Here is a 72,089-nt window from a genome sequence, read left to right on the forward strand (position 1 = left end):
TAAGTGGCTGAGAAACCATGGGATTTGCAGCTGGGTCCATGTCCATCATGGCGTCGTTTCTCATGGCTGTTCCCTTCATGGGCCTTGCGGCAGCCAAGTATTTGTGAGGTTCCGCGCTTGTGGATGGCGTTGCGTAGTGACAGGGAGAGACGACATACTTGACAAATGGGAATCATGATTGTCTGGCCTCCTGGCAGTTGTTGATGTGTTCTCCTGACCTGTAAACGTTGCAGCTGACTGATTACGGTAATTGATTGAGAAAACATTTGTCAATAGCTTTCTAATGAAAAAGAGAGGTGAGGGGGAGAGATTGCTGGAGCTCCTAGGAGCTAGATTTTACTTAACACAGCAGCATTGAACCACATTATAGACAATCACTGAACTCCATACGGCCACATATAAAACGGAAATGCGATTCATCTGGTCATTTGTGGAGCACCTACTACGTATAAGATCAGAGGTCAGAAACTGGTGATTTCCAAGTAGAATATGACCCTCAGCCTCTGTCTGGGTGTCCTGCTTAGTTAATCTGCACCGTCCTTTTGTTACAATCAGAAGCAAATTGCCAATATTTAAAATCAGAATATTGTGCATTCAAATCTAGATTTCTAGCATCTCGTGGAAAAATCAGTACTCAGCAGCACTGGGCCAGCATTTCTGCAGGTCAGCATTTGCACCAACTTGGGTAGCTGCTGCCTCTTGGAAATAGGCCATGTGATCCCAAGTTTGCCCCATCCCTACCATTCCATTATGTCATTCATTACTGTGAACTAGCTGGGCCCTGTAGGATTTCCAGTTTGAGATCTCTGTTTCAGGTTCTGAAGACACACACGTGAGGATTCCAGGCCCTGCCTTAAAAGTACTCACAGTAGTATAACTGTTTACTATAGTAAATTCTAAATTTCTAGCAAAGAAGGAAAATTAGGCTTTCTGGATTATTAAAGATTCGTTACAGTAAAGCCATCTGGTATCTGTCATGATGGCTACCATATGCAGGAAACCATTTTCAAATTCTTTGCAATACCCTGTCTCTGGTGGTAGCTGGGATTGCAGTTGAAGGAGGACTAGCCCTGGAAGCATCACATTTGCACGTGATTTGCAAGTGTGTCGTCGGGTTGCTGGTGACCTCAAGTGAGTCATTTATTGAACACTTCCCTAGGAATCCTATTCCTCTAGATCCAACTGGGTAAGAGATTGGAAAGTGTGCTGTAAACTGTAATGCTCTGAAACATGGACAGTAAACTATGGCAAACTGCTTTTGTAAATAAAGTTTTATTGGAACACAGCCACATCCATTTCTTTATGTATTAACTATGGCTGTTTTCACATTATGATGGCAGTGGTGAGTGGCTGGAACAGAGACCATATGGTCCACAAAGCCTAAAATATTTATGATCTGGCCCTTTAAGAAAACTTTGCAGGCCACTGCTCTATATAAAAGTTAGCTATAATAATAATAATGCACACTATTATTGAACCTGATTTCCTCTCCCTTGAGAAGGCATTTCAATATTTGCGGAGCCTACAAATCATTGCCATAATCCCCACTTTTCATCTGATTCCAGATGTGCTGAGATGTGATACTAAGCTTTCTGCTGGATGGAGCCACTTTTTACTTTCTTTGGGGTAGTTAACTTCCTGACTGTGGAGTGTGCACGGCCTTGAATGAAGCTTGTCCCCAGCCCCGCTTCTCTTCCTGGAATGACTTTCAGGGCCACTCCATCCTCTGAGACACCAAGGGGTAGGACTCAAAAGAAGCCTTTTGAAAGAGACTTAAGAAGTTCTTAACCTTATGGTGCCTCATTTTCCTCATCTGCACAATGGGAAGAATGTTAAGACCCATCTCACAAAGTATTATGAGGATAAAGGGAAGCAATGACCAACAAGACAAGTAGAAGAGTAAACGGTACAAATGCCTTATGTACACAGAAGTTCTGCCAGGTCTGGTGGGATGTGGCCAATGTCATTATTTCAGAATCTAAACTCCAGAACAGTGCTCTTCAAAGTATGATCACCAGGACACCTGGTTCAGAAAACCCTGGGCTTTGTTATGAATACAGATTCCAAGCCCTCACCCGAGGCTTTCTAAAACAGAATTTGATCTTGGGGGAACATCAGATTTCCCCAGATGGACTCTTCAACAAGATCCCCAGATGATTTTGATGAACCCTAAAATTTGAGAACTGCTGCTATAGGGATAGCACCCCCTGTTTCTGTACGTTGTGTCACAAAGACTCCGAAAGAGACAGGGAATTTGTGTCCAACACCATGCGTGACAAGCCTGATGAGAGCTGGTGGTATGAATTATGAATCTCCTCTTGTCAGAGAAATCCCTTCAGGCAAGAAAGACCTGCTCTGGCTTTTAATGGAGTCGAGAGAAACTGGGAACCTAAAGAGTTCCTCCTCCAGACAGCTGTCTCATGAGGCTGCTCTCAAATCACTTCCTGCTCCGATGCCCAAACCCACACTGCAGCTAATTTAGTCCAGATGGATTCCCACCCACTGCTCATTGCACATGGGCGTTCTAGTGGGTGTTCCCAGGGCAACTTTACTTCCTCTCTTATGGGTCCTCTTTTAATGGATGAGGACACATGTGTAATGAGAACCCTTAACACGCAGAACACATAGGGTTTAGTCATAAAATTACTTTTCTTGCTTTTGTCCCCAACTGCTCTCTTAAACCTACTCAGTGGGGATAATAAGCCTTCCTCAGCCACTGGGTGAAATTTCAGGTCATCCCGTGGTCTGATAATTATCATGTCTCAAATGTATAATCTCCATTCAGAAATTAAAATATCCAGTCAAATACATTAATCAAAAGCCTTGCTTCTAGTCAAGGATAAGACTCCCCTTCCACCCGGTTCACCCCAATATCTAGAGTCTGTGGTCCACAGGTAACCTGTCCCAGAAAGGCTCACTTCTCACTCTCTCATTGGTCACCTTCTCTACTGGCTACTTGTTATTTTTGATCCTGCTTCCCTTTCAGATGAAGGTGGAAGAGGAAAGAGAGGTGAGGGGGGTAAGAAAGTCCTTACTTAGCTGGTACTGTTGCAAAATAGCTTTGTTCCCGCTGGGTCCAAAAGACAAACCCTGCGAACTCCATACTTTTCAGAAGGTCATCTCCAAAATGCACCTAATGCTGTAACTGAGCCTGTCTACTGCCACCTGTTACACGGGACACAGATTAATCCAAGCCCATGGATAGAATTCTATACCTGTTCCTCCTCCACGCATGATGCACACATACACACACACACACACACACACACACACACACACACACACACACAACCAGGTTGTCCCATGGGCAGGTGGCAAAAGAGCTTGAGACCAGCCCTTTCTCCCCTGTGCCCACATCTGATCCAGAGGACACTCATGTATCTTTTGCCCCTGACACATCAGCTGTGTACAGGAAGGTGAAGTCACTCCCCTTTCATGCTGGAGTTCTCTGGAGGGAGTCAGTCATCAACTCACAACTCATCCACAACTCCTAGGGACACACATCAAGCTTTCTGCATGGTCTCACGGAAGCCCCCTCTCACTTAGCTTGAAATGAGGGGTAGACACCCCTAATCCCCTTCTTAGAGAGGGACTCACAGCCTTTCAACAGCTCTCCAGAATCGCCCTAGTGTAATTCTCTCTCTCAGTTTGCTCCTGGTCATTTAAAATTCCACTGGAGAGAAAAGGCTTTTTAAATTAATAAAACTGATTCTCAGATATTTCTTTTGAAATTCTTCTATGTTGATGTCTGACATCTGCTGAATCTTAACCTCATTAGTCGAAATTTCCAACAAACTAATCTTCAGTTGTTATTATTATAATATATATTATAATATAATATATATTATATATATATTATATATATATAACATATATATATATAATATATATATTATATATATTATTCTTGAGAGATGCACTTCTTTGAATAAAGCATGAAAAAGTCCTGAAATCACTCCTCTAGAAACATACCAGGATCATACAAAATACTGCAATTAGCTCGGGCTCCCAGTTTCGGCTCAACCTCAGCAAAATTCTAGAGAGATGCCAACACCTGCAGGCATCTGGGTCACTCCACTCTTCAGTAGGCCAGCCCCACCAGCCAGCATGAAATGATGCCGTGTCACCTCTAGCTTGCCCTTTTCCATCCTGCAGTGTGACTGTTTCCTGCCATTTCCCCACCAGACCAAGAATTCCTGAGAACACACATTGAGTATTTTACTCATCTTGACATCTCCAAAGCTTCATCACATAGAGGGCTCTCCATAAATGTTCACTGAGTGGAATAAAAATACCTTTTTCTTTCCAGACTCACCTCTGACCAGTCATCTCAGCCACAGTGAGGTAGAAAGGACTGCTAGCAGCTTACATGCAGATAGGAGATATGAGACTATATCAAAATGTTAGGAAAAGGTATAGTGTTGATAGTGGAATCAGAGAGTCAGCCTTGTCCTCCAAATTCATACCATGAGTCGGCACACCAGCAAAGAAGGATGCCCACGCCTCTTACATTCTATTGTAAATGTCCAGGTCCGTCCGGGTGCACCCCTGGAACACATTTATTATGTGACTTGCCCAGAGATGACCTGTCTGAGGCACAGATTTCTTGTTTGCTGGCTGCCTATTCTTTTTTTTTTTTTTTTTGGTAAAGAATGCAACCTTCAGGCTGTTTCACATAGGCTGTTGGGCTTTGCAGAGACAAGACAAAGCAAGTGGGATAAGGAAGGCTATTGTTCTCCTATGAAAGTAAGCCACAGACTGCTCAGATCTGAAGAAGCTCCAGAACGTGGCCTGCATCTGCACCTGTGAATGCAGGTTTTCTTCTCCTGAGGATCACATTGCTTTACTGCACTGTCCCCTTGCTCTGTGCTCTCTCAGCATTTTGCTCACCCCTCAAGCAAAGAATTTATCATGCTTTGTTATGGGTAGTTCACAGATGCCTGTCCCTTTGAGACTCAGAGCTTTTGGGGACCGAGGAGTTTTGTCTTATTTGTCTCAGAAAGCTGAGTACTTAAAACACGTAATTTTTGTTGAAAGGGTGGACATTAATGTTTGTTGGATGGATGGATAGATGGATGGATGGGTGGGCAGGTGGCTGGCTGGCTGGATTTATCTCTTACACAGTTGCTATGTGGACATTAGAACCACGCAGTGTCTCTGGCTTCCCTCACCAGGCAGTGATGAGGAAGGATCTGGAAATAATACTGTTCTTCATCAACAGCAACTGCATCGCACAATGGTACAATATTCTGAAACGTGCATGTGTTCAGGTGAGTAATTTTTATGTTGAATTTCCCTTAAGATTATGATGTAAACTATGTATCCGAAGTCCACATTCTTTTTATCACAACATTCATTCATTCATCCATTCATTAATTGTCACTTGGTCTGTTATTCTTTCAGTTAGTGTTTAGAGGAAGTGTGGGGCTTAGCTCCTGGAACACAGAGTATCTACAGAAATGAATAGTGACCACAGTCACGTGGGCCTGCGTGTGAAGAACAAATCCCTCTGGAAAAAACCAGCTTTAAGCCATCCCAGGCTGCAAAGACAGTGGTTGAATATTCACACCTCTTTGTTCTGGGCACAGCGTGGTCCCTGTGACTCTTCACAAAAGGACATGCCATATAAGTCATGCTGTGAGCAGTCCATTCTGCCCCTCTGATCCTAAAAGGCAAGCTACATGGGAAAGCACTTCCTCCTAAGCTGGTTAAAGCCTAGGAGGCAGGGGCAGATAGGGTTTCCTTTTGGGGAAGGAGTACCTGGGAAAGACAGAAGGGCAAAGGCAGTCTTGGAGAAACAAGATTTACCTCCTGGGCGCAGTGAAAGGAGTGTCTTTGTATTGCTTGGTCCCAAGAACAACTCACCCCTTGCGATCAAACCTGCCAGCTGCTCCTGGAGGACTGGGGGGAGGCTGTCATCTCCCCAGACAAGGCAGCCAGTGCCCGAGGCAGTGCAGTCACTGAAGGGGAAGAGAACAGCCACCTTTCCCCCCTTTCACCTTGACAGCCTCCTGGTACAGAGGCATCCCTGCCTCTTCAGAGATGCACGCCATCCCACCATCGGGCTGTAAATTCAGGCAATTCTGTGTTCATCTCGCTTTGGCCACACCCCGGATCCTTTGCCTAGTTTGGAGCAATTTGTTTCCAACCTACACGTTCAGCTTCATCAGTTGCCATGACCTGCAGCTAATGACCCTTTGATGTAATCACAGCAGGCCCCTTAGCTCCGGGCCTTCTCTCACATAGGTCCCTCTGCCTGGGATTTTCTTTGCACTTTCTTCTCTTGGAAGACTCCTGCACAGTTGTCAACTCTGCTACAAACACTTCCCAGTGTACCGAGGAATAGAGTCACTTTTATAAACTTTTCCAAAAAAAAAATCCTCTGCTCTTTACTTTTATGATTTGATTCCTATTGCTATTGCACACATCTTGAGGGCTTAAATCATCTCTGCATACTGTTTCAAGTGCCTCCTCTTCCAGGATGTCTTCCTGGTGTCCTTGCTTTTTATCCTGGGTCTGAGGCCAGCATAGCTGCCCTCCTTCATGCTCCCATAATGCTACCCCAGTAGCTCTCAAATGTTAGTGTGTTTCAGAATAACCCGGAAGACTTGTAAAAAGGCAATTTTCTGGTCCCCATGCCCAGAGTTACTGGTTTAGTAGGTCTTATGTGGGACCCAAGAATTTTCATTCTATTACATTCCCAGTGATACTGATGCTGCTGGGCCAGGGATCACACTTTGAGAACTACTCGCCTACGCTTACCTCAACCATAAGTCTTTCGTCGAACTTAGAGCATGTTATAAATTACTTGTTTGTTATTCCGTCTCCTCCACTCAGTTAATCAGGCAGTATAAGATAATGAAAAGCATTACAAAGAAAGTAAATCACAATGTGTTAGTTAGCTATTGTTGTGTAACAAATTACCCCCAAACTTAGCTTAAGACAACAAATGTTAGCTCATAGTTTCTGCAGGTCAGGGATCTGGGAACAGCTTGGTTAAATGGTTCTGGCTCACAGACTCTGTCGTGAAATTAGAGTCAATCAGTCAGCTGGGGCTGCAGCCTCATCGGAAAACTCAGCTGGGGGAGGAACCTGTTCTAAGCTCACGCACATGGTTGGTGGTAGGTCTTACTTCCTCACTGGTCGCTGTCAGTTCCTCTCCACATAGACCACTCCATAGGATGCATTAATGTCCTCAAAACATGACAGCTGGCTTTCCCCAGAGCAAATGATCCCAAAGAGATAGCACATACCCAAGATGGAAGCCATGGTCTTTTATAACCTAACCCTAGAAGTGATATACCATCAATTTTGACATACGCAATCAGTCACACAGACAAACGCTAGCTCAGCGCGAGATGGGACTACAACGTGGGTGTGTCACCCAGAGGTTAGGTTCATTGAATGCTGGCTGCCACACAGGACAGTGATAGGGAAAGGAGGTAATCCTGTTTATGCAGGATGTCTAGGGAGGACCTTTCCGAGGAGCTGCTGTGAAAACTGAGACCTAGATGAAGATAAACAGTCGCCGTTGTAAAGACATAGGGGTCTGCTTTTCCAGACAGAGGAAAAGCAAAAGCCCTGAGGCAGAAATGAGCTTGGCGTATTTGAAAAAAAGAAAGTAAGCTAGTGTGGTTGTAGCAGAACCAGCAAGTAGTCAGAAGGGTCGCCATCATTACTAACAGCATCAGAAACAGTTTTTAAAATACCTACTGTGCTCAGGGTCTTTTTGGCAATGAAGAAAATGCATTGTTCCAAATTTCAAAGAACTGGTCTTTCCATTGAAGAGCACTCCATGTTTTTCAATTAGTGGAACAGGAAAAAAATTTAGATAATTCACGATCAATACATCCTCATGACCACACCCACCGTTTCCTCCTGTATGATTTCCAATTCTGTCTAATCAACCTAGGAGCAAGAGTTTGAGGAAAAAAAAAACAAAAACAATTAATTGAGTGAAGCTAAGTCCACAATCTATATTCATCAAATTCAATGAGGACCTTTGCAGTATTGGAGAGTATACAACCTAGAATCAACTGAAGCTGGAATAGACCGCAGAGATCCTTCCACTGTTCCCTCTTCAACTCTGACTTGATTTTTAAGAAAAAGGGAACTGAAACCAGTGAGCTCAGAAACCCGTCCTCCATCCACTAAGTGGATTAATCACTTGCACGTACTCAGAGTAGGAGAAGAATGACTAAAATCTGGTCTCAGGATTTCTAAATCAGCCTAATTTCTGTAACCATAGGTGATCCAGAGGTTGCCTTAGGTGTGGGAGGAAGCAGAGAAAGAGGAAGGAAGAGAAGCAGCCTCCAGGCCCTCCTTTTCTTTACCAGAGCAGGGATGCTTTCATTTACTACATACGTAGGATTTTTTGTGTGTGTGTGGTGCGCGGGCCTCTCACTGCTGTGGCTTCTCCCACTGCGGAGCACAGGCTCCGGACGCGCAGGCTCAGCGGCCATGGCTCACGGGCCCAGCCACTCCGCGGCACGTGGGATCTTCCCGGACCGGGGCACGAACCCGCGTCCCCTGCATCGGCAGGCGGACTCTCAACCACTGCGCCACCAGGGAAGCCCTATACGTAGGATTTTTAAATAGGTCTCCTGCTAAAAGAAGTTTGAAAACTACTTCACAACACCATGCTCTCTTCTCTGATACTACAGCCCAGAGATCAGCCTCTCCACCCCATGGGCCCAGTCCAATCCACTGCCTGTGTTTGTATGATGTGTGAGCCAAGAGTGGTTTTTCCATTTGCATATGGTGAAAGTCAAAAAATCAAAGGAAAAATAATATATTGCCACAAAAGAAAATCAGATGAAATACAAATCTCGGTGTCCATAAATAAGGTTAGAACGAGCCACACCCTCTTTTAAGAATTGTCTGCGGCAGCTTTGTTGCTACAATGGCAGAGCTGAGTAGCTGTGACAGACTGTGGCCAAAAGCCTAAAATGTTTACAATCTGGCCCTTTGCAGAAATGTCTGCTGACCCTTGTATATCCAAGAGTCCGATGTATGCCTTCATTCTTCCTTCACGTCTTCCTTCTCTTCTCTGTCCCCGTTCTCCTTCCCAGCAAAACTTTGCTATAGGTTTGTATTTAGAATACAGTTAACTGAGACCACAGGTTTGCTTTTCGATGCTAGTGTATTTTGGTTTGTGACTTAATACTATGGTGTCAGTTTCCCGATTCACCCAAACTCCTATCTGCTTTTCTAACGGCATCCTATATATAGTCAGTGCAGCAGAAGGAACTTGAGTGAATACCTTACCGCTCCCAAAGGTAGCATATGCTAGATGATAAGCATTGCACTTTTCCTGTCCCTTTGGGCCGTGAAATTCTGGGTTACAGAAGGAGCAGAGCTAAAGTACATAGACAACTCCACTGACTCACAGCTACTTGAGGTCCCAAACAGCTTGCTAGAAGGGCAGAAAGAGGAGGAGGAGATGATGGTTGTTCTCTTTGGTGCAGGTGTGGATTGCTAGAAAGGATTCATCGCTAGAGGTCACCTGGACAGAAGCATCAACCAATGTCTCTTACATGCATCAGGAGTAAGAGACAGTAAGATGCATTTTAAAGGTGTTTGTTCTCACTGCTAACCAAAGGTATGCAAATTAAGACTATATTAAGGTATCAATTTTGACCCCCTAAAATAATTCTGGAGAAAATTATAAAGCCCAGTGCTTGTAGGATTATAGGGGAAAAGGAACACAAATATGTTGAAAAAATAATTTCAGAGATCAAATCAGTAAAATAAATCGAGTCAAAATAGTCATGCCTTTGACCAAGGAATTTCCCTGGCAACTTGAACCAAGGCACAGATTCAAATTAAAAAAAGGAAAAAAAACCCACAAAACCCTGTACAAGGAAATTCATTGCAGCATATTTACAGTTTGCTATTTAATAATAAAAAAACCCCAAACTTTATATGCCTGATAAAATGTTTTGATTAATTAAATTAAATGATATATCCATTGGGTAAACTAACCCAATGGATATATCTTGCAGTCATTAGAATGACCATGTTGCCATGTAAAATTTTCCATTTAAAAATAAATATTAAAGTAGAAAAAATAGAACAGAACATTTTATACATGTTGTAGTTAATATAAAAATATGCATGCCTTTAAATAAAATTGGGAAATGAAGTTTCTAACAGTTCTTCTCTGGTAGACCTGGGGTGAACATTTTTCTGTTTTAATTTCCATGAAAGTTATTGTAATAAACTCTTTGTTTTACTATTAAACCCACATTTTTATAAAAGAAGACAAGGGAAAGGAGGAGTGAGGACTGATCTTTGTAACATCACTTTTAGAGACACTGAGCAACATTTTATTTGAGGAAGGTTGGATCATAGCCTCCTGGGGGTACCTCTCAAGCCTACGATGCACAGAACTGGATCTGAGTGGGCAACAGGCTGGGCTCTACCCACGAGCTCTGGTAACCATGGCATCAGTAGAGACGGATGCCCCTGATGGGAGGCAGTGACGGGGGCCACTTGAGAAAGTAACTCAGCAGGGCCAGATGGTATTTCTTCAAGAGCTCATTTATTTGGATCAACTAACATACGAAATGGCAGGTATTCTGACAAGGACACGCGATACCTCATTTCCTTGAAGATTAAGAAGCTACAAACATACTACCTGCCTCAGAGAGACTGAGGGAGGCAGAGGGAAGCTCACAGGTGGCCAAGTCATGAGCAGAGCCATCCTCTGGGATGACAGAGACAGAAAGAAGTTTGTCCTATGTTATGGGTTTGAATTGTGTCCCCCACTGAGAGCAAAGGATATGTTGAAGTCTTAAGCCCTAATATCTCAGAAGGTGACCTTACTTGGAAATGGGGTCATTGCAAATGTAATTTGTCAAGATGAGGTGAGGCCATACCAGAATAGGCTGGGCCCTAATCCAATGTGAATGGTGTCCTTACAAAAAGAAGCAAGCCCCCCCGCCACACACACACAGAATGCCATGTGATGACAGAGGCAGAGCCGGAGTGATACAGCTGCCAGCCAAGGGGTGCCAAAGCTGGGAATCACCAGAAGCCAGGAAGAGTTGAGGACGGATTCCCTTACAGGTTTCAGTGGGAGCGTGGCCCCGATCATGCCTTGATTTTAGACTTCTAGCCTCCAGAACTGTGAGACAAAATGTCTGTTGTTGTAAGCCACCCAGTTTGTGGAACTTTGTTATGGTAGTCCTAGCTAGAAGCTTAATATACTCTAAAACCCGCTGTGGCGGGCTGAGTGGATCTGAGCCAGTGACTTTTCCTTGGTGACCTTTTAGGTTATTAGAACTGGTTACAGCTTGGGTCTTACTGATGTAGGGAACAAGTAGACATAACCTGGCAATTGGACACCCACTTTAGGCTTACGGTGGGCAGAACAGAAACGTGGGCTGTGAGCCAGGCACCCTCCCCCGCATAGCAGCATGCAAGCATTTAATAGCAGAGGGCAGAAGTGGCCAGTGGGAAGAGGCAGGAGAATACGGTGCCCGGACACAGATACGAAGTGTGTGGTGTATATAGTGACTCAGCACGTGGATCCGGGGTTCCAATCCCAGCTACACCACTGGATGCGCTGTGATGCTACAATAAGTTACTTACCCTCCCTGAGTCTCAGTTACCTTATCTATAAAATGGAACTAATAATGGTTCCTACTCTACAGGGTTATTGGGAGGAGTAAATGACTTAATACCTACAAAGTGCTTAGAATTGTACCCAGCACACAGTAGGTACATAATAAATATCACTTGCACACTTCCATGCACACTATCACATTTAATCTCTTACCGATTCCATGATGGAGATTTTATTAGGTTTATGAATAAAGATTCTGAGGGTTCAAAGGTTAAAGAATATGTCCAATGTCACAGACAAAATAAAAACAGCATGCATGGTTTCCATATATATGTGTTAGCATATGGTCTTTGTTTTTCTCTTTCTGACTTCACTCTGTATGACAGACTCCAGGTCCATCTACCTCACTACAAATAACTCAATTTCATTTCTTTTTATGGCTGAGTAATATTCCATTGTGTGTGTGTGTGTGTGTATATATATATATATATATATATATATATATATATATAAATATAAAGGTTCTGATGAACCTAGGGGCAGGACAGGAATAAAGATGCAGGAACCTAGGGGCAGGACAGGAATAAAGACGCAGACGTAGAGAAGGGGCTTGAGGACACAGGGAGGGGGAAGGGTAAGCTGGGACAAAGTGAGAGAGTAGCATGGACATACATACACTACCAAATGTAAAATAGATAGCTAGTGGGAAGCAGCTACATAACACAGGGAGATCAGCTCAGGGCTTTGTGACCACCTAGAGGGGTGGGTTAGGGAGGGTGGGAGGGAGACACAAGAGGGAGGAGCTATGGGGATGTATGTATACGTATAGCTGATTCACTTTGTTATACAGCAGAAACTAATACACCATTGTAAAGCAATTAGACTCCAATAAAGATGTTAAAAAAATTTAAAAAAACCAAAACAGCATGGCGACTAGAGATACAACTGAGGCAAGAAGGAGGCAATGGAAGACAAAGCGGGACTATGAGATGTGAGTCAGGGACCTTCTAGTAAGTCGGTCAAACTGTGAGCTTGGTCACCGGGCTCTTCGTTTATTCGTCTTCCACTCCTTCACGGTGCTCATGTCCTAAAGTCTGGTAGATCTGTCACCAATCTGTGGCACAGCCTTCGGGAAGTTAGTCGCATTTCTTAATCAACACCAGAGTCCCTCAACCTCAGCACTACTGATACTTCAGACCAAATAAGTCTTTCTGTGGGAAGCTGTCCTGTGCATTGTAACGTATTTAGGAGCATTCCTGGCTGCTACACACTAGAGGCCAGTAGTACCCCTTCCCCAATCATGATGATCACAGATGTCTCCAGACATTTTCAAATGTTCCCGGGTGGGGGGGCAAAATTGTCCCCAGTTGAGAATTATTGACCTACACAATAGGATTAAAGTACCTGCAAAACGGTTTCACTGGGCCATTCTGAGGAACGAATTTGATAAAAATGTTTTTATCTTTAAGAAAGAAACAGAATGCATTTGCCGATATATTACAAGACAAATTTAATATCATTTATTAATTGTTGCTTGCCAAGTTCAAAAAAAGAGCATAAAACATCTCTTCCTTTCGAAAAATTCACAACCAAGAAGGGGAGGGAAGAAAGGGGCAAAGGCAAGAAGCATTGGCAGGGTCAAAAAGGCCTAGAAAGAAATTGCCCTCAATTGAATCAATAAGGGGACTTTATAAGAAAACAGGATAGGAGCTACTTACTGAAGGATGGGAACAGTTTCTGAAGACAGAGATAAAATCTCCTAGAGAATGGATATGTCCGAATGCGGGACACAGTAGAAGCCAGGTGAGGAACAAACAGGAGCTAAGCGGACTCAAATCTCCCGAAGTAATTTGCATTTTCCCTCTGCCTGGAAGGCCTTTCACACTTGGATTCACAAACCAGATCTTCCTCCTTCCAGACTCAGCGCGATGCCTCCAATTCCTCCGAGAACACTTCTCTGAACTCTCAGATTTGGCGAGATGCCCCTTCTCCTTGTTCCTTTGTGGACCCTGTAGTTCCCATCAGTGTCTCTCGTGGGGTTGCTATTGACGTTTGGGATGAGTCTGTTCGTCGTTGAGCAATCCAGTAGGACTACCTCATGCATTGTAGGAAAACTCGCATGTCTGACCCCCACTCCCTAAATATCCTAAATATACTCCCCAGTCATCGTGACAACCAAAAATCTCCACACATTTTTCCCAATGTCTCTAAGTGGGCAATACCAGTTGAAAGCCACATATTAATACTTATGTTTTTCCTAAAACCATGTATCTGTCTCCTCTTATTGATGGTAAGCTCCTTCAGGATGGGAACTGTTGATTTCACATCATCCTTGCACTGCTAAGACCTAGCCCAGTGCCCAGTTTGCAGTTGGTCCTTGGTAAATATTTGCTGACCTAATTAAAGCAGAAGGCTCATCTAGGGCAAAATTGGAAACTCAAAATTGAAAGATAAACTGGAGCCAGACAGTAAGGGACTTTGCATACACTGAAGAACGTGGGTTTTATTCTATTAGGTGAAATCATATGAAATTGACATTTTTGTAAGTCAAAAATGGCCAATTAACAGCTTCATAGAGTTCATCCTAATATTAGGCAGTATTTACTTAACTTACTTAACTTTCTTTTGTTTTTTCCTTTTTTTTAAAAAAAAGTATAGTTGATTTACAATATTGTGTTACTTTCAGGTATACAGCAAAGTGATTTGGTTATACATATATATGTTTAACTTTCTCTTTCAATTGAGATACTCTTTTTTAGCTTAAATACCTAACTTTGGTCCCATCTTAAACACTAACATCCATGAAATAATGGGCTAAGTGTACTAATATTCTTTCTTAAAAAAAAAATTAAAACATTGAAACAATGGATTCTTCACAACTGACACTCATCCATACACCACTTACCATTATATCATGTGCCACAAGTGGACAGACACAGGTCCTGCTGTCAGACACTGTGCTCTAAACAATTGAATGGATCCGTTGTCGACTGAGGTGGTGGTGACACTAGTGGCCATGAAAAGGGGGTGGAGGGTGTTTAAAGAAGGCAGATAAGGAGGAAAGAGGGGGAAAGAATCATGCAGGACAAGGAAGAAATGTGGGGGAAGAGGAGAAGGAGAAAAATAGGGGCAAGGTAGGAAAAGACAGGAGAAGAAAGAGAAAAAAAGAAAAGAAAAAGCAGATGATGGCTATGGGCTCGGATTAGTGCCTCACTTTGGTTCTCAGGTTCCACCCCAGCGCTGCAGTACAGAGTCTGATTATCATGGCTGACGGAGCTAGCGCCTATTTTTAGATGAAATTAATCATTTTCTTGTGTTATTTTTGGTTCAGATAATGGCTGGAGTACACAGCCGCTTCTTCATGAGCTGCCAGCAAGAATGTAAACAAGGTTGAATCTCCGCTTGGCAGGTTCTATATTCAGCTCGGCCATCAGGAAGCCGAATTCCCTGAGAAAGCGGACTCTCCCGCCGGGGATGAGGGGCTGTAGGGGGAGCCTTAACCAGTCATAATACTGAACAGATCAACAGGAGTGAAATAAGTCAGACAAAGACAAATACTCTATGTCATCACTTATACGTGGAAAGTAAAAGCCAAACAAATGAATATAACAAAACAGAAACAGATTCACAGATATGGAGAACAGACTAGTGGTTCCCAGTGGGGAGAGGGGAGGGGGGAGGGACAAGAGAGGGCTAGGGGACTGAGAGACACAAACTACTATGTGTAAAATAAATAAGCAACAAGGATATATTGTACAGCACAGGGAAATATAACCATTAATTTATAATAACCTTAAATGGAGTATGATCTATAAAAATATTGAATCACTACCTGGTATACCTGAAACTAATATAATATTGTATCAACTATATTTCAACTTTTAAAAAGTAAATAATAAAATGACTTTAACCCAAATGCTTTCTTTATTCTATTTCTCTTAAGTCAGGCACTATTTAAGTCAGCACTACTGACACTGGGACTGGATCATTCTTCGTCGAGGGGCTGGCCCGTGCATTATAGGATGTCTAGCAGCATCTCTGGTCTCTACCCACTAGATGCCAATAGTACTCGCCCATCCCAACACGTGTCTAGACGTGGCCAAATGTCCCCTGGTGGACAAAATCACCCCCCACTGAGAACCATGGGTTTAAATCAATAAATTTAAGTCAGAATATTATAACTCAAATTATGGCGGCACGGACTCCTAGCGACTTTATTCCCAGAAACTAGAATTTCCAAGTTGCCTCCTCTATATATGAGAAAGAATAGAATGCTCTCATTTATTTGCTCTTGCCTTTTGGTTGCTACTGGTGACCTGTGAGAAACAGCTGCATCTCCAGGCACAGGTTCCAGGCTACCAGGGCTGGCGCTGCTGTTGTCCCCACCCTGGCCTTGGGCGATGCCACTGCTCTGTCCTCACCTGCTTCATCTCAAGCATATGCCACGCCCCCCTGTCTAACTCCACACAGCAGGTCAGAGAAGCAAACATAATTGTTGATTAGATTTTACTGAGAGCTCAGGGACACTAGCAGGGAATTATAATAATAGGGTAACGACAGCTCCTGCCTTGACCGCCCCTGGCCAGGCCTGGGCTGGCTCTCAGTCTCTCTCTTAGCCTCTATCAATGGGACCTGAGGTGGAGAGCTCTGCCCCCAGAATTTCTCTAGTTAAGTCCATTTCATTGAAATTTGTCCAAACTGTGTCCCCTACTTGCACCCAAGGCTCACACAAGGGAGATGCTTTCCTCCAAGTCCAGAGCAACACTCACTTCCGGAGCCACCTACTCCCAGGACGACCGGCAATGGGAACGGGAATCTCGGCTTTCCATCACAGGGATGTAAGCGGATGCTGAGTCCCCAGAAAAATATTCACTCAATGACTGACATCAGAACCTTGCCTGTGTCCAGGCACATGGGACATACACAGTCCAGAGCAAATCCATTTTTCCTTACTTTGTCCTCATCAAGCCTAAACTGAAACACCAGGAGACAACCCCATACGTAGATGATCATAATAAGTCAGGGTGAGGTTACATGGGAACCTAGAGAGAGCATGTCACCCAGGCTGATGCAGCAAAGGAGGCATTCTGGGTGGAGGTGAAGCATTAGTAGCATGATGAAAGGTGACCAGAAGTTGGCCCTATAAAGTTTATGGGAGACTGGACAAGAGGAGAATCAGGAACTGATTTCCAAAACAAATGCACACCGTGCTGGAAAACAGCCCAACATATTAAGAACGATACAAAAATACAGATTTTCATGGATGTACAAAATAGAACAGACAGTGGCAAGAGATCAGAATTGGACCAGGTTAGATTCAGACGAAAGGAGACCAGGATCCGTTGACTGAATTTGAGAAGATGATTCTGAGGCTTATAACTGGGCTGCTCTGTGGTGACCCTTCAACAGCTAGCAACTCTTCAGACATTCTAGCCACACTCCCCTTCAAAAAGGGGCACAGACTTTCCTGTTTTATCAAAAAGTTACTCTGACTTTTCCAACCACAAGGATTGGATTGGGAAGAAGAGGAACTTCTTTCTTGTATATGTTAGGCTACAGAGAAATGAGAGCTTAATATCAGAACCAAGGAGACGAGCTGTCCAGTACCTCCCTGTGTCCCAGGGAGGTTAGTTTCTTGGAGCTCCTCTGAAAGGACCCTGGGCGTGACTGTAGAACCCACGCCAACCCCTGTCCTAGAGGAACAAACCCACACACACTTAGACCAAGTTAAGGAATGTCTGCTTTCCCAGACCAGTTTGCACTGCTGGCTCCCAAGGTCCCCTTCCGGAACTGAACATGAGGAGAGAATCAAGCATGCGAGCTGTCACTTATCCCTCTGACACTTGCCCGAGGTTGAATGTTGGGGTCATTGTTTTCTCTAAACCACAGCCTCCTCGTGAGTGGTGGCTTTCAGACAGAATTTCCTAATCCAAACCCAAATGTCAGATGCTACGAGCAGCCAAAAGAGAGCCTAAAAGAAAGGTCAGAGTGGGTTATCCCAATAGGTACCTCAGGAAGAATAGTGACCGTCACAGTTTCAAAGCATTCTCTGCAGAGGCTCCTATCTCAGTATGTCTAATGAAAGGAAACTTCCATAGAAAGAAGACCGGGAGTAAGCGCTACCCAGAGAGTTTATTTCTTCTGTACATATAGCTACTGGCTCATGTACTAGAGCCAGGGAGAGGTTGTAAAAGCAAAAAGTCCTTAAAATCTAAGAGGCATGTTGAAATTCACACCCAAATATGAGATCAGGGATGGGAATTACCTTTTCTCCATGTTCCAACTCTCTTTAACAAGTTGAAGTTGAACAGGGCATTTCATTGTGTTGATAACAACACTGGGAATGGGTAAAGGCTCATGGGAAAGAAAGCCAGAAGAGGGGTAATGACTGTCACAGGAACAGGAGGGGTGACTGTCCCTACACGTGCTAGGGGATAGGTTGTTAGTTGAGATTTTTTAAGTTTCAAACAACAGAGACTCAACTTGAATTAGTTTCAGTAAAAAGACAGGAAGTAATTGGCTCCTATAAAACATAGAAGGTAAGAAGATGGGCTTCAACCATATGATGGGTTTCTGGCAGCACCAAAATTATAACAGGACTTTGGTTTCATGTCTCATTTCTGCTTCTATCAATGTGCTGACCTCATTCACTTCCACTAAGATGGGCTTCCTCCATGATGTAGAGAGCACAGCCAGAGGCTGACTAAGAATTGCATTCTTGGGTAAAGAGAGAGAAACAGATCCCTGCCTCAGTTCTATTTGAAATGACCACAGTGAAAGATGCTGATTGGCCTGCCTTAGGTCATATGCCCTTTCCTGGTTCAATCTCAAAGGCCCAGAGTATGGGGTATTATAATTGGCCCAGGCAGGGTCAGGTGCCCACCTTTGGAGCAGAAAGGCAATTTGGGTGTGACTGTAGTAAGGTTTGCACATGTGTATGTATCTATGTGGGGAAGGCGGAGGAAAGAAATCAGTAACTACTACTGCAGATATGCTCAATATAAAGAACTTTGAATTGAAGTGAAATTTTTTAAACTTGAGAAATTAAAAATCTATTTTCTTAGTCCCCTCTTGGAAGCAACATCTGTCCTTTCTTCTGATTTCCATATCATTTCATCTGTAGCCCCTTCATACCATTTATCTCCCTGGCAACTCATTTGAACTCCCCTACAAAGCCTTGGGTACCTGCAGATTAGATCAGATAAGAATAACTAATTCTTCTCATCAACAAAACATAAGCTTGCTTGTTTCTGTTCCTGTGTACATTGCCTTCCTACCTATTAACATATATAAATCATTCCTGCTCCTATCTAAGCCAGCCTCATGACTTATGCTGTAGACCCCATGCCCTCCATTTCAAATGATCTCACCTGCCTCTTATATCAAGGATTTCTCCCTCTTCTTGGATTATTCCAATTAACATATAAATATACTAAAATTTCTTCCATCTTAACAAAATATGGACCTCCCTTAACCCCATGTCCCCCTCCAACAACTGCCCCATTTTTTTTCCTTTTTAGACAAACTTATTAAAAGGGTAAACTCTGCTGTCTCCAATTCTTCATCTCCTCTTCTCTCTTTAACCTTGTTTGATCAGGATTTTGTCTCCACCACCCCACTGAAGCTACTCTTGTCAAGCTCACCAGCATCTTCCATCTTGCCCAATCCAATGGGTATTCCCTGTCTTCATGTGACTAACTTCTTGTCAAGCTCACCAGCATCTTCCATCTTGCCCAATCCAATGGGTATTCCCTGTCTTCATGTGACTAACTTCTAAGCATCATTTGACACTTCATTGCACACAACTCCCTTCCTAAACTTCTTCTTCACCTGGCTCTGTCACGACATATTCTGCTGGTTTTGCTCTTACCTGCTTGGCTACTCCTTTTGAATCTCCTTTGCTGGGTCCTCCATTTGTTCACAACTTTCAAATATAGTAATGTGCCTGGCTAGCTTCTCACTCTACACTCTCGCTGGGGAAACACAACTATGACTTTATGTAAATCTCGATGCTGACTACTCTAGTTCAGAACTCTCCCTCTTTATTCAGGCTTGTGTCTCCATCTGCCTATTCGGTGCCTTCCTTAGCATGCCTGAGATTTTTGAACTTACCAGGGTCGAAAGAGAACTTACCCGCCCCCACTACACACTGATTTCTCTCCAGTCTACCCCATCTCATTTAATGATACCACTATTCTCTCAGTTGCTAAGACTGTAGTTATAGGAATTACCCTTTCTTCTTTGCTTTTCCTAACATTTCACATCCAGACCATCAGCAACTTCTGTTGATTCTGCTTCCGAAACACATTCTGAATAGGACCTTATCTCACCACCCCCACTGCTACCAACCTAACTCATGTTACCGCCAGTCCTCACCTGGACCACTGGAAGAGCATCCTAATGGCTTCCTCACTTCCCCTGCAGTTCATCCTCTACATCGCAGCGAGAGTCATCTACATTCAGATCATACTCTTCCGCTGCTTAAAATCCTGCAAGAGCTTCCCAGTATATTCTAAATTACATTCAAAATCCCCATTATAGCCCACATGATCCTGCTTCCTCCTACTTCTCCATCCTCTCTTCTATTCTCTCTCTTGTTCAGATGTTCCAGCCACACTGGTCTTTTCGCCGTCCCTCCTCCATACCAATCTTGTTCCCCTTTTAGAGCCTTTGCTCAGTTTTCTCTCATGAGAAACTGCTCCCCTCACCCCAGTTCTTCATACAGCTGTCTCCTTGCCATTCAAGTCTCTATTCAAATGCCACTTTCTTAAGGAACTCCTCTACCTACACATACAACAGTCACAGTAATTTGGTACCTCAGAAAATCTTTATTCTATAATGCTGTTTTATTTCCTTTATAGTACTCTTCTAAGTTACACCATGTGGCTATCTAGGTACCTCTTTATTTTCCATCTTCCCCCACTGGAGTATGAGCAGGTACCACATCAGTCTGATTTCTTTTATTTCAATATTCACTCATTTTCTCATCTGTCTACAACTCCTTGATCAATATCTAGCAATAGTAAATTCTTTTTTTTATAAATTTATTTATTTATTTTTATTTTTGGCTGCGTTGGGTCTTCATTGCTGCGCGAGTGGGCTTTCTCTAGTTGCGGCGAGCGGGGGCTACTCTTTGTTGTGGTGTGCGGGCTTCTTATTGCGGTGGCTTCTCTTGTTGCGGAGCATGGGCTCTAGGCACATGGGCTTCAGTAGTTGCAGCACATGGGCTCAGAAGTTGTGGCGCAGGGGCTTAGTTGCTCCGCGGCATGTGGGATCTTCCCAGACCAGGGCTCGAACCTGTGTCCCCTGCATTGGCAGGTGGACTTTTAACCATGGTGCTACCAGGGAAGTTCTTATAGTAAATCCTAATTAAATACTTGTTGAATGAAAAAATAAACTCTCGTCTCCCACTGTTCTTTTCACGGTAGATGTTCAGTAAGTGTCGGATGGTTAGTTGGATGGACGGAATTGTGGGTGGAAGAATGGGTGAATGAATGGATGCATGGATGAACAGATAGATAAATATATAAAATCAACCAATTTAATATCTCCCCATTACTGGCAAATATAGAGTGGCAATCATGTTCTTTTTCTCTCTTTTTTAAGTTATCTATTGCAATATGACAAAACAGCCCAAAACTTAGTTGATTATCTCTCATCTTCAGGTAGTTGATTGGGTGACCCTTCTGGTTTACCTGGTATTGCCTAGGATGTTAGGGTGGCTGCAGTCATCCAAGGGCTAGGTTAGAAAGGAGCATCCAAGACGGCTCACTCATCTTGCTGGTGGTTAATACTGACTGTCGGCTGAGAGTTCAGCTGGGACTGTCAGCCAGGGCACGCACTTACACTTGTCATCTCCATGTCACTTGGGTTTCTCCCAGCATGGCAGCTGGGTTCTGAGGCATCCCAGGAGTGACTGTTCTAAGAGATTCAGGCAGAAGATTTAAGGCTTTTTCTGACCTGGGCTTGAAAGTCCCAGAAAATCATTTCTGCCACATTCCATTTGTTAAGCAATCGCTAACGTCAGCCTCGATTTAAGGCTCCACCTCTTGAAGGGAGGAGCGGCGCTGACGGCAGCCATCTTTGATACTGTCTACCACACCTGTAAACAGGCAGATCGCTTGGTTCTCCAGGGAGATCACATTTACTGGATACAGATCCTTCCCTACTCTTTATGGAAACTACTTTGAGTATGTGCATCTATGTGTTTTAAGTGGATTAGATTTTACCGATCTTGAATGAGTAAAAGGAGATCTTTCAAAAGTCAAGCCTTTATAACTCAGTGGCTACATAGTCATTGTCTAAAATCTCTGTCTTCAGAAATCCTCACCTCTTCTTTGTTCCAAAAATACAATCTTGTTTCAGTTTCTTTAAACTCTTCTGTGCATTCTAACTAAGGTTCTCTGTGTTTTCCATCTCTATGTACCTGTCACCTGTTCCTTTTTGCCCACCACATCTCCTTCTCATTAGTTCAGATAGGTTTATACAGGAAGAAAAAGTCCGTCCTAAAATACGAGCTAGAAAACAGGATCTGAACAACCAACTGTGGGTATAAATCAAGGCAGAGGAATAAGAGTTGAATTATTAAATTAGAGATTGGGCTCTAGTCAGGATGCTACAATCTTCCTTCCAGTCGTTCTCACTCGTTGCACATAAAAATTCTATGTGGAGCTAAAACAAACCAGAAAATAAAAATCTTGAGCTTCACCCAGACCTAGGAATCAGAAGCATGAGGGGTAAGGCTGGACACTTACATTTTTTTTTAAAGATCCACAGGTGACTCTGCTGTTCTTTCAGTGTAAATTATCTCGCTCAGGTTTCAAGATACCACCTTGAAAGGAAAACCTAGCTCTTTTGCAATTATGGGTCATCTTATGAGCACATACTTATAATTTCTCTATTGAAGAAGTGACTGGAAATATCTGCTAAGTTTCCCAGTGTGATTATATGTCCCAATTTCTGGATGAAGGTATTTGTACATTTATATGGAAACTTAATAAGAAGATAGCTTTCAATTTGCAGAGGTTCACTTTCCAGGCATCTTTTCAACATTGATCCTATTCTGCAAAAGACATTGACCTCACAAGAAAGAGTCACAGCCAGGTTCTCACTGTGCTGAATTTCCTCAAGTGCACCCCTGTAAGTGGGCCACAGCTGCAGCCAGCAGATTTTGCACTTCTCTTGTTCCTGCTGAGGAAGAAATGTGCTAAGGCCAATAACCTGGTGAATAATTCATTTTTCCAAAGGACAATCTGTAAGCCTCAGGATTGCTTTTTGCCAAAATAAAGAGCAAATTTAAAAGATAGTCATATTTTCTGCATGTGTATAACATTTTATAATTTCCTAATCATTCTCTTAACACTGAGGCTGTTGACCATAGCTAATATTTGTTAAGAGCTTGCCATGTGCCAGGTTTGGGGCTAAGTGCTTCAACATAAATCCTCTCATTTAATTTTCATAACACTCTGAGGTGGGTATTGTCATTTTTAATCTCTCTTTTCCAGAGGAAGCAACTAAGACAAAAGTTAAGTAACTTTCCCAGGGCCATGCAGAATTAGAATCTCTGTCGTGGTTACCATGCTAGACCACCTCCCATTTCCATATGTTCCTATATTTTTATCAATCTATCTGTCTATCTACTGTAGATCAATAGATAGAGTAATAGCTAGAGGTAGAGATAGATTGATTTAATTATCACAAAACCCTGGGTGATGAAGAGAATCAAGTATTACGGTCCCCACTTTCTGATGAGAAAACACAACCTGCCCAAAGTAACATATTAGGGAGGCAAAATCAGTTTTCTGACCAGAGTCCTGTGGTCTTCTCACATCCTTGCGGCAACTCCAACAGAGCCAAAGGGATTTCTCTAAATCTTGCCTTGCAGCCTGAATGGGGGTGGGGTGGGGTAGGATGGGATACGGTAACACGCTGAGCCCAGTGATGACACTTCCAGCCAAGAAGAATTCTTTATCAAATTCCCATCAGCCCCAAGACCAGATCGTACCAAGATTTTGCAATATGAACATAATATTCCCTACCGTCCGGGATCTGATCCTTTTCCATCGGGGAACATATTTGCAAACAATGGCTCCTAACTGATCAGGAACAGAATCCAACTCTTACTCCACACTTCAGGACCTTTACACCACATTGGAGACAACAGCCCTGAGGTTAAAGGGCTGTTCTGTGTCTACCCACTGAAGCTCTTGCTTGAAGGAAGGTTTCCCAAAACGAACCCCCAAAGAAACTGAAAATGGCATGAACGTACATCCTGTTACTCAACACTCCCTGGGTTTCGTAACGTGAAGTCAGGAAGAAAAGGTGCCAACATTCCTGAATGTTATGATCATTAAGGAGCAAACTCTAATGTTCCCACACTTGAAAGTTAAAAAGATGGGATTATTTCCTCTCCTCCTCACTTATGGAATCACTGCAAAACCATATGGGCTGAATTAGGCATCCAACGTGTATGTTCCCTTTACCATTCCCTCTGGGGAACCTTGGGGCTCATCCCAGGCAACTGGCTTTAAAGACAAGGATATCTTATTGGGAAACATAATCATGATCCCTGATATTAATAAGCACTTTCTAACTTCAAAGCATAATAACCATTGCCCTCATTAAATCTCATAATCTCCCAGAGAAGAGGCAGGCTTCATCATTTCTACCTTATGAATGAATAAACTGAGGTATAGCCCTATGGGATATGAAGCCATGTTCTACCTGATTGTGGAAACACTGGATTATTTAATGAGTTTTATGCTAAATTAAAATGTCAAAGTTGAATGTTTTTTCTATTACTATTTGGTGAAAGCCAAAAAAAGGCATTTAAGACCACGTGTCATGATCATGAAAAGCATTAGACCTGGTTGTATGGTCTTGGCCTTGGGATTTAACTTTTCTAAGCTTTAGTTTCCTCATTTCAAAAATGGAAATAAAAATAGAGCCTACCATAATGTCTTGTTGTTTGGATTAAATAAATTAAAGTACATTAAAGTTTCTGGCACACAAATAACATTCAATAAAGTTTAGAAGTTCTTGTTAGGCCAGTTCCTTTTCCTACAGCCACCCATTGGTTAATTCATTGATTCACTAGTACTTAATGACAGCCTTGAGTGTCATAGGCTGTGCTGTCCAGAAAGGCTACAGCAGTGAGTAAGACAGACAAGGCCATTCCTATTTATGGAATGTATCTTATTTCTTATTATTAAATTAATTCATACAAAATGTGGGTCATTCTCCAATGGTGATTTTGTTTTTGAATTTTATTTAATTTATTTTTTTATACACCAGGTTCTTATTAGTTATCCATTTTATGATTTTAGTGTGATTTTGGTTTGACCTCACCGTTCATGTGGCTAAAAGGTTTCACTGGTTGTACTTCCAACTGGACCACCATAGGCATTGTACAGGCTTGGGTAGCTTTGATTGAGTTCTACTAGTGAATGCTGGAGAATTTGAAGACAATGCTCTGATCTCGGCCTTCTAACCGAGGGGACCGAACAAAGCCTTGTAGAATTTGACACCTACTTATTTCTGTCTAAGTACATGCAGCTGGGGAAATCTGTGTTAGGTCTCTCTCGTTGCAGACGCTGTGAGGACCTCTGCGGTGGAAAAGAGGAGCAGACGGGGAGATTCAGGCAATGCTTCAGGGTGATTGTGGCCACAGAGCATCAGTAGTATTTTTAAAAGAAGCAGTGTCAATATGGCATTCCACAGGGAAGGTACAGAGTTAACAAACACATGAGGTTCTCTTCGCTAGAGCTTGTTGCTTGAGGATTTCAATGGTCTTAACACCTACAACTCTTCTCCTATACCTTCCTAATTACATTTATATATATTTATATCATTTATATATGTGTACACACACACACACACACACACACACACATAGACATGCATATTTTTTTCAACAAACAAATGCCTTTTGAGTAATAACTAAAGGAGACATTTACTGAGCTTTTCTTTAAGGCCAGAAATGCTGATGGATGCCCTGACATACATCAGTGCATTTAATCTCCCTGAGATTTCTATGATGCAAGTATAATTATTTGTCTTATTTTCCAGAAGAGGAAACTGATGTTTGAAAACATGACACATGCTTCTGTGGCAGAGCTGGAATTTAAACTTGCTTAAGGGGCAGAGTTGGAATTCAAAGCCAGTGTGGCTCATTGTATTCTAAAGTTCACTATCCCAAGAAGGATGAGACGGAAGAAGGAAAAGAGGAAGTGAGGGAGAGAGAAAAAGAGGAAACAAGGAAAGAGAATCCTTTAGGCAGCTCTAATTCAGCAACTTGAAGTTATGGCAAAAACAAACTAAATAACTCATACCCATATTTTAAAGTCCAAGAGTTTAGTGTTTGAACCCACTGAGAGAAGACGGGGCAACCTACTGGGAGAAGATGTGTGTTGGGAGAAGAAAGAAGTGGTGGAGATGGGACAGAACTGCAGCCCAGCCCTCTCAAGCCTCACCCGGAGCACCCAGCATGCTGAACATCACAGCAGTTGACAGTGGAAATCATTTCCCAGGAGAGGACAGACCTACACCTGGTGCCTCTGAGCACACGGTGCCTTGAGCCCTCAGTCCAGGAGGAGGCTTGAAGGTGTCAGTCCCAGCCGAGGAGTCAGCTCTGCCAGGTGAAGTCTTCTCATCCTTCGAGACATAAGTTAAATTTCTCTTCCTCTTTAGTGAAAACACCCACTCCACCCACCCCTAGCTCCCAGGGCTCTCTCTCTTGTCTGAAGCCCTTGTAATTATAAAATTGAAAATAGCCAACATTTAGTGTTCACTATGTACTAGGCACCACGTTAAACCCTTTCTGTGTTTTGAGCCATCATAAGTATCTTTCAAGGAAGTGGATTTTTAGTCCCATTTTACTGGGGCCATGATGGTTAAATAATTTCTCAACATCATCTTGCTCCCAACTGACAGAACAAGGTTGCTAACCCCGCACTCAGATTATTTCCCCTGCAATATGGCCTCCCTTGCGGTTGACTTATTTCCCCTGCAATATGGCCTCCCTTGCAGTTGACTTAGCCCAGGTGTTAAAAGAACAATGACGGAAGAGGCGGTGAGCAATTTGAGACTCTTCCAAAAAAGCATTGCAGCAGCAAAGGGGGAAATGTGAAAAACTCCACGCCTGGAAGTTTGACCTGCTCTGGAAAGGGCTCAGCTCGAAGCCCGATATCATGGGCGCTGTCAAGAATCAGAGATGCACAGCCAAGGACAGAATCTAATTTCAATTCCAGGACGTTTCGTGAAACAGAATGTAAGGCAACAATTATTCGCTAAATAGAAAATTAAAGGCATAAATAAAGTCAAAGCTTAAACCAGTGAAGCAAAAATCACAGAGACTCTAATTTCCTTCTGCTGCTTGTAGCTGCCAATTTGAAAAGAAGAAATCCTGGATATAGTAAAAATATAAGATCAATGGACCATGGTTGATAGACGGTGATACCTCTGATCCCATACACACCCCTGCCCCCAGGATTAGCCCTTTCCCACCCATTGCCCAAAGCCAGGCAAGTTGGATAGAGTAAAACCTGTGAGTGAGAGGTCCCTGTTTCTATTCATATGAATTTCACTTCCTATGAATAAACTCCAGCCCTGAGTAAGTTCTGGTAAAAAGAGTTTTATTTCCCTAGACTCCTCGTCCATCTACTTCTGCCAAAATGTATTTCCTAAGTATTTTAACTTTAAACACACACGATCTCTTGGTATTTTCTAAATCCTGACTTTGCTCCTTTTCTAAAATTCAGTATACAGTTAAGGTTTCCTGTTTAACAGATAAGTGGTGACACATGGAAAGGTTCTAAATTTTTGCTTCCCGTGGGTACATATGTAAGACACAGGGTCAAATGTTAAGTGCTCTGGGTCATACTTTACAAACCACTGCCTAATGAGGTCAAACACTACTTGTGATTTCCTTTATCCTCTGTATTTATGCCTCTCCTTTGACTTCTTCCTTACAGGTATCTCTCACATCTTCCCCACCCCCGCTCTTAAGCCTCACTGCCTCTCTTGCCTGGACAATTGCAAAAGTAATAACTTCTCGTGCACCCTCCATACAGTTGCAAGAATATGTTTCTAGTGTTTTCTGATCCATAAATCTGATTATATTTTATCCTTGTTCAAAAAGTACAATGGGCTCTCCCCATTGCCCACAAGGTAAAAACCATCCTCCCTGGACATGCATACTAGGACCCTTCACAAACTTTTACCTCCCCTACCACTGATACCATTCATTTATCTTTTCACTGATTCATTTAAAAACAGGAAGCACCTACTCTCCACCAGCCATCATGCTGTATACACAGCCATGCTAAGCTTCATGTTCCCAAATACTCCCTGCCCCTGCACAGCTCTGCTTTCTCTCATGATGTTCTCTTTGCCTGGAAATCCTGCATCCCTCCTCCATCAAATTCTCATCCATCCTTCAAGATCAGGTTTCCATGGGGTCTCCTCTGTGAAGCCTGCGTAAGAGAAACCTAGACACGTGCACGCACACAAACACGTCCCAGAGAGCTCTCTCCTCGCCCACCTACCCACCATTTGTACACAGATTGACAATAACTTATATCATGTTAGGGAATCATTGTTGGCTTATCTGTTTCTCTTATAAAGGGAGGTCCTAACAGCCTCAAGGACAGGAGAGCAATAAATTATTTTCTGTATCCTTAACTCATTGCCTGACACACATAGGAGGTACATTTGAATGTTTGTTGATTGACACCTACCTCCACATCTCCCAAAAAAGCCACTTTCCCATTCCAAGCTGTTCTGGGCATTGGGCAAGGTCAGTGACTACCTACACAAACACATTTAAGAGGTCTCTCTCGTGACAAAATTTTACTACGACCACTACCCTCTACCCCAGTACCTGAGGTTGCACCGTGACACGTTTAATTCCTAGCACACACCACCTTTTTAACCTCTCCAGCCTTTTACTGTCTCAGCCAATATAATGTCATCCTTACATAGACTCTGAAACTAGGGTACCTGTCTTCAGTCACGGACTTTGATGCTGTACCTGAGCAACCAGGTGTTGATTCTATTCTTCCTTCATAAAACGGATCCAAGGTGGTTGTGAGAATTAAGGAAGGTAATACATACAGTGTTTGGAACAGTAACTGCTACACAGTCGTGCTAGCTATAGCTAAGGTGTTTGCTGCTGTTGCTATTTTCTATTCAGCCCCATATCTATTCTATGATATCAAGGTTTTCATAGCCCTTGAATTCATCCTTCCTGTTGAGGTCTCCCTGCTATTCCACTGCCCTGAATGCCCTTCTCTTTTGTCTATTCCTTCTTCAAGATAGAGCTCAAGTCTCCCTCATGAAGCCACCATTGACCACTCCTCACCCAGGCAAAGTTGACCCCTGTCCCATTTGTCTCACATGTGCGTGCCCTGATACCGGAATTTACCGGGTCTGGTTTAGTGTCCATTTCCCCAATTAAATCCAGGGTGCCACGATGCCCAGGACAGTGTCCACACGTGCAGCCCAGCCTTACTGAAGTCCTGCCCTGTGGCAGGCACTGTGGCAGCCGCTGAGGATACCATGCCTCTCACTGTCCCTGCCCTCAAGATGCAGACAGGAAAATAATCTTAAAATCTATGGTTGTAATAAATGCAGTAGTATGCTGGCACTTGGAAGGAGCTCCTGCCCCTGTCAGAGTCCTTGGCAGCTATTAGGAAGTCAGTGAAGAAAGGAAGAAAGGCCAGGAAAAAAAAAAGAGAGAGAGAGAGAGAGGAAGGGAGGGAGGGAGGGAGGGAGGGAGGAAGGGAAGGAAGGGATGTAAGGAGGAAATAAAAAAGGGAAGGAGGAGAGAAGAAAGAAGTGAATTGAGAGCATGGAAATACTTCCATTGCCAAACGTTTCACTGGAGTATATTTACTGCTATGAAAAGAGATGACTTCCACTTTGTTGAAGAAACCTTATTGCCAATGCCGTTAACACCGTGTGTTTCCCCAGGAATGGCCACAGTCTATGGGAGGCAGTTGTCCACAGTGTACGGATGAATACTTTCAATGCAAATAATTACATTTAAACATGTTCCTGCTAAACTTCTAGCCTGTCAAACCTGTCTTTTCACAGATACTATTGCTTTGTTTAGAGTGAGTTTAAACAAATTTCATATGAGTGAAATGGGATCGGGGCACTCTGATTTCAGGACTCATTTAGGAAGAAGCTTCTGAGGAGGAAATGCCTAGTGACCCCACCAAGGAGCGGGGACAGCTAAAATCTGGGGATGCAAAAGCCAAAAGTACACCTGTCCCTCAGCCCGCCTGACCAGTACCTTCTAATACATCTACCCCACACTCAACAGCTAGAAAAGCCCTCTTCATCAGCTTTGGGTCTACAGACTTCTAAAGTCTCACCTACAAGCATCCTAGTTCCTGGATGGAGAGACTGAGATCCAGAGGAGTGAAATTAGTTATTAATATTTCACTGGTTTAAACTAAATCTGACTGTAGAAAAGGTAGTCTGACAAGTACACATTTTAAGTAAGCTTTGTCATTCCCACCACAGAACTTGTATCAGAAAATAGCTTGTGAGGGTAATTCTTCTCTAGCCTAAATTTCAAACCCCCAGGAATCTCATTGGACACCACATTTCCATTTAAGCAATAGGGAGAGAAATAATGCTATACCTCATTAATATCTTGGCAGGACACACCTTTACATTATATATATCAAGTTATAGTCATGGTGGGATGGCACCTCATTTCAAACAGTACCTGGGTCTCTGCTCTCTGTGGGGTGTTAGCCCTGGGAAACCAGGAGCTTCCAAAGAGAAAAATGTCCAACCTGCTCATTATCTTACAAATAAATGACTTTGTTCTTCTCTCTCTTTTTCTCAGGCTTATGTTTCCCTCTTATTGTGCCAGACTTCCTGTACCCTGTTATTGTAGGGTATGGTCCTGACATGTAGTACAGTTCAGTGAATATTGACACAACCAAAGTGCCATAATCATGGAAAAAACATGTGCATAAGAAGAGCAAACTAAAGACTCTTGATATTAATTCGGGGGCAGAACAGCCTGAAGCCAGGCAGTGATGTATATTTAATTAACTCTTAGCACACCCAAGACTCATGACCACACCTAGCCAAGCGTTATCCCTGGAGATTGAGCAGAAACTAAACCCAAAGGGGTCTTTGGCAGCATATGCTTAGGCAGAGTGTCAGGGAGATTGTTCACCCACTCCGGACTCAAGCCAATTGTCCATACCTGGAGGGCTTCACCACTGGTCACTGCAAAAGCCACCAGCTGACTAAAGATAGGCAACTGGTTTCATTCAAGCCTCGGTAGTTGCATGACTGGATTAAACCACATGTTTACAGCATCTCTCTCCACCTATCCAGTATAGAAGTTGCCTTATGTATCACACACAGTTTTATGGACTGGCAATGAAAGCTACTTTCCTGACTTTTATGCTTCAACTGATTGGTTAACTCCTATTCTCAGTTCAGAAAGCATGTCTTAGGGAAGTCAGCCCTGACCACACAGGCTAAACCCTGAGCCTCTGTTATAAGCTCTCCTAAGCGCCATATGCCTTCCTTTCAAAATTAGCCCTTATCAGAAGTGTACGTGTCCATTGATTTCATTACTGTTTGAATTATGCCTATTTTCTGTATTGGTCTGTAAACTCCCCCAAATCAGGTCTTTTGTCTGCTTTTGCCTCTGTCTAGTGACTCTCATACCAAATATACAATTGACTCTCAATTAATAGTTGTTAAGTTTATGAGTAAATGAATGAACAAGTGAATTAAAAAGGTGCCCATAACACAGGCATTGTAACAAGTTGGTATCAGTGATCTGAGCTCAGAGCAAATTTATTCCTCTGTTCCTGGGCACACAGCTGAATTGCATTTCTCAGACTCACCTGCAGTTAAGGTGTGGCCATGTGACTTTCAATCCAATGAAACATGACTTCCAGGTCTAGCCTGTAACAATCTCCAACACATACTTTTCCAAGCTCTTTTCTCCTTGTGGCTGGCTAGGATGGGGATTATCATGGCAACCGTGGAAGCAAGTGCTAAGAATGTCCGTCAGTAACTACATGGGGTACAGCCACCCTGACAACATGTTTACCCATTTCCAGAATTGTTATGTTGAGGACTAAATAAACCTCTGATAAGTGTGAGCCTTTATGTGCATGGAACCTATTTGTTACAGCAGTTAGTGTTACTTGAACTAATACACCTCTTCCCAGTGATTCTAAACTAAAGAAGACTTTGGAGGCCATATTATAATTTGTGGGAGAAGGAATGGTTGGAAAAATCTTCCCAACTGACTAAGACACTTTCACCTCCATGTCCCCCATTATAATCACTGTCCTACACATTTCCCATGGTTTACCATGAAAGCAGGGATTTAAAGATACATTTGACTAGCTGAGAAGCTTAGCAGATGTATGGAACACACACAGTCACCCATGTGTGTGGGCGTAAGAGGTATAGACGTAACAAAAATTGTGGTTCATATCAGTAGTATCAGGTGATGTGTTTTGATCCATTTCCTTTCAGAGCAATCAGAATGTCCTTAGTGATCATTATACTAGTCCCTACGGAGAGGGAGAGATGTAAAAAACATGGTTAGTGCCCTCAAAAGAGGCAGCACAGTGAGGTAGAAAGAGCACGGAATTGTAGTGTAGAAGACTTGGCTTCTAAGTGACTCATCAGCAGTAAGATTATTCTATCTCTCTCTTTCTTCACTTCTTAAAAAGTAGTGTGAATCTGCAACTCAAAATTGCTGTAAGATTGTATGATACAGTGCATAGAAAAGGTCTGGTGGGGAAGAGAGACAAGTGCATCATGAATCATGACCAATGATTCACATGGCAGAGTTAGATACAAAGAATTGCAGGAACATAGCCTGTGGAGGTTGGAGATCAAGGGGAGGCACAGGGACAACTAGGGTAGGAAATTAAGTCTGATCCCAGGGCACAGGGCACATGTGGGATTCAAAGGGTAGAGAGTAGAGCTGTTTGGAGGTGATCAGGTAGAGCTTCTTGGATGGCTAGGTCTTGAACTGAATGCTAAAAAATGAATACAACGGCATAGAGAAGGGGATAGCTAGTATAAGACTATCAAATCACCATCAAACATTTCTTGAACACCAATTAAATTGCTAGGTACTCTAAAGTTTGCAAAGGTGATCTAGACAGAGAGACTACAGCACAATGAAGTGGAAGCCACCTCAGACTGGAGGTTAAGAGTCCAACTTCTAAACTCTGCTCTGTAATTAACCAAATGTTGGACCTTGGAACATCACATAAACTTCCCAAACCTCATCTCCTCATGTGGAAAATGAGGACATTGGCAAAAATGGTTTCTTTTTTTTTTTTTTTGTTCCCCTGATCTTAATGTGTGATCCTATTTCCAGGTTTTGCCTTTATTTTTTTACTAACTGCATCTCTCAATATAGCCTGCAGGGGGCACTAGACTAGGAATTAGAAAACCTCATTTCTCTTCCCAACTCCACCCCTGGCCAATTGTGTGACCCTGGTCAAACTGTTTAACCTCTCCATATCTCAGGTCCCCACCCATAAAACAGAGGGACGAGCAGACTCTCCACCTACCACCAAGGGGTGTAGTCAGAGTTAATACCCTCATGGTCCTTTGAGCTCAGTAGATGAAAGGCATGGAAAAAAGTACAAAGAATTTTTATGTGCTATTGACTTTATTTTATTTTCTGTGGGGGAGGGAGTCTGCCCCAGCTGGAAAGCTGCTTTCTCTGAATCAAAGGGCAGGAACCCAGCAAGTTTCTCAGGATCAGGGCCTTAGACTGAGCTGTGTATACTGACAGAGCCAGCCAATCCTCCAGCTCAGTTTCCTTTAACCTGGTGCTCCAGGCAATAACTGTGCAACTCTGCAGTTTAACAATGTGTTCTTTGTCCCACAACTGCTCTCATTTCGCAACTGCCCAGGTAATATGTTTGAGCCTGCAGGGAGAGTCAAATAGTTAATGAGGGAAGGGTTTGGCATGCCCTACATAGGTTCTACCACAAGTCCCAACAAGAAGGCATTCTGTCTCTCTCCTGGTTTCCGACCTACCCCCAAAATATACAAGTGTCCCTACCAGGAGTGAGCCTTCTTTCTCAGCAGGCTGTAATGCCAGTGTGGCTTTTATCAATGCACTGGTGAGCTGTGTTTTGTTTATGGTTTTATGCCATCTATTTTCCCAGGGATATAATGTTTTCTACAGAGCCCTTGAATCTGTCAGCTTTTAAAGCTACCAGCACCTTTTCAGTTCTTATTAAGCCCTTAATATGGTATGAATAGGGAAGCTATTAGACTAAAGAGCCATAATCGCCTCTGAGGAAAACATCCATCACCAACCTTTATATGGTCCCTGAACCTCTAAAAGGTGTCATCTCTCTGGGGTGTATCTGGTGAGAGCATTTTCTGGGAGATGCCAAGAAGCCAATGCATTGATGGGACTTAGAAGGGCATTTTCTAACCATTACAAATTGCCTAGTCTAGCATCTCAATTTCATCTACATGATGAGCCTTAATTAAATTTGTCGGGGTTTGATTCTTTATCCCCAGATGTGGCGCTGAAAGAGATTGCTGACATAAATAATGTGTACTCCAAATGCTCTCAGGCTCCAGGCTCAGCTGGGACAGCTGTGGATTTTTAAATGTCATTCCCCAAGATATCCTGGAGGTGTTCAGCTTCCCTCTTTCTAATCTGGGAAGGGAGCCACGGGCAACATCCTCCCAGATGACACTAATGCATCTTGACAGAGCATTCCTGCTGGACAGGTGTGCTACTAGCAGATGTCTCCAACAGAAGAGGTGGCCACTGTCCACAAAGATGATCTCATCAAAACTGAAGGCATCTTTTGCTTAAGTCTTGAGTCTGATGTGCTTGAATAGGTTTCCTTTAAAACTGTACACACACACACACACACACACACACACACATCTGTAAGCGTTATCAGGGCTTGCCTTATTTGACTATAATATTGCAGGAAATGGTCCAGGTGGCAAAGTCTTCCCCCAGTGGCTTCCTGGTTCCTCATTCCTGACTTGTTCTCTTGATGTCAACTGAAGCCAACAAGAGAGGCTTTCTCACTCTGGAAGGTGTTGGCTCATTATGGCCCAGGCTGATATCAACTGGCTCTGGGTGGGTTTTATTCCGGTGGCTGGCTGGTAAAAGCCACAGCAAAGTCTCCGACAAAGCACTCATCACCCTTGTGCATACTTCTGCCTCAACCCTGGCTCGAACTTAACTGACAGCCTTACCTATTTGCTCAGAGGAGCTTTTGCTGCAGGCAACACGAAGTAGTGAAAAGAATAGGCATATGAACCTGGCAAACCTGGGCTGGCGTCTGGCTCTGGGACATCCTCACCATGTGAACTCAGTTACAATACTTCATCTCTGAGCCTCAGTCTCCTGATCCATGAGCCAGTGTGTCAGGGTGAGCGTTCTCACATGTCCCTCACATGACAGGCTGAGGCACATGCAAGTTTACATCTTACATCTCAAATGACTCAGCCACACAAGGACCAAGACGCCTCCTGGGCTGGCCTTCTTTCAAAGGATGAACAAGGCAGTCTAATAGTGGCCCAAGAAGAAGAGAGCTTTTACAAAACAGTTGCAAAAAAAAAAACAATGAAACACAAATGCCATTTGTATTCTTTTTCTGGTAGATATCCAGCCACGGAGAAAATCATTGCCTTTGATACCATCAGCTACTGCTATGCCGAAAGCTGGCAAACGATCATTGCCCCAATACTTTATAGTTTACAAGGCAGATTCCTCTCTATGATGCAATTTGAAACCCTGGTTCTATTAGTAGGACTGAAGCTTGTTTCCACTTCACAAATGATGAAACGGAAGCTCCACGGGGTTAAATAGCAGTGCAAAGTTCACCCAGGTCTAAACGGTGGGTCAAGGAAAAGGCCACATCCTGTGAATCCAAATCTGGGTGCTTTCCCTTCTATTGCACTGAATTCTTGCCTCATTGGCCTCCAGGCATTCATGATATCCTTCAGTTTGTTAAATGTTAGGAGGGATGTATAGTTAGATAACTGCTAACACAAAACAAACCAAAATCCCAAGACTGGAGTCTTAGCACAAGAAGGATGCCATGGCAGATGCAAAGCCCTTTGCAAACAGACACCACCTACATGGTTTGTCCTTCCTCTCACCTCTTCTTTCCAACTTCTTTCCCCTCCCCCCATATCCCTCGCCAATGGACTCTAGTCTCCAGCCAGAGAGAAAGACTTGAAAGTCATTTTCCAAAGATTCCATACTTCCTGGCTTCTTTGACTTCTCATAGTCAGAACCCGCTCTGCCTGGAATGCCCGTCACCCCTCCCAAGCTGGCAAATCCCACCTTAGCCTTCAGCACACAGTCTCCATGTGAATGGCTGTAGTCCCAGACCCTCTGGCAAGGCTGGGCCATAAGAGCCAAAGCTTTTGAACCAGACAAGTGCAACTTTAATAAGAGTTCTTAATCCTAGCTGTGTGATTCAGGGAAGACTGCTTTACCTCTCTGAGAATCGGAGGAAAATTATATTGTCCCTCCAGGAGGGGTGTGAAGATGAAACAAGAACATCCATAAAGCAAGGAGCACAGTATTTGCTTCTCAATAGACACTCCAGAAATACTACTCATTCCCCTCCTCCCCACTTCCTCTGGACTCTGGAGAATCATACATGCCCACCCATTACAGTGCCAGTCTCACTGTATTGCAGTAATTTGTTTGCATCTTTCTCACAAGATAACTAAAAAATTCCTCAGAGACATGAATGAGCACTTTTATCTCTGTACCCCAGCACTCAGGCTGGTATACATTCAATGTACAGTGAATGAAGAAACCATACAAGAACAGGAAATTGTAAGAAAAATGTTTCCCTTCTTTCCCTAGGGGAAAAATACATTCTCTTTGATATCCCCACCTCTTGAAACCACCCTTATCTGAAAGTTCTGAGCTTAAGATGAGTTCAAATATTCGTTCTGAACTGGATAGGTCAAGCCAGCATGGCTATCTCCATCAAGAATTTCCCTTCTGCATTCCACAAACGTCTGTGCTTGTGCGCAAAGTTGAAAGATAAACATCTGAGTAGCAAAAAAGAGAACGTATTCCCCAGAATTCCCTGCTAATTCAACAGGGTTCTCTTATGTAATAAACAAAGAAAAGTAAAGAGAGGGAAGCTATCATCGAGTATGTTTGGGAAACACAGGGCTTTGTAAATCTGTCCATGTTGATGCGTCAATCGGGGTCCCAGCAGACAACAGAGGGCACACTCAAAATAGAATAATTCGAAGTTAGTTTTAAAAAGATACTGCTTACAAAGATGTGAGCAAGGTATCAAGAAACCCTAAGGAATATTGCAGTACCTTAGGGTTATTTATAGACAACTCCCTAATGTCGGAAGAGGCACAAGTATAGAATATTTACTAAAACCTGGAGTCAAAGAGGGCTAGGTGGAGACAGGAGTGGAGGGCTTTGGTCAAGATGAGGCTGCAGGGATGGATCCTGAGGATTAATCACACCAACTCCACTTTTCTACCTCTCTCCAATCTCCTGCTAGTGTTCACCCCTGTCTGAGCCTCTAGACACTGGAGACACAGAAACCTGTTGATTTATTCTGCTCAGGTCGGTCTCCTGGGGAATAACTCATGGTGGAAGGGGTGGAGTTGGCATCCAGAGAGGTGAATGGAAGATACACAGCTCAATTGCCTCACATTCTTTAACTGCTGGTTAGTGGGTGTTGGGATCCTTTGAGAGCTGTATCTACTAGGCAGCAGTTCCCAGCTGATGTGACAACAGGCACATTTACTGAGCAAGTCAAAGAAAGTGCTTTGAGAAGTGCTGCTGTGATGGCAGGTTTGAGGACTGGGTCTATCATACAAATGGCTGGCAAAGGTCCACTGTGATTTACAAATAATTTTGCTTTACATTCACTATCCTACAAACATTTGTGGTTTGGAGCAGAGATGGTTTACAGTATCTTCACCTTCCAGATGAGGAAACAAAAAAATCCTTTTGCTCAACCTAGTTCACAAAGCTCCATGAGAAACTTGTCCCTGGACTCCCTTAAGGTCCTTAGACATTGTTGCCTTGAATGCCAGTGGTCTAGTTCCACCTCTTAGCTTGCCTTGGGAGGAATCAATTTGAAAATAGGAAGATCTCTAGTATAGACTGAATGCTTGTGCCCCCTTCAAAATTCATATGTTGAAACCTAATCCCCAGTGTGATGATATTAGAAGGTGGGAGCCTTTCAGATGTGATTAAGTCATGAGGATGGAGTCCCCATGATGGGATTAGTGCCCTTTAAAGGAGACCCCAGAGAGCTTCCTTACCCCTTTTGCCATGTGAGGGCTCACTGAGAAGACAGCGGTCTATGAAACAGGAAGAGGGTCCTCATCAGACACCCAATTTGCCCACGCCTTGATCTTGGACTTCCCTGCTTCCAGAACTGTGAGGAATAAAGTTCTGTTGGGTATAAGCCACCTAGTCCCTGGTATTCTGTTATAGCAGCCCAAACAGACTAAGACGATCTCTCTGAGGAACTACTTATAGGAAGCTCTTAAGCTTTAGTTTCAGATACTTTATTAAGATGCAAATGAACTTATTTACAAAACAGAAAGAGACTCACAGACATAGAAAACAAACTTGTGGTTACCAAAACGGAAAGTGGGGGTGAATCACTGAGCTGTATATCTGAAACGAACAGAACATTGTAAATCAATTATACTTCAATAAAAAAATAAGTTAAAAATAAAAATATTGAAAAATAGACTCTAGACTCTCACTCAGCAAGTCCATCTGTCAACAGATATTTTTTAGACCCTGTGAGAGACACCACACTAGCAACAGGATGGAGTGAAGTAGTGAAGAGTTTGGGTTGAACTGAATACGATATCAGATAAAATCTATCCTGCCCTACAGGAATTTACAATTTGATACAGAACCAACCCAAATGCTCAACAGAATAGTGGAAAACAAGTTGTGATGTATCCACACAATAGAATACTATACGGCAGTAAAAGTGGACAAACTTCTGATGCATTCTGCAACATGGGTGACTCTCAAAAGTAAATCAAGCAAAAGGAACGAGACACAAAGAGTACATATCGTATGATTTGATTTATATGAAGCTCAAGACCAGGCAAACTATGTTTATAGAAATTATAATGTTAGTTACTGTTGGCGAAAAAGATTCTGGGATGACAGGAACGTTCTATACCTTGAACTGAGTTATAGTTGCACAGGTGCATACATTTATTTAAAAAAAATCATCAAGTGGTATCCTTAAGATTGATGCAACGTATGCTTATAAATGATACCCAATTTTTAAAAAATCGAATAGGAATTGTTACAGTGAAATACACATAGTCATTACAATGCTGGCCTCCCAGCAGTTTCCTTTGCCACATGGAAACCCTGGGAGCCTTCACACACATGTTTTGGGCGACCAAACTGCATGGCTCTAAAGAGCATGGGTATTGCTGAGTGACAGATCTTGGTTCAAATCCCAGCTCTGCCACTTCCTGATATGACTTTGAACAAATCACATAACCTCTCTGATCCTGAACTTTCTCATCTGTAAAATCAAGCCCCAACTTAGGGCACTGTTGCGAGAATTAAATGAGAAAATGAATAAAAGCACTCAGCAGACTCTCTGGCACTTTTAAAATTCTCTAAATTGATATCATTATCAATATTCTGCTCTTCTGCCCTCGATTCTACTTCACCTGGAATGAGATAAAATCAGAGAGAGAGAGAGGAAGGTAGGCAGAGGGAATGGGCAGTGTCTGTGACTTCTCTCTCTTTTATTTCTTTTTGCCTCTCAGCTGCCTCTTGTAGGTTAGTTTAAGGCTGACCGCAGTGGCAGATGTGGCCGACTGGACATGACGGGAAAGTCTGCAGGCCCTCTTACTGTGCAGGGCAATGGCTGCACAGCTGTGTCCCTGTACGCGGACCTGTCAGAGTTCTGGTATAGGGCTCTGATGGGCTCATTAGCGGCTCCCTCACCTATAGCCCTCACAGATCTGATCTGAGTTCTTTGCAGAGCCGATATGCCTAAAGGCAGGAGGTGAGGCCCCCGTGGTGTTTGCCAGCGGCTGCTTCCACGATAGAGTATTGATCTCCATCAGGAGTGTTGCAAGACCTGTACGCCAGGCACTGGACCTTAAAAGCAAAAGCCTCTGCAGCTGGTGAATCCATCAGCCATCAGTGTGATATTAACAAGCAATTATACGGCAGTGTCTGTGTTACCTTCACTCAGGGATATCAGGATGCTTGTTTTAAAAGGAGAAAGAGAAAAAATCAAAACAACAATAACAAAAAGATTTGATCCGTCCAGAGTGCTGCTCTAGAATTCCGTCTGTTGAGAATGAGGTTAGATAGTATAGCACAGTGAGCACTGATCTCGGAGTCAGAAAAGAAGTGAGCCCATAACTAGAGATCTATATCCATCACTTCCCTTCTCTGAGACTTCCTGCCTTGTTTCTAGAGCAGTGGTTATCAATCCTGGCTGCACCTTAGAGTCACCTGGGGAGTTTTTAAAGCTACCAGTACCAAGACCACTTTCCAGAAAAATTACATCAAAACTCCAGGGCTGAGACCCAGATATCCAGTTTTTTAGGCTTCCCAGGCTTCAAGGTGCAGTTGGAAACCTTGAGGACATCCAAAGTGAGGTGACTGCCATCGGTGATCTTTAAGATAGTGGTTCTCAACCTTCCATGTACATGCAGGTCACCTGGAATCGTGTTGCAATGCAGATTCTGACTCAGTAGCTCCGACTTAATATGTCTGAGATGCTGCATTTTTAACAAGCAACCAGGTATTAATAATACAGCTGTTGCTAGTCTTGCGAAAATATTTTGAGGAACAAGATTCTAAGGTACTTTTTCTCCCAAGCATTTGCAAAGTCTATAGCAGTACTGCCCCAAAGAACTTTCTGCTATGAAGGGAGTGTCCTTTATCTACGCTGTCCAATATGGTATAGGAGCCACTAGCCACGTGGGACTATCGAGCCCTTGAAATGTGGCTGGTGCAACTCAATTTTTAATTTTATTTAATTTTAATTAATTTTAACTTAAGTAGCCACCTGGGGCAAGAGGTTTTAAAACATGAAGCATATGACAGGGCTAAGAAAGGGTGTTTGTACCGAATACCCATGCACAGGATCACATGGAATGCCCTCTGGGAATAGCCCCAGTTCACAGTAAGGCATTCTCCTGGCAAAAGCCCAAGCTCCTAATCAACATGAATAGAACCTGTTGACTCTGGGTATATCGTGGGAGGGAAGTAGCTAGAAATGCAGATGAAGAGGTGATCCTTGTATTGGGCCTCCTAGGACAGGCTGAGGAGTTTGGGCTTTATCCCAAAGTCAGTGACAAAGTCCAAGCTATCATGGCAGCATGGAAGTGAGAATCCTTAATACCACCTGGAGCTCGCGGGGAAGGCAACCAAAGGAGGTAACATTTAAGCAGGGTCTTTAAAGACGAGTAGAGGTTCACCAGGAAGCCACATCAGGGAAAGAGAATTCCATAAAAAGGGAACAGAATGTACCAAAGAGAGAAGGCAAAGATGAGAGCAGGAAGCACACTAAGTGTGTGGAAGAGAGCAGGGAAAGTGAGACTCAAAGAGGCCTTGGGAAGTAGGACCTCAACAGAGGACAGCAAATGACAAACCACAGTGGTGATTATACCTCTTATTTCCAAAGAAAACAGCCACTATTATTGAGAAGACATTGTAAGAGGTGTCTCCCAAACAGGGCCAGCCTGCAGTTGTAGAGGTTGTGTACTGTTCGGCTCCAGCAGCAGCTGTTTGCAATATACGTCAGTGGCAACCCATGGGATTGTACGATGTACCAGCTCATCCCCATTTCATTCTTTAAAAATTTTTCATTGAAGTTCTTTTGCTTCTGGTCAAGAAAACCCCATGAGAATGGAACCTTCACACAGGAGGCCTCTGTAAGATGATCCCCAGTTTCCCAGGGCTTCAGTTTCCTGTTAACCAAGTGAGATGAAGAATTATGGGTCTCCTATATGTCAGCTACTTTCCCAATGCTTTAAATATGTCATCTCATATTTCTCACAGCAGTACCATGAGGTGGGAAGTATTCCTGCATTTTCCCTATGAGGAAGTGGAGCTGAGGCATTAAGGTAGTCTGGTAGAAATTGTTCGAGCTAACACACTCACACAGTCTTCACCGAGTCTCACATCCATGCTCTGTCCACTGCTTGATGATTCCTTCAAGGTGTTCGGGGGAATCCATTAGTCTATTTCAATATTGTGCAACCCTACTGGAAATCACTTATTTGCCTGTGATTAGGACACTAGGTTCAGACATCGCAAGGCTTTGATGTGGCTGAAATAATATTAGCTTACTATGGCAACACCAGTTCTCTCATGCTGATGAGAACCTGTGCTTGGCAGCAGTATTTGATTCATTAGAAGCAGAAACGAATTGCTTTAAGATTTCTGTTTGTTTGGTACCTTATCAAAATATGACTACCTGTGGGGAAGAGTAATAAAATGGATTGGTGGTGCATGTACCACATCCTGCCTTGAATCATAATTACGTGTTTGTGTATCTGTATCCCACCCTCAGCTGTCCCCACAGGAATCTCGTTCAAGCTCTCTATGTTAGTTCTCAACACATCTAGGTCTCCCTGAAAAATCTAATCCACTCCAGTAGCTTTACACATCTCACTCATCCTAGTTATGGCCAAGTCTGTATCTCCTCCCTTACTGTCTCTTCATAACCCCTAACACCCATATCCAGCTGCCTATAAGAACCCTATACCTTCATGTCCCACAGCCCCTTCTGACTTAACAAACATGTCCAAGACCATGCACACTCCTCTTCTTACAATCTTCTCTTTCCTCTTGTGTATCCTCTCTCAGTGAATGGGATCGCCACCCACACGGTCACCCAAGCCAAGAACATGGGAGTCCTCTTTGATTCTTTCCTCTCCCTCCCAATCTCCAATTCTCCCTCCCATCTAGTCACTCCCAAATTTTTCTCTTAGAATTAAAATCGGCTGCATAGAACAGAAAACCTAAGCAAACAAACCCAATGATTTAAATAACTCAGCTGTTTAATATCTTCCCAAGGTAGGAAGTCTGGGCTTGCTATGCTGGTAAAATGATCATCGGGGTCCAAGCTCCTTCACTTTGTTTACCATTATAACCTGCAGCTTCCATCCTAATGTCATCTCACAGTCCAGGATGGCTACTGGAGTGTTTGCCGTCACATCCATGTTGTAGGCTAGAAGGAAAAGGGTAATGGGGTAGAATGCAAGGGGGCTTCCAGCTAATTCTGTTTCCTTTAATCAGCCTTCCCCCCCAGATTTCACATTGTATTCCTGCTAATTCTCATCGGCCATAACTCAGTGCCATGGCACACTAGTAAATATAATCTTTCAGCCCATAAAGAATGAGGTTATGTTACTAAGGCAAAAAGGGAGAACAGATCTGGGGAGGCAACTAGCTGTTTCTGCCATCCCAAGTATTGTTGCTTCTACCTGATTTAGATTTAACAGACCTGCCTGCTTCCCTGCATCACCAACCCCAGAAGAATAGCACCTTAAATGTCAACTGGAAAAATGGGTACAGAGCAAGGGAAACAGTCTTTATCCAACGTGGAATGGAGTTTTCCAATTTGCCTGTCCCCCTGAAAAAGCTCTTAGTTCAGAAGGAACAATGATGTAAGAAGGACTAATATTTCCACCTGCCCCTCAAGTTAATAGCAAGAGATTCCACATGTCAGACAGGAAAGAGGGCTAGGAAGGAAAATGTGCATTATGATAAATTATTGATGTTAATATCAACAAGGAAGACGAACAATGGTGATAAATGACACAACAGGACCAAGGAGATTGTTCCACTGTGATATCCTGATTTCAAGCAGATTGACTTTATAATCATCCAACACAGTTTCATCAGTAATTTCACCAATGTCAAGGCTGCCAGTCTTCTGTGTTTACTACCAATATGTACCTGAGTAACATGAGCTGGCTTTCCATTCATCAGCCAGTTCGCCAGGGTGGTCTGTCCGTCATAATCTGGAGACAAAAATGGAACATTACAGTGGGCTTCACACCCCTCCTCTGCCTCAGTATTCCTATAGAATCCTCTTTACCTCTCTGTATTCCAATATCTAGCCCAAGCACATTTTGTGGTTCTTACGAAGAGTTAGTACACCCGGCCCCACTCCCTAATACTTACACACTTTTTCCAGGTGGTATTTTAAATATTTTAGACCTTAAAGGAACTGAAGCTAGCCATAAATATGGTGAGAGTAATAGCTACCATTCATTGAGAAAGTTACACACATTATCTGACTTAAAACTTCGCAACACACTTGAGAGAGAGCTCATGACCCTGAGAAAAGATAGAAAAGGTTTTCAGGATAGCAAGTGGAAGAGTCTGGATCTAATCCCATGTCTAGCTTATTGGAAATAGTCAAGGACAGCAAATAAGCATGTGAATGTGGGCAAGACTGGAGAGCATCTAAGTTCCCTTCCCAACTCGTATCGTGATTCTGGAATCTCATTTTTGTGACAAGTAACTGTATTTCATAGTGCAGAAGCAAAAATGACTGCCATGCAGAAGCTGGCAGGATGGCATGGTGGAAACAGAAGGGACTCAGAAATCTGTGTGAGAGAGTGTGTGTGTGTGATTTCAGTATCCTGACTCAGACATATTTGAGGACTGCGGAGAGGGAGTGTTGCCTTATAAAAGAACACAAATGAGCCCATTGCTTGAATACTTACTTTGTGCCAGACGTTGTACTAACAGCTTTATCTCTATGACCTCTGATCCACCCAGAAATCCTGGGAAGTTGGTTTGATATGAAATTTATTGTATGGTTAAGAAACAAGGCTTGGAGACATTGAACATTTACCCAGGGTTCCAACACTGCCCCCTTTTCAAAGCCCCATATCTTTTGGCGACACCCACGAGGAATGGAAATACAGTATTTGACAGTCAGCTACAACACATGGTCTACATAACCCATTGTGGTGGCTTTAGGATACATCCACCAATTCTGTGAGATCCTTCCCTTCAAATGGTGAAGTCTAATTCTCCTCTTCTTGAGTGTAGGCTGGATTAGTGAATCACTTCTAATGAATAGAATATGTCAAAAGTAAAAGTGTCTGACTTCTGAGACTATGTAGTGAAATACACCGTGGCTTCTTTCCTGCCCTTTCTTAGATCACTGTGGGGTAAAACAGCTGACGTATTGTGAAGACACTCAAGCAGCCTGAGTCTTGAGTGTCTTCACGACATGTGAAGAGGAAGTGAATGAGTGAATTCACCACCTCTGTGGAGAGGTCTGTGTGGTGACAACTGAGGTCTCTTGTCAACTTCCAGCAAGGAGCTGAGGCCATTTCCAACAGCCCTGTGAGTGAACCATTTTGGAAAGTGGATCCTCCAGCCCCTGTCAAGCTTTCAGATGACCACACCTCCAGTGGTCATCTTGACCACAACCTCATGACAAGCCTTGAGCCGGGACCACCCAGTTAAGCTACTCCATGATTCCTGATTCAAAGAAACGGTGAGATAATAAATGTTTGCTGTTTTTAAGCCACTAGGCTCGGAATGACCTATTAGGCATGATGGATAACTAATATAGCACCCAGCAGTCAAGAAAGGAGGTGGAACCAGCACTCTTATATCTTCATGCAGGGTTCTTTCCCCTCACTACTCCACACTGGCCACCAAGAGTAAAGACTCAGGCCAAGGAGTTCCTTTTGTCTCTAGCCACTGTGCCTTGTGCTTGTTCATGGTAGAGCCATTTCCCTTCAATCTACAGGAGATCACAATTGGAAAGAACACCCACCATTCTATAGCATAAAACACAAGTAGAGATGTCTCCCATGAAGAATCTGGCAGCGTGTCATGGTGGAGACAGAATGGACTCAGGAATCATGGCACCTGGATTTGAATTCCAGATCTGCCACAGGCACAATGGATATATCAGTTAACATCTTGGTGTTCTCATTCACAAAGTGGGGATAATTTCCAGTTCACACAGTGATTATAATTATTTGAAAAGATCACTTATAGAGAGCTCCTAGCACATTTTTTCACTCAATAAACATTTAATGATGTTTTAGGCACTTAATTACTGGTGAGAATAAGATATAGCCATATCCTCACAGATCTTTCAGTGGAAAATAAACATAATGAAGTAATAATTTTTTAAAGTATGGTAAAATGTGTTGCACATTATAGGTACTCACTAAACATTTGGTTTATCCTCTCTTTTACCTTCTCCTAGAGTCCCACTTGATGGTGGTGGTTTTCCTTCAAGACATCTTATTTGACCACTGAAACCATGGTCACAGTCTCCCTCCAATTTCTGGCATATTCCACAAAAATTTGAGCATTAGCCATTCTTCCTGATCCAGATACTTTTTTTAAGGGACCATAATATTTATCTTCCGATTCACTAAGATTTGACATGAGAGCCATTATTCGTAATGAATATTAGGAACTTAAGTCTGCACAGTAATCATGGGTCTATGCACAATCCTTGATTCAAGGATGTCCACAACTTCACTCCAGACCTGCTTCCCAGAAGGCCATGGGAAGGAGGGTGAAAACCATTTCTTTCCGAATTTGCTCTGAAATTGCTTCATGAGAAACTGAGACATTTTCCAACGGATGTGACTCAAGTGGCAACAAAATCCTCAGCCTATTCTGAAACCTGACGTGGAGTAGTAAGCACAAGTACTGGTGGCAATCAGGAGACTTGTTCAAATTTGCAGTGTTCTACTGATAGTATCTAAATCAGATGACTGTTCTCCATCTCCTGATGGCTTCCTGCTGTTTGTCTGCTGGTGACACTTTTATATGAAATGGTGGTGCTGTGGCCAGGAAATTACAGTGGACCTCAGGAAACCCGGGTTCTATGAACTAATGGGTTGCTCTTTGGTGAGTTACGTTTCTCCTTTCTGAGCGTCAGTTTCCCCAGACATAAAATAGAGGCAATGGATTCCATAAGCCTTTTCCCTAGATCTAAAATGATATGATAATAGTCCCTTTTCAACACTAATTGCTATCACTATTGAGCCTTCTTCCTTACCCACTGTTTTGAACTTTATTTACATTATTTTTCTTTTTTTAAAGATTTTTTTGATGTGGACCGTTTTTAAAGTCTTTATTGAATTTGTTACAATATTGCTTCTGTTTTATGTTTTGGTTTTTTGGCCGCGAGGCATGTGGGATCTTAGCTGCCTGACCAGGGATCAAACCCTCACCCCCTGCATTGAAAGGCAAAGTCTTAACCACAGGACTTCCAGGGAAGTCCTTATCTTATTTTTCTAATCTTTAAGCAAACCCTGAGATAAATGTCATCATGATGTTTATTTTATAAGTGCAGAAGTTTTGGTGAGTGACCTCCCCAAAGAAAGAGGCAGGGCTGGAGTTTGGACTCAGGTCTTGTGCTGCTCTAACCTAAGAGATTCTGGATCCCAGACTTACCAAGTTATTCCAGAAATACTCAGGGAAAGGGTGGTATCATATGTCACACATGAAGAATATAAAAATAAAAAATAATATTCAGCCAAAAGTATTTTAATATGATTTTACATGATTTATTAAGATTTCTTGTATAATTTTGATGTCATTTTTTTCCACCTCCCATCTTACCATTGCAGAATCTTAAGAAACAGATTTGATATCTGTGGACTCAATTTGCCCAAGAGAAAAATTTTAGTAATGTTTACAGCAGACAAAAAACTGTCAGTTAGAATACAGAGCGCACTTTTCACCTGGGAGGACTCAATATCTGTGGGCCCAGAGCACCTTGTCAGCTCCATTTAAGCTCCAGTATAATCAGAAGTTGAGGATCCCCATTGCACCTTAGAGATTTTGATTTTTCTACAAAAATTGCTGAATGCCTGCTATGTACCAAGCAACGTGTCTGGACTTCTATGCATGCATATTTCATTATCTCTCCACATCTAACCAGTGAGACAGGTGCAATGCAATCTCATTTTGCAAATGAGGAAAATAGGGCTCAGAGAAAGAGAAGGAATCTCTCAAGGTTATTCTGCAAGTAAGAGACAGGAAAAGGATTAGAACCTAAGACTGCTGGATTCTCTTCATTACACCAAGCCTGCTTCACACGGATGCTAATCTCCCATTGCTTAATTTGGAAGGGTCTGCTCCTCTCCCATTCGTGAAAAGGTAACTTTATCTAACAAACCCAGAAGCAGACATGAAATATGAAATGATGGAACCCAGGCAGCAGCAAACAGAGTACTTCAGACATGGCTGTTGTCTGTAGCGGGGAACAGAAGAGCTCCTGGCAACATAACCCTGAAAATAAAGATGTGGCCAAAACTGAGAAGGAAGAATCTTCCAAGGACCCTGAAATTGGATATTTTCTCAAGCCTCACCTATGACCAAAAACAAATCATGTAGTGAAGATGCCAGCCTCAAGGAAACACCAGAGTTAAATTCATGCTGAAAAATCTCCTATGCATTAGGGAGCATGTCGACATTTCTGGGAGATTCAAACAAACCAAATAACAACATCCAAAAAAACAAAATCAGCGAAAGACTTTTTTTTAAAAAGAGACATCAGTGGACAATTGTTCAGCTGCTGGTGACAAACAAGAGCTGTATTTTACTCATAACTTACTATCTATACCCCTAGACTCCAGTACTGTCTCTGTAAGGTAGGTGGTTAGGATTCCCAATGTGTAGATAAGGAAACTTATCTTCAAAGCCTTCATTTGCCTTTCCACATCTTTTCTCTGCCCTCCTCCAGCTGGCCCCTACCCTAGGAGACTGACATTTATGGACTACATCAATGAGCTCCTCGCCTTCTGGATTCCAGTAGGGTTTAGTCCATGGGAGCCATTGGCAGGAAGATTGGAAGATAGGAGAATGACATCTGGCTTTTTATTGCTCCAACTCCTTTCCTGCCGGAACTTGGATTGGCTGCAATCTTCCATTGAAAGTTACAGCTCCCTCCAGACAGCTCTTTCCTACAGCAGTAACATCTCTCCAGGCTCTGTTAAATGCTTCTTCTCCTTGCCCTCAATCCCAGGCTTGCAGTGATAATGGTTGTGTTGTCACTAGCTCTGAGATGCTTCACCATCCCTTGTGTGGCTCCCTTAGCTCTGCCTGCATCTTTGTAAATAGTCTTCTGTTTGAACGTCCTCAGTTGCCTCTTTTAAGTGTACATGCTGATTACTTTGGGAGGGGCCCTGACTGACGCTGAATCCAAGACACAGAAAGGATAAGTAACTGATACAAAGTCACACAAGCAGGGTGTTAATTAAAGCAACGCTGGTTGCTGTAACATACAAACCCCCAAATCTCAGTGAGGTCAATCAAGATACATTGATTTCTCACTCACCCAAGTCCAGCATGGGGGACCCTGAGTGGCAGATGGCTCTCCTCCAAGTGGTCACCCAGGGAACCTAACTCCTTCGATTTTCTGGCTCTACCATAAGCAACGTATGATTTCCAAGGTGGCCCTGGTCATTGGCATCAGATGGAAAGAGGGAAAGACTATGGGGGCTTGAATAAGGAAGCGGTGTGCCCAGCCTGGAAGTGGCAGCCATCTCTACCACCTATATCCTGTCTGCCAGAGCCCAGTCACATGACTGTCCAATTACAACAGGCCCAGAGAAGCATGTCCAAGAGGATAAAAGAAAGGGTTTGGGGAAGAGCTGGTCAGTGTCTACCTCGCAGGCTCAAATACAGAGTTTTCCCATTCAAAACTTAAAAGTCGGGCTTCCCTGGTGGCACAGTGGTTGAGAGTGTGCCTGCCAATGCAGGGGACACGGTTTCGTGCCCAGGTCCGGGAAGATCCCACATGCCGCGGAGCGGCTGGGCCTGTGAGCCATGGCCGCTGAGCCTGCGCGTCCGGAGCCTGTGCTCTGCAATGGGAGAGGCCACAACAGTGAGAGGCCTGCATACCGCAAAAAAAAACAAAAACAAAAACACAAAAAACCTTAAGAGTCTTCTAGTTCATGGTATACACTGTGTATATATAAGATGTGCATCAAATAACAAGAGTCAACTCTGTGAGTTCAGAGGACAAAAGAGGTCGAGTGAGAACAATTTGCATAATTTGGTAGATTTGGTCAAGGGAGCATCTGCTTGGGAAAGAACAAAATGGGAACAACACCTGCCTCAGCCCCTCTCAGCGAGCACTTGCCTTCATAATTTAAGTGTCTCACTGTACATGATTCTATGATTCTAGCATTTAAGGATACACATTTTTCTACCACTCAGTCCCTGTTTATTACACACACACGTATATTTATACCTTTAATCAGAAATGTTACTGTCACGGGATGATATGAACAAAAATATGCATTCTGTGATTTACAGTCCCTTTTAGAAATTTCAAGGGTCATTTTGATGAAGTACCCTGTTTGCCTTATCCTCTGAATTTAGAACTTGTCCCGTGTCTCCTGAGCCTCTACCCAGACTGCAGGTCCTCGCACTTCTGTGGATTTCTCTCTCCTGAATGTGAGTTTTATAGTGTCAGCACACACCCTGTGAGAATACAGACAGTGGAACTTTTTGCATTGCTCTGTAAATCTGCAGATTCACTACTCAATAAGTATTGACCTGTCGACATCGCCTTTTTTTTCCACCTTAGAGGCATTTCCAGTGATCCAGGAATTTGGAGAAAGTGTCTCCTGAAGTTAACATTTTCCTACACAAGTAACCTGAGGGACTCATGTAAAAATAGGTTGACACAGATGTTATTTCAAGACTGAAAAACAATGTGTTTGAATCGTGCCTCAGTAAGTAAAAAGTTTCAAGGACTTACTGTATAGCACACGGAACTCTGCTCAATATTATGTAACACCCTAAGTAGGAAAATGTATAACTGAATCACTTTGCTGTACACCTGAAACTATCAAAACATTGTCAATCAACTATACTCCAATATAAAATAAAAAGTTAAAAAAGAAAGAAAGAAAAAGTTCCAAACTCTCAGCTTACTGATCACCTCCATGGCTCTCTTTCTCATCACATGTTGCCCAGATGAAAAAAAAAATATGCAGGAAAAAGAGTTCAAGCACTATTAGATTATCATCGTAAGATTCTATTGATCTTTTGTCATTCACTAAGTATGAGATACTGTGGCCATAGCAGTGAGGAAGTCGCTGTGCCTGCCCTCAAGGATGGCTCTCAAGGTCGACAGACAATGCATGCGTTATCAACCAAAAAACAAGATAGATACTGAAGGCAAAAGGGGTGGAAAGGACATCAAATCCAGGTGGCATGTTGGAAAGTGTCCTGATATGGGAGAGGGACATGGCTCTTTAGATAGGTGGTCAGAAAAGGCCCCAACTGTGACCAGTGGGAAGAGGAAAGGGGCGAGGGGCAAGAGAGGGGTAAGGGCTCAAGAGATACAAGCTACTATGCATAAAATAAATAAGCAGCAAGGATATATTGTACAGCACAGCGAAATATAGCCATATTTTATAATAACTTTATTTTTTTTTTTTTAACATCTTTATTGGGGTATAATTGCTTTACAATGGTGTGTTAGTTTCTGCTTTATAACAGAGTGAATCAGCTATACATATACATGTGCTCCCATGTGTCTTCCCTCTTGCGTCTCCCTCCCTCCCACTCTCCCCCTCCCAACCCTCCAGGCTGTCCCAAAGCCCCGAGCTAATATCCCTGTGCCTTGCGGCTGCTTCCCCCCAGCTATCTACCTTACTACGTTTGTTAGTGTGTATATGTCCATGACTCTCTCTCGCCCTGTCAAAACTCACCCCTCCCCCTCCCCATACCCTCAAGTCCGTTCTCCAGTAGGTCTGCGCCTCTATTCCTGTCTTATCCCTAGGTTCTTCATGACATTTTTTCCCCTTAAATTCCATATATATGTGTTAGCATACGGTATTTGTCTTTGTCTTTCTGACTTACTTCGCTCTGTATGACAGACTCTAGGTCTATCCATCTCATTACAAATATCTCAATTTCATTTCGCTTTAAGGCTGAGTAATATTCCATTGTGTATATGTGCCACATCTTCTTTATCCATTCGTCCGATGATGTGCGCTTAGGTTCTTTCCATCTCCGGGCTATTGTAAATAGAGCTGCAATGAACATTTTGGTACATGACTCTTTTTGAATTTTGGTTTTCTCAGGGTATATGCCCAGTAGTGGGATTGCTGGGTCATATGGTAATTCTATTTGTAGTTTTTTAAGGAACCTCCATACTGTTCTCCATAGTGGCTGAACCAATTCACATTCCCACCAGCAGTGCAAGAGTGTCCCCTTTTCTCCACACCCTCTCCAGCATTTATTGTTTCTAGATTTTTTGATGATGGCCATTCTGACTGGTGTGAGATGATATCTCATTGTAGTTTTGATTTGCATTTCTCTAATGATTAATGATGTTGAGCATTCTTTCATGTGTTTGTTGGCATTCTGTATATCTTCTTTGGAGAAATGTCTGTTTAGGTCTTCTGCCCATTTTTGGATGGGGTTGTTTGTTTTTTTGTTATTGAGCTGCATGAGCTGCTTGTAAATTTTGGAGATTAATCCTTTGTCAGTTGCTTCATTTGCAAATGTTTTCTCCCATTCTGAGGGTTGTCTTTTGGTCTTGATTATGGTTTCCTTTGCTGTGCAAAAGCTTTGAAGTTTCATTAGGTCCCATTTGTTTATTTTTGTTTTTATTTCCATTACTCTAGGAGGTGGGTCAGAAAGGATCTTGCTGTGATTTATGTCATAGAGTGTTCTTCCTATGTTTTCCTCTAAGAGTTTGATAGTTTCTGGCCTTACATTTAGGTCTTTAATCCATTTTGAGCTTATTTTTGTGTATGGTGTTAGGGAGTGATCTAATCTCATACTTTTACACGTACCTGTCCAGTTTTCCCAGCACCATTTATTGAAGAGGCTGTCCTTCCTCCACTGTACATTCCTGCCTCCTTTATCAAAGATAAGGTGTCCATATGTGCGTGGGTTTATCTCTGGGCTTTCTATCCTGTTCCACTGATCTATCTTTCTGTTTTTGTGCCAGTACCATACTGTCTTGATTACTGTTGCTTTGTAGTATAGTCTGAAGTCAGGGAGCCTGATTCCTCCAGCTCCTTTTTTCGTTCTCAAGATTGCTTTGGCTATTCGGGGTCTTTTGTGTTTCCATACAAATTGCGAAATTTTTTGTTCTAGTTCTGTGAAAAATGCCAATGGTAGTTTGATAGGGATTGCATTGAATCTGTAGATTGCTTTGGGTAGTAGAGTCATTTTCACAATGTTGATTCTTCCCATCCAAGAACATGGTATATCTCTCCATCTATTTGTATCATCTTTAATTTCTTTCATCAGTGTCTTATAATTTTCTGCATACAGGTCTTTCGTATCCTTAGGTAGGTTTATTCCTAGATATTTTATTCTTTTTGTTGCAATGGTAAATGGGAGTGTTTTCTTGATTTCACTTTCAGATTTTTCATCATTAGTATATAGGAATGCCAGAGATTTCTGTGCATTAATTTTGTATCCTGCTACTTTACCAAATTCATTGATTAGCTCTAGTAGTTTTCTGGTAGCATCTTTAGGATTCTCTATGTATAGTATCATGTCATCTGCAAACAGTGACAGCTTTACTTCTTCTTTTCCAATGTGGATTCCTTTTATTTCCTTTTCTTCTCTGATTGCTGTGGCTAAAACTTCCAAAACTATGTTGAATAAGAGTGGTGAGAGTGGGCAACCTTGTCTTGTTCCTGATCTTAGTGGAAATGCTTTCAGTTTTTCACCATTGAGGATGATGTTTGCTGTGGGCTTGTCATATATGGCCTTTATTATGTTGAGGAAAGTTCCCTCTATGCCTACTTTCTGGAGGGTTTTTATCATAAATGGGTGTTGAATTTTGTCAAAAGCTTTCTCTGCATCTATTGAGATGATCATATGGTTTTTCTCCTTCAATTTGTTAATATGGTTTATCACATTGATAGATTTGCGTGTATTGAAGAATCCTTGCATTCCTGGAATAAACCCCACTTGATCATGGTGTATGATCCTTTTAATGTGCTGTTGGATTCTGTTTGCTAGTATTTTGTTGAGGATTTTTGCATCTATGTTCATCAGTGATATTGGCCTGTAGTTTTCTTTCTTTGTGACATCCTTGTCTGGTTTTGGTATCAAGGTGATGGTGGCCTCGTAGAAGGAATTTGGGAGTGTTCCTCCCTCTGCTATATTTTGGAAGAGTTTGAGAAGGATAGGTGTTAGCTCTTCTCTAAACGTTTGATAGAATTCACCTGTGAAGCCATCTGGTCCTGGGCTTTTGTTTGTTGGAAGATTTTTAATCACAGTTTCAATTTCAGTGCTTGTGATTGGTCTGTTCATATTTTCTATTTCTTCCTGATTCAGTCTTGGCAGGTTGTGCATTTCTAAGAATTTGTCCATTTCTTCCAGATTGTCCATTTTATTGGCATAGAGTTGCTTGTAGTAATCTCTCATGATTTTTTTTATTTCTGCAGTGTCAGTTGTTATTTCTCCTTTCTCATTTCTAATTCTATTGATTTGAGTCTTCTCCCTTTTTTTCTTGATGAGTCTGGCTAGTGGTTTATCTATTTTGTTTATCTTCTCAAAGAACCAGCTTTTAGTTTTATTGATCTTTGCTATCGTTTCCTTCATTTCTTTTTCATTTATTTCTGATCTGATTTTTATGATTTCTTTCCTTCTGCTAGCTTTGGGGCTTTTTTGTTCTTCTTTCTCTAATTGCTTGAGGTGCAAGGTTAGGTTGTTTATTCGAGATGTTTCCTGCTTCTTAAGGTGGGCTTGTATTGCTATAAACTTCCCCCTTAGAACTGCTTTTGCTGCATCCCATAGGTTTTGGGTCGTTGTGTCTCCATTGTCATTTGTTTCTAGGTATTTTTTTATTTCCTCTTTGATTTCTTCAGTGATCACTTCATTATTAAGTAGTGTATTGTTTAGCCTCCATGTGTTTGTATATTTTACAGATCTTTTCCTGTAATTGATATCTAGTCTCATGGCGTTGTGGTCAGAAAAGATACTTGATACAATTTCAATTTTCTTAAATTTACCAAGGCTTGATTTGTGACCCAAGATATGATCTATCCTGGAGAATGTTCCATGAGCACTTGAGAAAAATGTGTATTCTGTTGTTTTTGGATGGAGTGTCCTATAAATATCAATTAAGTCCATCTTGTTTAATGTATCATTTAAAGCTTGTGTTTCCTTATTTATTTTCATTTTGGATGATCTGTCCATGGGTGAAAGTGGGGTGTTAAAGTCCCCTACTATGAATGTGTTACTGTCAATTTCCCCTTTTATGGCTGTTAGTATTTGCCTTACGTATTGAGGTGCTCCTATGTTGGGTGCATAAATATTTACAATTGTTATATCTTCTTCTTGGATCGATCCCTTGATCATTATGTAGTGTCCTTCTTTATTCCTTTTAATAGTCCTTATTTTAAAGTCTATTTTGTCTGATATGAGAATTGCTACTCCAGCTTTCTTTTGGTTTCCATTTGCATGGAATATCTTTTTCCATCCCCTTACTTTCAGTCTGTATGTGTCTCTAGTTCTGAAGTGGGTCTCTTGTAGACAGCATATATAAGGGTCTTGTTTTTGTATCCATTCAGCCAATCTGTGTCTTTTGGTGGGAGCATTTAGTCCATTTACATTTAAGGTAATTATCGATATGTATGTTCCTATTCCCATTTTCTATATTGTTTTGGGTTCGTTATTATAGGTCGTTTCCTTCTTTTGCATTTCTTATCTAGAGAAGTTCCTTTAGCATTTGTTGTAAAGCTGGTTTGGTGGTGCTGAACTCTCTCAGCTTTTGCTTGTCTGTAAAGGTTTTAATTTCTCCATCAAATCTGAATGAGATCCTTGCTGGGTAGAGTAGTCTTGGTTGCAGGTTTTTCTCCTTCATCACTTTCAGTATGTCCTGCCACTCCCTTCTGGCTTGTAGGGTTTCTGCTGAGAGATCAGCTGTTAACCTTATGGGGATTCCCTTGTGTGTTATTTGTTGTTTTTCCCTTGCTGCTTTTAATATGCTTTCTTTGTATTTAATTTTTGATAGTTTGATTAATATGTGTCTTGGCGTATTTCTCCTTGTATTTATCCTGTATGGGACTCTCTGTGCTTCCTGGACTTGATTAACTATTTCCTTTCCCATATTAGGGAAGTTTTCAACTATAATCTCTTCAAATATTTTCTCAGTCCCTTTCTTTTTTTCTTCTTCTTCTGGAACCCCTATAATTCGAATGTTGGTGCGTTTAATGTTGTCCCAGAGCTCTCTGAGACTGTCCTCAGTTCTTTTCATTCTTTTTTCTTTATTCTGCTCTGCAGTAGTTATTTCCACTGCTTTATCTTCCAGGTCACTTATCCGTTCTTCTGCCTCAGTTATTCTGCTATTGATCCTATCTAGAGTACTTTTAATTTCATTTATTGCATTGTTCATCGTTGCTTGTTTCATCTTTAGTTCTTGTAGGTCCTTGTTAACTGTTTCTTGCATTTTGTCCATTCTACTTCCAAGATTTCGGATCATCCTTACTATCATTATTCTGAATTCTTTTTCAGGTAGATTGCCTATTTCCTCTTCATTTGTTAGGTCTGGTGGGTTTTTATCTTGCTCCTTCATCTGCTGTGTGTTTTTCTGTCTTCTCATTTTGCTTATCTTACTGTGTTTGGGGTCTCCTTTTTGCAGGCTGCACGTTCGTAGTTCCCGTTGTTTTTGATGTCTGTCTCCAGTGGCTAAGGTTGTTTCAGCGGGTTGTGTAGGCTTCCTGGTGGAGGGGACTAGTGCCTGTGTTGTGCTGGATGAGGCTGGATCTTGTCTCTCTAGTGGGCAGGTTCACGTCTGGTGGTGTGTTTTGGGGTGTCTGTGGCCTTGTTATGATTTTAGGCAGCCTCTCTGCTAATGGGTGGGTTTGTGTTCCTGTTTTGCTAGTTGTTTGGCATAGGTTGTCCAGCACTGTGGCTTGCTGGTCGTTGAGTGAAGCTGGGTGCTGGTGTTAAGATGGAGGTCTCTGGGAGATTTCCACCGTTTAATATTATGTGGAGCTGGGAGGTCTCTTGTTGATCAGTGTCCTGAAGTTGGCTCTCCTACCTCAGAGGCAGAGCCCTGCCTCCTGGGCTGGAGCACCAAGAGCCTTTCATCCACACGGCTCAGAATAAAAGGGAGGAAAAGTAGAGAGAATTATTAGAAGTATGAGGAAAGGAAGGAAGGAAGAAAGAAGCAAAGAAGGAAAGAAAGGAGGGAGGGAGGGAGGAAGGAAGGAAGGAAGGAGGGAAAGAAGGAGAAAATGTAGAGAGAATTAGTAGAAGTATGAGGAAAGAAAGAGGGAAAGGAGGAAAGGAAGGAAGGAAGAAAGAAGCAAAGAAGGAAAGAAGGGAGGGAGAGAGGGAGGGAGGGAGGAAGGAAGGAAAGAAGGAGGGAAAGAAGGAGAAAATGTAGAGAGAATTAGTAGAAGTTTGAGGAAAGAGAGAAGGAAAGGAGGAAAGGAAGGAAGGAAGAAAGAAGCAAAGAAGGAAAGAAAGGAGGGAGGGAGGGAGGAAGGAAGGAAGGTAGAAGGGAAAGAAGGAGAAAATGTAGAGAGAATTAGTAGAAGTTTGAGGAAAGAAAGAAGGAAAGGAGGAAAGGAGGAAAGGAAGGAAGGAAGAAAGAAGCAAAGAAGGAAAGAAAGGAGGGAGGGAGGAAGGGAGGAAGGAAGGAGGGAAAGAAGGAAAAAAGACAGAAAGAAAGAAGATACAGTAAAAATAAAATAAAGTATAATATAGCTATTGTACTAAAAAATATTTAGAAAGAAAGAAAAAAAAAAAAAAAAAGAACAGATAGAACCCTAGGACAAATGTTGGAAACAAAGCTATACAGAGAAAATCTTACACAGAAGCATACACATACATGTTCACAAAGAGAGGCAAAGGGGGAAAAATCATAAATCCTGCTCCCAGAGACCACCTCCTCAACCTGGGGTGATTCGCTGTCTAAAGGAGGGAAGGAAGGAAGGAAAGAAAGAAAGAACGAAGGTAAAGTACAATAAAGTTATTACAATTAAAATTAATTATTAAGAAAAAAAAAATTTTTTTTTTAAAAAAAACCATGGACGGATAGAGCCCTAGGACAAATGTTGGAAGCAAAGCTATACAGAGAAAATCTTACACAGAAGCATACACATACACGTTCACAAAGAGAGGCAAAGGGGGAAAAATCATAAATCCTGCTCCTAGAGACCACCTCCTCAACCTGGGGTGATTCGCTGTCTAAAGGAGGGAAGGAAGGAAGGAAAGAAAGAAAGAAAGAACGAAGGTAAAGTACAATAAAGTTATTACAATTAAAATTAATTATTAAGAAAAAAAAATTTTTTTTTAAAAAAACCATGGACGGATAGAGCCCTAGGACAAATGTTGGAAGCAAAGCTATACAGAGAAAATCTTACACAGAAGCATACACATACACGTTCACAAAGAGAGGCAAAGGGGGAAAAATCATAAATCCTGCTCCCAGAGACCACCCCCTCAACCTGGGGTGATTCGCTGTCTAAAGGAGGGAAGGAGGGAAGGAAAGAAAGAAAGAAAGAACGAAGGTAAAGTTCAATAAAGTTATTACAATTAAAATTAATTATTAAAAAAGAAAAAAATTTTTTTTTTTTTTTAAAAAAAACCATGGACGGATAGAGCCCTAGGACAAATGGTGGAAGCAAGAGTATACAGACAAGATCTCACACAGAAGCATACATGCACACATTCACAAAAAGAGGAAAAGGGAAAAAAATCACAGATCTCGCTCCTAAATTCCCCCTCTTCAATTTGGGATCACTCCCTGTCTATTCAGGTATTCCACAATGCAGGGCACATCAAGTTGATTGTGGAGCTTCAATCCGCCGCCTCCGCGGCTGCCGGGAGAGACCTCCCCCTCTCCTCCCTGCTCTCACAGCTCACAGGAGCTCAGCTTTGTACCCGGCCCTGCCCCTGCGCACAGATCGCTGGAGGGCGTCTGTTTTTTTGCTCAGACAGGACGGGGTTAAAGGAGCCGCTGATTCGGGAGCTCCGGCTCACTCAGGCCGGGGGTTGGGGGATGGGGGAAGGAGGGGCACTGCGTGCGGGGTGGGCCTGCGGCAGCAGAGGCGGCGTGACGCTGCGGCAGAGGCTGGCGTGACGCTGCACCAGCCTGAGACCCGCCGTGCGTACTCCCGGGGAAGCTGTCCCCGGATCCCGGGAACCCGGCAGTGGCGGCCTGCACAGGCTCCGCGGAAGAGGGGCGCGGAGAGTGACCTGTGCTCGCACACAGCCCCCCTGGTGGCGGCAGCAGCAGCCCCAGCGTCTCCCGCCCGTCTCTGGGGTCCGCGGTTTCAGCCGCGGCTCGCGCCCGTCTCTGGGGTTCGCGCTTTTAGCCGCGGCTCGCGCCCTTCTCTGGAGATCCTTTAAGCAGCGCTCTTAAACCCCTCTCCTCGCGCACCAGGAAACAAAGAGGGAAGAAAAAGTCTCTTGCCTCTTCGGCCAGTGCAGGCTTTTCCCCGAACTCCCTCCCGGCTAGTCGTGGCGCCCCAACCCCTTCAGGCTATGCTCAAGCCGCCAACCCCAGTCCTCTCCCTGCACTCCGTCCAAAACCGAAACCTGAGCCTCAGCTCCCAGCCCCTCCCGCCCCGGCGGGTGAGCAGACAAGCCTCTCGGGTTGGTGAGTGCCGGTCGGCACCGATCGTCTGTGCAGGAATCTCCCCGCTTTGCCCTCCGCACCCGTCGCTGTGCACTACTCCGCGGTCCCGATACTCCCCCCTCTGCCTCCCGCAGTCTCCGCCCGCGGAGGGGCTTCCTAGTGTGTGGAAACTTTTCCTCCTTCACAGCTCCCTCCCACTGGTGCAGGTGCCGTCCTTATTCTTTTGTCTCTGTTTTTTCTTTTGCCCTACCCAGTTACGTGGGGAGTTTCTTGCCTTTTGGGAGCTCTGAGGTCTTCTGCCAGCCTTCAGTAGGTGTTCTGTAGGAGTTGTTCCACGTGTAGATGTATTTCTGGTGTATCCGTGAGGAGGAAGGCGATCTCCACGTCTTACTCTTCCGCCATCTTCCCGCCGACCTCTCACGTGTCTAGTTCTGCGCGTCGCGCGGCTCCGCAGAGGCACTCGGCGAGCCTCTGGGGACTGTAGGGGACTGTAGGCCCGGCGGCGCCAAACCGGGGCTCTCCGCCCGCGCTTGGCCCCGCACCCAAGGCCAGGTGAGGACCGCTCCAGGCCTCAGCACGCACCGCCCTTTACGGTGGGGCAGCCAGTCACCTGCCCTTCCTACCCCCGCGGTGGGGAGAGGGCCTAAGGCGAACTAGACTCTGCACCGCAAGCTATAATAACTTTAAATGGAGTATATTCTATAAAAATATTGAATCACTACATTGTACCTCTGAAACTAATATAATGTTGTAAATCAACTGTACTTCACTTGAAAACAAGAAAAGAAAAGAAACAGTCGCAAATCATGAGAAGGAGCGGGCCAGGTAAACAGTATTCCAGACATGAAGATCAATATTCAGTATTCAGAACAGTATTCCAGGCAATGACCTGGAGATCAGGATGGTTTGGGGAAACTCAGGGAATAACCTGAGGCCGTGGGGTTGCAATGGAAACGTTGAACATGAGGTGGAAAGGTGGCCGGGGTGTTTCCGCTGCCTCTAGAGCCTGTAAGTCAGGACTTTAAGAGTTAAACTTTGTTCTAAGTGTAATAGAAAACTGTTGGGGGAGGAGAGTGAGTAGAGGAGAGTTATGATCTGTTTGGGGGGTTTTGTTTTACTTTGTTGTAAGAATCACGTCATTCTTTCTATGCAGAATAAACTTTGGGGGAATTGACAAAAGTAGAAGCAGAGAAACCAATTACGAGATAAGAAACAATGACTTGGACTATACAGGTAGATTTGGAGGTGGTGAAAGTTGTGGGATTGAGAATACATTTCAGGATCTGCTGATGGATATGACATGGGCTGAAAAGGAAATTGAGGACTCAGGGATAACTCTTAGGTTTGGAGCTTTGGCAGTTAGCAAAAGGGGTGCCAGTAGCTGACATGGAGGACACTGGGAGGGCTGTTCCACACTAGCGGTGGGAAATCCACCACTGCCCAGCTCATTACTTTCAAAGGGCTTCTCTGGTTCTAGTCACCAGGCATGTGACGAGTGTCTGTTCAAAGAAAACGTGGGCCCTACTATCAATGACTCCTAGGCTGCAAGGAGAAACTGATGCACAAACAGACCATCATGCTGAGAGAGAGATCCCACGGGTGTTCTGGGAATAAAGGGAGAGACAATGAACTCAGAGTGTAGACTCAAAAGGGCTTTTTGGAGGAGATGACACCTAGATAAGACTTGAAATATAAATAAAAGCCAAAGAGGTTGGGAAGGGCAATCACACACAACAGACACCATGAGCAAAAGCAGAGGGTTGGAACAGCAGGCCCACAAAGCACATGCACTTCACCAGGACAAGCTATATAGGCAAAAGTGGAAGGTGACATATGCATTCTGTACTATCTATTTGGGTAATTCCATCATGCTTATTGTCATAAAAACTAGAACTTATCAAAAAACTGAAAACAAGTTTGTTTTAATTATTGATATTTTAAAAGATCTGTAAAAACTCTTTTCTCTTGCTGCTTCGACAAAGATTAATACCACCACATACATATGTGCGTACCCAGCGTACATACACCATGCAGGCCCACCACACGCACGCGCGCACACACACACACGAGTTTACCAAAACAAACAATAAAAGAAGAAATTTTCAGCGACTTCTGAGCCAAAGAAAATAAGAATAAACCATACCATGTAATATTAATTGCAGTACTGTGTGTGGGCACTAGGGTCAAACAGTGGAATCTCGGCCCTTCTTCTTGCTAGTTGTGTGGCCCCTGGGCAAGCTGGTTGATCATGCCTGTTTCCTCATTTGCCAAATGTGTTATTTGTCTCACTTTAACCTGTAAGCCTCTTGAGCAAGGGTCACCGTCTCAAGAAGATTCGTTATACTCTTAGATCTTCATGGTATACCCTATAATGCATTGGCTGGTTTTTGCTCAATTTGACTTCTAATCCACTTATTCTACATGGTTTGGAGAGTAAAAGTCTAGAGTAGATGAGCACCTGTCCCATCCCCATTCCCTATTAGCTGTAGTCATGGAATTACAGAGATAATCTAACCCAAGACTCTCTTTTTACCTTAGAGAAGCTAAGTAAAGCCCAGAAGAGTCAAGTGCCTTGCCTGAGGTCGTGGAGGAAGTTAATGATAAAGCTGGGACCGAAACTTAAACCTTCCAATACCCAACCCAGTGCCTCTTAGTGAACATTTACTGAGCACGCATTAATGATCCAGGGCCAGTGAATACAGAGATGATTAAAGCACAGTTCCTGCCCACAAATATCTCACTGTCTAGCAGATTTTGCTGAACCCATCAAGTGACCAGTTGCAATGTTCCCTAACATTGTTTGAGCTTGAGTTTGAGAGGGAAGGTAAATGCGTGGAGCTTTGCCATCTTGGGCTTCAGAGAGTTGACTCCCAGCCACTCAATATCCACGATCTGGAAATCTTCTAACCCTTAACCCGTGCCAGTTCCCAGCAGAGACTGGCACATTCACAGCTGTTTTACATAAGCCTCACGTGGAAGATGAGGAAGCTTCTGAGGAAGAAAAAATGCTAAAAGAAATCAGAACAATAATTTAAACCTAATGGAAAGATATTATGTATTTAGCAAGATGTCTAGAGGTGAGTGTCCCAGGCTGGCTCAGTCGCTCTGGGACTTCTTCCAAACATCATGCTCTGTCAGATTTCACACTCCCCCTCCCCCCATGCCTGGGTCCTCAGTGGCCTATAATGAAACTCTGTGACTCACTAAGCCGTGGAACTCTGCCATTTACTAGGGCTCAGAAGTCTACCAACCACTGATACTAAATTCTATCCCAAGCTGCTCTCCAGTTCAGCCGTCAGCCAAGCCGCAGAATCTGGTCATCGCAAAACTGCAGTCCACACCCCTTCTAGTTCTGAGAACTAGGAAAAGAATTTCAAACCCCAAATGAAGAACAGCCGACTGAGTACATCAATGTTGTGGATTCCCAGCAAATTGGCATTTGCCAAGCAACCTCTCAGGATGGCTTTAATACAAAAGCTAAATTCTCAAAGCCAACTCTGGGTCCTCCGATTGGAGACTTTGTCTCCTCCTCCCTCAGCTTCTCGCTTGGGGGTCTTCCAAGAGTCTGTGCCCTGTGACTCATCACAGGGGCAAGTCAGAAGTGTCCTGACAGGAAAGTGTGGTCACCTGCCAGAGGACCTTTTCACTTTTTTCCTCTGGCTCTCCTCTGCTTCCCTTTTCCTCCTAAAGGGAAAGTCTAAGGTAGGTGTTCAGCTTAGCCACCCAGGGTGAGCCATTTTGACTTGTTGACAGTAAATACTGCTTCAGCCCCACTCTCTGTGACTGACATGCAAGCGTGTTGTTTCAACATCACTCTCTGGAACCTCCCTCCCGAAACCTCAAGGCAGCAATCCATGTTTTCAGTGTTCTAATCAGCTTGGACAGAACATTCTGGGGCAGTGAAAGTCGACGGCTCTAGAGTCATTCAAATGAATCTAGACTCCCCGTTTTCCAGCTCTGGGATATTGGCCAAGTTATTCAATGAGCTTCTCGTTCTCTTCTGCAAAATGGGCTTGACAACTCCCACATTATTGGATTGTTGTAAGGATTTGAAAATATGTAAGTAAAGGGCTTACACCTATAAGGGTTCCTGGGACATGGTAAGTAATATTTTAAAATGCCTTACATAGAAATGTGTGTAGACTATGTGCATGTGTCTGTGTACAGACATATATGTCCACTCACTCATTCATTCATATATACATTCAACAAGGACAACCTGCCCACTAAATGCAGACTTAACTGAGGTACTGGATATATAAACATTGAATAAAATTGATAAAGTTCAATCTCCTGTTCTAGAGTGGAGACAGACAATAAACAAATGAACATACACGTTGACAGGTGCCAACATGAGCTGTGAAGAAAAATGAAGTGTGGAAAGGCAGTAACAAGTGCTGAAGGGGCTAAGGTATTAATTTAGATAGAGTGGCCAGAGGAGGTCTCTCTGAGAAGGGGACATGTGCATGGAGACTTGAAAGAAGGGAGGGAGGGAGCCCTGCGGTTATGGGGGAGGCACCTTCCAGACAGAGGGATGAGCAGTGCAAAGGCCGAGGGGAGGGGAACCACCTGGCCCAGAGAGTAAGTACAGTAAGGAGGACAAGAGAGAGCAATGGGGGGCTTCCCCGGTGGCGCAGTGGTTGGGAGTCCACCTGCCGATGCAGGGGACACAGGTTCGAGCCCTGGTCTGGGAAGATCCCACATGCCGCGGAGCAACTGGGCCTGTGAGCCATGGCCGCTGAGCCTGCGACTCCGGAGCCTGTGCTCCGCAACAAGAGAAGCCGCGATAGTGAGAGGCCCGCACAAGAGGCCCGCGCACCGCGATGAAGAGTGGACCCTGCTCGCCGCAACTAGAGAAAGCCCACGCACAGAAACGAAGACCCAACATGGCCAAAAATAAATAAATAAATACAGCAAACTGTCAACAAGTAAAAATAAATAAACACTAAAAAAGAAAAAAAGAGAGAGAGAGAGCAAGGGGGCCAGTAAAAGAGGTTCGGAGAGGTAGGGACTTTGTAGGCCAGATGGACATGTGTGGACAGAGATCTGTTGTGCTCTGAATTATGTTTTTAAGGACTCATTCTGGCTGCTCTGTGGAGAAGAGACTAAAGGGTCAAGTACAGGAGCAAGAGGAAAAGTTGGTAAGGCCCTACCCACAATGCAGCTGGGAAACGGTAGTTGCCTGCACTAAAGTGGTCACGAAAGAAGTCTTGAGAGGGCATTGATTAATGATAACTGTTGAAGTCAGAGCTGACAGACGTTGCCACTGGGACAGGCATGACTGGGAGAGAAAGAAGTCAAGGATGGCCGTGAGGATTTTGAACGGAGAAGCTCCTAGAATGGAACTATTGTCTACTGAGATTGGAAAGACTACAGGAGAAGTAGTTTGGGGGGAGAAATCAAGAGTTCACTCATCCACTATATTTGTTGTGGAGGCTCTCTCTTGTTCCAGGCACCATGCTAAGCACTGGGAATGCAGTGATGACTAGACAAAAACAGGCTTCACACTCAGGAAACTCAAGGAGCGAAAAACAGACAACATTTACTGAGTTCTTCCAAGAGTCAGGCACCGTGCTAAGTATTTCATTTAATGAACCTTACTGTCTGGTCGGGGAGACAGCCATTAAACAAATAATTACTCAACTGCTTACTTAATTACCAGTGGAGAAGTACAGGGCATATCCCTAGATGTAATCTCAGAGAACTGCCCCTCAAGCTTCTTAGGGAAGGTTATACTGGCCTGGAGCAGAGGATAGCTATTTTCAAGGACTGGCCATCATGGCAAGACTCAGATTTGAGGCCACCCATTATGCTTCAGGCCTGTTACATACTCACTATCCTTGGAAGAGGAGCCCTGAGTCCAAGCATTCCATGCTCAGCTCCACTCTCATACCCCTGCTAGGGACCATTTCCTGGCATGACCAGCCATCCTCTCTCCTCCCTGACTCCCTACCCCAATGGGCCTATCCAATAGGAAATATCTCAACTCTAGACTGTAAGGACCTCATCCTCTGACCACCACACTTCTGCAGAAACCCTACTTCCAGTCTCCAATTTACCTCTCCAACCCCATTTGGATGTATTCCATTCGGCATCTGATCATGGCTCACCTCGTACGTCTTATTAATGCTTATTTAGTGTGCTAGTACTTATTAGCACTGATTTAGCTCATTCCCATATTAGTGCTTATTTCCCAGCAAGACTGCAAACTCCTTCAAGACAAGGACGATCCCTTGTTCTGCTTTTTGTATCCCCAAAAAGACAGCACAGTGCTTGACACTGAGATCGTTTGAGAGACTGTGAACTGAAGACCTTGCCTGACGTCATCTAAAGGAAGATGTTTGGAAACAAAGTCATATCAGTACCCAGAGTTCAGCCTGACTCAATCTATAATCATTGTGCCCATGAACCCTAGAGGCTTACTAGAAAGTCAGTTCATTTCCAGTGAGAAAAATAAATAGACCAAAATGTTCATGTTGGCCATTCTGAGTTGGTATGATTCCTTCCCTGGAGCCAAATCACAGGGCAGTTAAGTCATGATCGGAAACCATTTTATCTTATCTATTATTTTATTTTATTCTATTATTTTATTTTATTGTTATAAAAAGTCATTTCTGCAGGAACCAGGAAATAACTTAACTCCTTACAATATAGTATAGTTTCTGTAAGAGGAATCATATATTGCCATTTATAACTAATGGACTTATTTCTCCAACCTGGGTAACCTTTGCCATTTCCCGTGTATTTTACGGAATCCAGATTCCTGCTAACTGGAGTTGATTTATGACCCCCTAGAGCTTATCAGATTAGTCTCTTTAAGCTGAAAAAGATGCTCAGTAAACAATGTTGAACAATGAGGCTCTCCCTGCACTGTGTATAACCTAAAGGGGCTAATTTAGGTTTCTCTTTTCTTTTAGGCAGATGTAGGGAGGAAATCTACCACTATATTGATTTCTGACTCAAGAAGGAGAAACCGAGGACCTGTGTATTCTAACAACAGTCTTTATTCCTGTCCTATATAAGAAGGGAGACACAAGAGGGAGGAGATATGGGGATATATGTATGTGTATAGTTGATTCACATTGTTATAAAGCAGAAACGAACACACCATTGTAAAGCAATTACACTCCAATAAAGATGTTTAAAAAAATAATAAATTAATTAAAAATAAAAAAGAGTGGGCAAAAAACCAATCTTTATTATAGATAACGATGTTTCAGATACCTAGTTTCAGAGATGAGTGGAAATACCTTATCATCAGCAACATCAAGAAACATTAGAAGCATTTAGAAACCATGGTGATTTCAGAAAGGCCACAAGAAAGCAAAGTTTCAACCCAAAAAGTCTGTACTGAGCGTCTAGAACTGTTCACAGTCAATCTCTCTTTTCTGCATAGTCCTTCACAATTGAGAAAGTGCTTTCCCAAAGATTTGGCAGGAAAAGAAAACTCGCGTTCAGGAGCCAGGTTTCATGTTTAGGCTTTTAATGTGTTAACACATATACTCCTTGCTATGACCCTGTGCACTATGACCTTCCTATTACCGATGAAGAAACCAACAGTGAAGTTGGCTGAGTTGCTTATTGTCAACAAGTCCGAAGGGACAGAGTCAACAATTGACATCAGAGTTCGGGCCCCGATGACCAGGCTTCTCCCACAGCCCCATTCTGCACCACTTAGTGGGGAAAGCCACTCAGAGATCTGAGTTTATCTCTGCTGGGGCTGTGGTTTCCAAACTGGCTGCACATCAGAATCACTTTAGAAGCTTCTCAGACACAGATTTCTAAGCCTCACCTCAGAGGTTCTGATCCCATGGGTGTGGCATGGGCCCCACGGTCTGGACTTTTGCTTCCAGCCCAGACCAGTCCCAGGGTCAGCATTGGGTAGCTGTGGGTCCTCCAGGTTCCTGCCTTCCTATGAAGTGCCACAAGGTAACAGGTACGCAACACTCTGGTTCACAGCCCAAGGGTGCATATCTGGCCCAATTCAAGAGAATAACACTTTGGGTGGTTAGCATACTCTGCTTCGTTTGATAGGCAGTCCATGAAATCGGGGTCAATGGCAATCTCACCCATCTTGCCATGCACAGAGAGACTTGAATCTAGACACCTAACCTCTCCGAGCCTCAGTGCCCCCTTCAATAAAAGTAGCTTATAGTAACTCTTTAAGGCTATAATGAGGTTCAAATAAGATAACACACATATTAACATTAATAGCCAACATTTGTCAGAGCTAGAAGTTAAGGGCACAGGTTCTGCAGCCGACTGTCTAGATTCATCCCAAAGCTTCCTCTCAGTGACTGTGTCAACTCAGAGTTAGTTAGCTCTCTGTGCTTTTGTGTCATTAGCTGTAGAATGGGGAATGATCGTCCTAGTACCAATTCAGAGATTGTTGGAAGAACCAAATGAATTAACATATAAAATGCTTAATTCAGACCCTGGCTTAATGTTAATAAGAAATAAATAAATGTTAACTAGTAGGTATGCAAGGCACATGCATTCTCATTTAATATTCACCAACACTTTTGAGATAGTCGCTATTAGTTTCTCCATTTTACAGATGATAAAACTGAGTCATAGCACCTTGACCCAGACCTTACAGCCAGCAGATGGTGGAACTGAACTCAAGCAGGTTCCAGAACTCGGAAACACTATGTAATATTGCTTCCCAATACAACCAAAACCCTTGTGACAGTAACTCGTAATGCACAGACCTATCTCTCGTTCTGGCTGTAGGTTTCTGAAAAGGTAGAAACAAGTCACATTGTACCCCCCGCCATTTGTACAGAGTCCAGCTCATGTTAGAAGATAAGCCCCGAAACAGCTAGAAAGATGGGGAAAAGGAGTAGCACCTGTATTGTGGCAGACATTTAAAAAATTCTGGAAACACAGAGGAGCACTTCACCAGTCATGGGCCTGTGTGTGCACATTTTCTTGACAACATTTCTTCTCCAGTCAAAGCTTAAAAGTGTTTCCACAGAGCTCTGATAAGGAATAGCGTGCTGTGGTTTACACTCTGCTGCTAAAGGCTGCTAATAAATGTGACTCTTTATGGAAGCGAGGTCTTTTTTTTTATGGGCGTATAGTTGCTTTACAATGTTGTGTTAGTTTCTGCTGTACAGCAAAGTGAATCAGCCACATGTATACATATATCCCCTCTTTTTTAGATGTCCTTCCCATTTAGGTCACCAGAGAGCACTGAGTAGAGTTCCCTGTGCTATACAGCCTGTTCTCATTAGTTATCTATTTTACACATAGTAGTGTATATATGTCAATCCCAATCTCCCAATCCATCCTACCTCTCCTTCCTCTCTTGGTATCCATATGTTTGTCCTCAGCGTCTGTGTCTCTATTTCTGCTTTGTAAATAAGTTCATCTGTACCATTTTTCTAGATTCCACATGTATGCATTAATATATGATATTTGTTTTTCTCTTTCTGACTTACTTCACTCTCTATGACAGTCTCTAGGTCCATCCACGTCTCTACATGGAAGAGAGGTCTTAATCCACACAAATGAGTCTCATGTGAAGGAATGCTGACATTTTGGTACATCTACAAGGGTTTTCTTAGTCTAAGAACAGTCTGTTTTAGGCAGAAGGGACATTTCAGCCCTACAGGTCATAGAGTCTAACCCATTACCAGGAAACTGAAGCTCAGAGACAGATCTCTATATAACACGGTGGCCAGGTGGTCAAGCAAATGCTCAGCCTTGTCTCTGGACCTCCAGCTCCAGGCTGCTGAATCTCAGGAAGGAAGATTCTCACGCTGCCCTCACAAACCATACCACCTTCACTGGCTCCATCTAAAACTGGCCCTTCCTCCCACCGTTGCTTTTACATTCTGATGTTTCCAATTCAGAGAGATTTCTTGGAAACAGAGACAGCCCTTCCAGTAAGCATACGTAACAGAGCTGTGATGGCAGAGAGCAGGGCCTGGTGGAAACAAAACCCAGACATGTAAAATTTGACACCTGAACCGACATAAGTGCTCGACACTCCCTCTCAATTCCCACTTCCTGCCTCACCCCACCTTCAACGTGTCCACAATTTTATTTGGGAGTGGGGACCACAACCAGTACGTATCACCAGGAGCCAAATCCCTGGCAGCAGCCTTGCTTTTCAAAGGGAGAGATGAAAAAATTATCAGTACCTATGGGGATTTCTAACACATTAGGAGGGCCCTCCAAAACTGTACTACACCAAGGATAATATTTTTATTTTTCTTTAAGAGCTTTCTAAATTGGTTCCATGCAAAAGGCTTGCAGGTAATGAGTTTTAAATAAATAATAATTATATTCCACCATCCTGTCTGGCCAAAAAGTCAATGTCTTTTGCCCTGACTTAGTTAAGCATGGGGATAGGAAAGAGGCCTATATAAGAAACGTGGGCCTCACTGCCAAAGGCAGGACCTCCATGCTTGGTCTCAGACATAACCAACTCTGACTTAGACGCTCGAGTCTGTTTCAGTGATTTTGTGCCAAACCCTGTGCTAGGTATTGGTGAGAGAGATGATGATGGGTTATATATGAGGATGCTAAGAATAATTAAAATGGGAAACATATTTGGGTGAAGCCTTTTTGAGACACTGCAGTTCCAAGAACAAGGCATTCTTGGCCTCCAGTTTTTCCACATGTAGATCTTTGGTCCGGAATGCGCTCCTTCTTTTCCTATTTTGGACATGGTCGTTAGGGCTCTTCACCAGTCTTCTCATTCCCTTTCTTTCAGGCATATGGTAATATTGCACCTCCCCATCCACTTGAACTCAGTTATGGCCATGGAATTTGATTTGGTCAATGATATATAAGTGAAAGCGGGGGGGGGGGGACCTTGAAGATGGCGGAAGAGTAAGACGCGGAGATCGCCTTCCTCCCCACGGATACACCAGAAATACATCCACACGTGGAACAACTCCTACAGAACTCCTACTGAAGGCTGGCAGAAGACCTCAGACCTCCCAAAAGGCAAGAAACTCCCCACGTAACTGGGTAGGGCAAAAGAAAAAACAGAGACAAAAGAATAAGGACGGCACCTGCACCAGTGGGAGGGAGCTGTGAAGGAGGAAAAGTTTCCACACACTAGGAAGCCCCTCCGCGGGCGGAGACTGCGGGAGGCAGAGGGGGGAGTTTCGGGACCGCGGAGTAGTGCACAGCGACGGGTGCGGAGGGCAAAGCGGGGAGATTCCTGCACAGACGATCGGTGCTGACCGGCACACACCAGCCCGAGTGGCTTGTCTGCTCACCCGCCGGGGCGGGCGGGGCTGCGAGCTGAGGCTCGGGTTTTGGTTTTGGACGGAGCTCAGGGAGAGGACTGGGGTTGGCGGCTTGAACATAGCCTGAAGGGGTTAGTGCACCACGACTAGCCGGGAGGGAGTTCGGGGAAAAGCCTGCACCGGCCGAAGAGGCAAGAGACTTTTTCTTCCCTCTGTGTTTCCTGGTGCGCGAGGAGAGGGGTTTAAGAGCGCTGCTTAAAGGAACTCCAGAGACGGGCGCGAGCCGCGGCTAAAAGCGCGAGCCCCCGAGACGGGCGCGAGCCGCGGCTGAAAGCGCAAACCCCAGAGACGGGCGCGAGCCGCGGCTGAAACCGCGGAGCCCAGAGACGGGCGGGAGACGCTGGGGCTGCTGCTGCCGCCACCAGGGGGGCTGTGTGCGAGCACAGGTCACTCTCCGCGCCCCTCTTCCGCGGAGGCTGTGCAGGCCGCCACTGCCAGGTTCCCGGGATCCAGGGACAACTTCCCCGGGAGTACGCACGGCGGGTCTCAGGCTGGTGCAACATCACGCCGGCCTCTGCCGCAACGTCACGCTGCCTCTGCAGCCGCAGGCCCGCCCCGCACGTAGTGCCCCTCCTACCCCCATCCCCCAACCCCCGGCCTGAGTGAGCCGGAGGCCCCAAATCAGCGGCTCCTTTAACCCCGTCCTGTCTGAGCGAAAAAACAGACGCCCTCCAGCGACCTACACGCAGAGGCAGGGCCAAATCCAAAGCTGAGCTCCTGTGAGCTGTGAGAACAAAGAAGAGAAAGGGAAATCTCTCCCAGCAGCCACAGAAGCAGCGGATTAAAGCTCCACAATCAACTTGATATACCCTGCATCTGTGGAATACCTGAATAGACAAGGAATGATCCCAAATTGAAGAGGTGGAATTTAGGAGCGAGATCTATGATTTTTTTCCCTTTTCCTCTTTTTGTGAATGTGTACGTGTATGCTTCTGTGTGAGATCCTGTCTGTATACTCTTGCTTCCACCATTTGTCCTAGGGCTCTATCCGTCCATGACTTTTTTTTAAAAATTCTTTTTCTTAATAATTAAGTTTAATTGTAATAACTTTATTATACTTTACCTTCGTTCTTTCTTTCTTTCCTTCCTTCCTTCCCTCCTTTAGACAACGAATCACCCCAAATTGAGGAGGTGGTCTCAGGGAGCAGGATTTATGATTTTTCCCCCTTTACCTCTTTTTGTGAAGGTGTATGTGTATGCTTCTGTGTAAGATTTTCTCTGTATAGCTTTGCTTCCAACATTTGTCCTAAGGTTCTATCCGTCCCTTTTTTTTTTTTTCTAAATATTTTTTAATTCAATAACTATATTATACTTTATTTCATTTTTACTGTATCATCTTTCTGTCTTTTTTCCTTCTTTCCCTCCTTCCTTCCTTCCTCCCTCCCTCCCTCCCTCCCTCCTTTCTTTCCTTCTTTGCTTCTTTCTTCCTTCCTTCCTTTCCTCCTTTCCTTCTTTCTTTACTCATACTTCTACTAATTCTCCCTACTTTTTCTCCCTTTTATTCTGAGCTGTGTGGATGAAAGGCTCTTGGTGCTCCAGCCAGGAGTCAGGGCTCTGCCTCTGAGGTAGGAGAGCCAACTTCAGGACACTGGTCAGCAAGAGACCTCCCAGCTCCACATAATATTAAACGGTGGAAATATCCCAGAGACCTCCATCTTA

Source organism: Phocoena sinus, chromosome 17 (assembly GCF_008692025.1).
Source record: "Phocoena sinus isolate mPhoSin1 chromosome 17, mPhoSin1.pri, whole genome shotgun sequence".
Taxonomy (NCBI): Eukaryota; Metazoa; Chordata; class Mammalia; order Artiodactyla; family Phocoenidae; genus Phocoena; species Phocoena sinus.